Raw genomic sequence first — 72,089 nt, 5'->3', positions numbered from 1 at the left:
GGAACATTATCAACCCATGCACTGCATGCAATGCACGTTACATATTTCACTGGTAATGCACACTACTCTTACTTGCCATAACCCTACCTACACCACAGTCACATACAGGGTAACACAGCACAACATATGGCAATGTAGTATCTTTTGATCGCAATACCTCACACATCTGTCTCTGGCCTCACACCAAGGACACACACTACCATGACAGACAGACAGTCATGGTGAGCAATCACACCAGTACATAACATACACTCAGTCACTGGCACACTCATTCCACCTCACATAGTTGGTTTGCAATGGGTTCGTGGGTGTGCATTGTGTCTTAGGTAGGTAGTATGCTATTGGCCCTGGGCCTACAGCAGCATACTGTTATGCTACCCTGCCCCTTGAGACACATGTGATGTGATCGTACCTGCTCCTGTCAAACAGTTACAGAGGGTGACCCATATGGCATATTACCTATCTGCATAACATTCAGCAGGGGTATGTCTGACATCTACTCATGGGGAGCCTTGCTTCTTAATGCTGTGTGGTTTACTCCAGGGTATGTCTTATCTGTGGGTAGGGACCTGTACCTCCACCATGTGCTCTTTACTGCAGTGACAAGGACGACAGACATAAGTAATTTGGGTTGTGGATGTTGTGAGGTGTTACCATGGTTGTTGGACAACTGTCATGGGTGTGACTTAACTATGTATATCCAGCAGTGGTAACCTCTATGTAGGTAGTATGGGTGAGCTCTGTGGTCTTGTCAGTCACTCTGCATAGGTAATGTGTTTGAATGCATTGACACAGTTACTTACGTATGACTGTGTCCTTCTCCATATCTGTAGCTGTCATGGGAGGTACATACCGTGTAGGACATTGTGGGGTGAAGAGGGGTACAGTGACCTACATGTCCATAGCTGACACACCATGTCTGCTGACACATACCATGTACAGGTATTACAGGACTAGTGTGCCACTGTGTATATCAATGGGGAGCATATTGTACACTTGTTGCCCCTGTTCCCCCCTGACACATGCAGTGGTGGGCAGGCATGCACATATGTGGTGGTTACTGGTGTCAGTGTTTTGGAATGGGGTATGGTACTCAAGTATCCACACTGGTGTTCAGTCCATGCCTTTGTCACCAGGCACCTGTTGCAATACATCTGCACACATGTGCCTCACTCAGTATATATATATATATATATATATATATATATATATATATATATATGTATATGTATGTATATATATATATATATAATATATATATATATATATATATATATATATATATATATATATATAGATATAGATATATAGATATAGATATGGAGAGAGAGGGGGGGAGAGAGAGAGAGAGACAGAGGGAGAGAGAGAGTGAGAGAGGGTGGGACAGAGAGAGAGATAGTCATATACAGACATATCTGTAGACAGTCAGATCTGTCTGTATATGTATATGTATCTACATATATCTATATATGTATGTGTGTATTACATATATCTGTACGTACATATTCTATCTATCTATATATTTCTATGTATTTCTACATCTCTTTCTATCTATGTATACATGTATGCATATTTTATATATATATATATATATATATATATATATATATATATATATATATATATATATATATATATATATATATATATACATACATATCTCGATATACATACGTATACATATGATAGATATATATATAATCCTTTTTATTTACACATATGTATACACACACTAACGTACCGATGAACATCCATTACTGTACAACCTACGTTGTACATTGCACTACAACCTACACTGATATGTGCACATAGCTACCTTCACATACATATGTATGTACAGCCTTCAGTGACAGTTGCAGTATGTCCCCTGTCCTATGCACATCTTCATATACATAGATACAGACCAATAACACATATGGAGGGTTCACAGTATGTAGACTATTATATTAGTACTTTACATTACCTGTGTTTGTTACAGCTGTTTGTGTTGGCTTTCTGATAGCTGACCTGCTGCTGCTTCTCTTGCCAGCTTCAGTTTGCCTTGGCAGTGTCAGGTTGTGATGACAACTTGTTTGTTTTGTTGTTATATATATATTTTTTCTTTCTTTCTTTCCTTTCTCTTTCTCTCTCTCTCTCTCTCTCTCTCTCTCTCTGTCTCTACCTCCAGAGGGTGCAATGAAAGTATTGCATGTGTGGACTGGGAGTACAGGATGCTTTTGTAGGTATCTGCACATGTCCATGTGATGGCCTCTGCACCAATTGTTAGCCAGCATTTACTAATTGCATGCAGCCTGTTGTGTAGTGATTGCAATTCTCACTGTGATTTCAGGACAGTGCTATAAAAACGTTTGTTAGGTAGGCGTAGCCCTTTCAGATTATCAGGGTGGGGACCATGCTGGTATGCTGTGGACACTGTTTTGTGAGTGTAAGGGTTGGTATGTCTCTCATATTTCAGGCTGTGTTGTAGACACTGCAATGCATGTTGTACTGTAACCTGAGTATTCCTTCCTCCAGTTTCCTCTTCTCAGTGTGTATGTAAACTGACACCTACGACTAGTAATACTGTGTATATGGGTGTGTGTGCTTTCCTGTGGGAATTGTGGTGTAACTGGTATATAGCAGTGGCTCTTGCAATTTGTTGCTATGGCTTCAATATTTGCCCTTTGCATTCACTCATTGTATGCCTGCTAGGTGTCTTTATTGTAATGTATTGCTATGGCTTTCCTATTTTCCATTTACATTCACAGCTTGTAATGCTTGCTATATCTGTTTGAGCAGAAATTCCCTATGTGTTTGTTGTGGTTGGGTGGTACTGCATGCAGTGTGGTCTGGCCATGGTGTGGGCCTTGACACTTAGAAGGGTATTTGATTATGCTGCTGAGCAGGCCTCAGGTACTCTCAGGTGCATCTTTTATCAGCCTCATGGAATGGTACATATCAGTGGGATACACTCATGAAATATTCTGATATTCTACAGTTGTGACTGTGGGTTATTTTGAGCATATGTATTACTACACCATTTGTGACATGCAAGTGGTGCATACTTTCAGTAATTCATAGTTACCATTTCATGTGTAGTTACACCTTTCTGCCTACTGTTAGTACATTTCACAGGGTGTCAGTGGGGCACAGTTGACATTTGTTTTCATATCAGGGACATCCCTGTAACTCAGTCACAGTTGCTATGTCTGGGCTCTTAACTATTCAACTATGGCAGTGTTTATCCTGCTCTGAGCATGTGTGTGGCTTGCCAGGTGCTACTGTGGCATTATTACCTACTAGCTACCAACTAGCATGGCTGTTTCTCTTCACACAGTAATATTTTACAAATCCACTAGATTTGACAGTAAATATACATGACATACTTTGTGTACTAGACTTGCTATATTCCCTTTACATTAATTCCTACTATTTCATGATATATTTCCTTCTGCACAATGTTCTTGTATAGCAGTCATGGCTTAGTGGTAAGTCATGCAGACTACTGTTTCTAGGTTCGGGACTGACAGTGGGATTTTATTTTGCTTCTGGGCAGACTACAGGCCTTGTCATTGAGAGTGACTATGGCACTTTTAAGCAGTTGTAAGCGTGTTAGCGCTGGTTTGCATGGAGCTCACGCATGCACACTGTCGCTTAGCTTCGCACATACACGCTTAGCTAAGCGCACACAAGCGCACACCCACTTACAACTGCTTAAAAGTGTTTACTCTCGTGCTCACCCGCACTAATTTCTTTGAAAGAAAAGAAAATGGGGAGATAGGAAAGTGGTGAAAAAGGGGGCACAAAGAGGGTATGACAGTCGGAAAACCAGCTCGGGATTTGCAGGAGGGATGTAGGAAAGGCCCATAGCTGCCCATTTATTTATCAGCAACAGCTATGCATATGTTTGTAATTTGGTGTGAAATTTGAAACCTTCCACCCCTGAGAGAGGGGTGAGGACAACAATATTTCTTGTACAGCCAATTGTAATTGCCAGTTTACATGTCCGGCAGATATGTGTGCGAAATGGGCAGCTATGTATGGGGCGTAATTTTTTTGCGGGAACAGAGTGCCCTTTTTTTTTTTCAGGTGAGAGTGGAATATCAGGTACAGGAAGTAGGTATAGCTGGGGAGGTAGGTAGAGGAAGTTAACAGACAAGACAAACAAGACGCATACAGGGGTGGTGTATGACACATGTGGGGGGGATACACAATTGACGGGGATGGATGTTTGGATATCTCGAGCCCATGAGCCCACAGATGGCAACAGTGGAACTGAGATCCCCACCCATGGGCAGTTGCCATTGTGCCTTCACTGCCCAGGACAGGGCTGTGTTGGGGGCTGTGTAGAATGGGTAGCAGGCACGCCCATGAGTTGTGCCACCCATGCCTCAAGCTGGCGTAGGGGCACAAGCACAGAATGCCTGATCTTCCTACGCACCACAGTCCGGACACTACGGAGGGTGAGTGGATGGTCTCCTCCAGCCACGCTTGCAGAGGGGGGATGAGCCCCATCCCCTGCAGCGCTTCCACCTGCAGGTGGCACAGGGCCCCGGAGGAGGGTCCGGCCTGGGCACTACTGCCAGGTGCACTCGCCAGCTGAGGTGGGAGAGGTGGGTCCGCTGGAACCCGCCTTCCCTGTCGTTCTATGTTTTGCATTATTTTATGACAGTTTGGGTTAGTAAAGAACAATACCATTCACAATTAGTTGTAACAGCATGCATTAGTATTCCCATTAACCAAACACAAATTCAAGCCATTGAACAGCAAGCATAACACATGCATAATTTGAACAACAATACACAATCCAACAACATGCAGGGTTGATTGATGGCAACAGGCCATCAGATTTGGATGTATGAACAGGGCACATGCATCAACATACATGCAAATATGTATGAACCAACAGGACAAATGTCCAGGGGAGCTAATTGTGAATACACATACCCATTTCATGTGGAATGGATTATTTGTGGTTATAGGGTAGGGTGAAGAAATATTTCATTAATAACTTCAAATACCTATACATATGCTGTACATTTCTACTGGCTGCAGATATATACACCCTACAGGTCTGACTACAGTTTCCTATGTGTAAACTTAGTCATGTTGGTGATGGGAATGTTACTGCTATATTAATATACATTGCATTTTTATTCATACACATTCATATCTGGCTCTGTTCATCTACAGCATCCTGCTACATTTGATGTATATGGCTCTAGACAACTGTAGATGTTTGGTATTTCATACAACCATACTATCTGCATATTGCAAAGGTACAGCAACATATCCATATTGTGGGACACACATTCCAGCTTCAGTACTTTATTGCACACATTTCACTCTTTGGTTGTGCCTGTCACATTCATGTCATTCTGTACTGACTGCAGTATACTTTATTCAGGAGTTATTACAACTTTATTGGTGGATTCATACATCTTTCTCACACTCTCACTTGTTTTATTTTTACAATTCAGGATGGTACTTAATTCTAGGCTTTATTGACATGTTTTACTTGGTTACAACAATCCTTTCCAACAGTCTCACTTGTGTCATGTTTCAGATTTTAAACAGGGATATATTTCACACATGTGTTGTACTCAGCTTGTGTAGCTGTAATTTACAGCCTGCTGCAGGTTATGTACTATTACATTACAGGTGGAACATCTTTATTTCAGACTTGTTTAATTTTTATTTTTGGATTACAGGCTGCATCACACTTATGTAATCACACAGTACTAGCAGAATCTCTCTTACACTGTTACTTGCACTTTTTATTAATAAGTGACTACACTGCACTCTTTTGCAAGCTGTCATACTTATATTTTTTTAACAGTTACAGGGAGAGAATTACTAACCTGCCTGGTGGTGCAACCGCACAAGCCTATCGGCATAGGCTCGACAATTCATGGAACGGACACCTGCAGCTGTAATATAAATTAAGTAATATTGGAATACACATCTGCATAATATCAGCTAGGTTAATTTCTTACATAAATAATTACATGTAACTTACTCAGTAGTGGGGCGTTGGGCATATGCCGAGCCTCCTGGATCCAACAGTTCAGTTGGTCCTGCTTCCATCTCTTCAGGTCCGCATGGTGGTGACGGACCTGTTCACCAGTCCTTGGTATTCCTGTGGCACTGATGAGATCATGTACCAACTGGTCCCACGCCTCAGCCTTGTATGCTCCCCACAGGACCTGGCCCTGCATGAGTTGGGCCTCATGATCATGGACGAGGAGCCAAACCATATATTTGGACTCCTCAATGCCCCACCTCTGTGCTCGGAAGCAACTACCCTCTCCTACACCTGCCATCCTGACTGCAAATCGATTCCACAATCAGTTATGCTGTGTATTCCTGTCTATGGGGCTTATATATGCCGTTTTTGCCGCACTTATCTGTGATTGGCCATTTTGGATATGTATCAGCTTCATAAAACCTGCTTTGTCATGCTTCTCTTTCCATTCATTCCTATATATATGCTAATACTGCATGGTTTAGTGGTTCAGTACTTTGACTATGGTGCATGGTATCCTGAGTTCAAGCCTGGCCATTGCTTTTTTTTTTTTATGACTGTCTACACAAGCTAGGAGATGTGTCTGTGTAAAGGCAGTTTTGATACAGCTTGCTCAACGTTGCCCACTGGTTATCTTGTTGGTGTGGTGAGCAGCTCCGCGCAAACGGGTTACGATGGTTTACACGTCATTTGGCTGTCAGCACGCATATTACGCTCAGCTCAGCTACGGGCACACAGTTTCAGTGTGTTAAAACACTGCTCAACCCTGGGCACTCATTTTACACCTGTTAAACCACTGCTCACCTATGGGCAGATATACTCAGCTTGTTAGAGTGTAGCTCAGCTATAGGCACTTCTGACATTTCTTCAAAATACATGGCCCATTTCATTACATTTTACATAAAATATAATTTTATATATGTACATATATGTCAGGGAATTGTTTCATGCTTATTTCACTAGAAATAAAAATTGATGTCGTGGGGGCTCGAACCGTGACTGCCTCATCTTCAGCCGACGTCTCTACCGCTACGCTATTGCTTCTTGGCTTACTTTGCATATTTAGATCTTATATGATTTTCCACTGACTGCTAACTGTGTCTAAAAGACGGGCACACCCGTGCAGACGAGCGCAATTACGGGCAAACATCTTTAGAACTTATAAAAAAATATATAACATGTTCATTCTTACTTTTTATGTTTATAGTCTGTGGGGTCATGTGTTGTGTTGTGTTTGTTGACATTTACGCGGACTCTCTCGTGGGGGTTTACTTTCGGGACTATTCCTCTTCTGGGGGTGTGTCCGTTTGCAGGACTCGCCCTGCGGACACGCCCCCTACTTTCTTACACGGACTGTGTTAGCCTTGGGTGTGAGCCAGCATGCCCTCATGAATATGCATGGCATGCTGACGTCACATTGTTTAACTGCAGCCTCCGTGTAAGACTTGTAACTCTTACACGGAGGCTTCGTGAATCCTACCCTTTATGTCATGGTCAACATTTTTTACCTATTTAAATTTTTCTGTAACAGTAAACTTTTCAGTCTTCACTATTATGTATAATTCCAGAAGAGTCCGTATATATTTGCCTGGATTCTTTAGTTGTTTGCCATATCTGGAAGATATTTAGTAAGACTACTTACACCTGACATCTGTGTTTGCCTCTTGGGTACTTATTGCTCCACAAAAGTTGCATTTGAAGACACAATTTACTAATATTCTTCTGCAGCTCTTGCCTATTATGGTTTCCACCATTTTTTTATGCAAATGGTGTAGTTGTGACAAATTTGGTGAGTCATCTTTCTGCACTAGCAGCTAAATTGTATAGGTGTCTGCCATTTGCTTTATATCATGTAGCATTATATTGAGGAAGTGCATAGGATCTTGGTTCAATCGCTTTAGCAATGATTTCACTTTTTTTCACTTTTAGGCCATGGACTTTCCACTTCTAGATTACTACCTTTTCTTTATCTTGTATGTCTGGAAATGTCCTACAGTTCCTGCCATTAGCTTTCTGTGTGTGCTGACTTTTTCTACCATATTTTTTACTTTGTGTTGATACTAAGTTATCAGTACTGTAACAGTAGATAAGCTGCTTTTCAGACTGCTCATTACAATGTTGGCCTGGAGAAAGACTGCGTTCATGCAGTATGGGATTCTGACATTCCAGAGTTGGAAGATGACAGTCCTGCTATCACTGCTGCTCCTTCTCATGAGATTATTCACTGTTTGCATGATTCTTTCCACCTGCCTTTTAAATGTACAGTAGTGTCACCAGGATATTCAATGTTCAAGTCTAATTCATACAGAAATTATCTGAATTCCAGATATGTGCACTGTAAACCATTGTCATGTAGGAGACCATCAGTTATTCTCAGACTCAAGAATCTACACTTTAAAACATTAATCACATTGCACATATTGTAGTTATCAATTTGATTTTTTTCAGAGAACCTTGAATTGGCACATTTCAGATATATAGCTTCTCCAAATTGCTACAAATCTATATCCACTCTTCTGCACAGATGATCTGGAACTGGGTATGCCATAATATCCTCTTAAGGATTGTTGATAAGGGACACTCAGTACATGGCACAGCTATGTACTACTTGTTCTATGTGAGTAGACATTCTAGGCTACTGTATTATATCTCTTGCTCTGTCTTTGCACTGTACTTTTCGCAGATGCAACAAATTTATCATCTTCAGCATTTATTTTCTTGGTGGATTCAGAATTAGTCAGTTTACAACATCAAGCTTTGAACACTACTTATTTTTTCCTTGAAAGAAAATAAGGCAGAATTGCTTTTAGTAACAGTGATTTTGTTCATGTGCTCACTGGAATGACATCTAATAACTACATTTTTAAATCAGTGTACTGTAGTCCTGAGATTATTCCACTTTGTCTTTTGTCATTGGTAAATGCAATATTATCCAAAGAAGCTCTAGCCTGTTTATTTTATTTATTTCTTTGTTAACCAGGTAGGTTAGCAGGTGCAATGATGATTTTCAACCACAATCCAGGTCAGAAAGGGAAAAGTACAGCTGTGTTTAGTTCCACTTACCTGCAACAGTAGATACTCATGGAATACAGTCTTATTGGCATATGGGTAGTAGTGTCCTGCTATCCTTCTCCTGGCAGTCTGTCCAAGCTCAGAGCTCCTCCCACTGCCTGCCTGTGAGGATGAAGAACCAATCAACTGGCAGAACCAGGACAGACCTTCACACTCTCAGACAGGAACCCTTTCAGTTTTCTATGGTCTAACTGGAAGATCAGATGAAGCACAAGCATTGTGACACCTACTTTTCCATACCAAATGCCACAGGCACACACACACACACACACACACACACACACACACACACACACACACACACACACACACACACACACACACACACTCACACACAAACACACACCAGAAAAGGTTACTGGACTAAACTCAACAGCACCTGCTGTAACTAACTATATGCACTCAACAAATAAGGGGTTGGTGAGATGATTCTGCTAGTAAGGCAGTGTGATCTATTAAAATCTAATTTAACAGGTACATGCAATTTGTTCAACTGTACTATATTCAACATACACATTGCTTTACTGGCATATGGATAGATTCCCAAAACTTATCCAACATAGAATGAGAAACGATATGGTTCCAAGAGCACCTGCAGAACAGTCATTGTGAAACCTTCACTGCATCTGGGAAATCATCCAGTGTGTAGTGCTTTGTGAAGGTAAGCATGGAGGACCAAGATGCTGCCTCTAGAATACTTCTAGAGTCCAGTCCTTTCCAAAACATCAATGATGAGGTAGATGCAACAAAAAAACTAATACCAGAGGGCAGCACATGTGCAATGGCTTGCTTAGACACTGGTTGTCCTTTCTTTGCCCCAGAAAAGGAAGTAAAAAGCCTTTCAACCTTACTGAAAGGCTTTGTTCTATCAAGGTAGTACATGAGCTGCATATACATATCCAGTGTAGAAAATAACATATATTTGTTATACTTAGGTTCCATAAAGAATACAGGAAGATTAAGAAACTGATAGAAAGTAAAGAGTGAAACCACTTTTGGCCTGAAAAAAGAGTAAGTGGATAACATAACCCTATCCCTATGGACAATTAAGTAAGGTTGTCACAAAATGACTCAGAAACTTGCCTTGCAGATGTCAGAGCAATAAGCAAAACAGTTTTCCATGTTAAGGACTTGAGATCAGTGTGAGCTACTGGTCCAAAAAGTGGCAAGGTCAATTTTTTAGGAATATAGTTGAGATCCCATGAGGGAGGAATTTGCTTGTGGGGGGGGGGGGGGGGCTCATGTCCAGTAATCTTTTCATGAACTATTTTGTCAAAAAAGAAGAAGGAAAACAATAAAAAGAGGGAATAGGAGGAATCAATTGACAGACAAGCATAGATGGCCACTAAATGCATCTTAATGGACATATACAATAAGTCATCCCGAAGAAGCTGACACCAATATTTCAAGACCAGAAGGATAATAACCACAATGAGCTTTCTGTTTCCATTTAGGTACCACTTAGAAAACCTCATTCATTTGTAAACACAATCTTTTCAAATAGCAGGTTTTCTGACCCACTTTTAACACTTGCTGCACATTCTCAAGAAAACATATGCCTAAATGGAGTCAAGATAAACCCATCCAGGCTGCCAACAGCAGTTTCTCCAAATCAGGGTACACCAGTTGCCCCTGAGACTGTGTGAACAGGTCCAGTCTATGAAGAAGTGTATGGTAATTACCCTTGTCCAATACTATAAACATGGAGAACCAAGACTGCCTAAGCCAATAGGGGGTCACCACAATGATATTTGGCATTTCTCTTTGAACTTTCAGAAGTGCTTTGTGAATCAGTAGAAAGGATGGAAATGCATACAGGACAGTCATGTCCCAAGGGAAGAGAATATGACTGTCCTTCAAGTAGGTCAACAAGGATGTCTAGAATAGAATTTCTCCAGCTGCCTGTTTTGAAAGGCATGAGCAGTTCTACCAAAGGTGTTTCCCACATCTGGAATAGATCCTGGAACACCACTGCCTTGGATTTCCATGCATGCGGGTCTGCTCATGATTGCTCAGTCTGTCTGCCACAATGTTCTGCTCTGATGGGATGTCTGATACATGCAGAAACAGATTTCTGAGAAGCCTGCTCTCAGGCTGTCACTGCTAATCAGCACAGATGGTAAGACCTCATACTCCCTTGTTTCCTGAGATTCTACATCACTGTGGTTATGTCCACAACCATCAAAATAGGGCCCAGAATTCAAAGGTGGTGAAGGACTTTCAAGGTGTGTATCACTGCCACCATCTCCTTGATATTGATGTGCTTCCATTTGTACTTTTCTTCCTAAGCGACAAGCACCTGTATCTCCATTGACACAGCTCCTCAGGGAAAGTCAGATGAATCTATCTGGAGAGACTGTACTGGCATCGAAGGGAGGTAGGATGCCATAGACTGACCTTCAACTGATCTCTATACTACTGTAATTCTCATCTGATGAAGGACAATGCTGACAACTAGGATTCCTGGGAGGAAGGTGCTGTATCCAACAATTTCAGGCATACAATTTATTTTTTCTCATGTGAAGATAAGCCAGTGGTAACGTGAGACTCATGGAAGCCAACAGACCAAACATTTCTAGGAATTTTCTTCCCAAGGTGATATCTTCTTGAGAGAATTCTGGAAACACCATCTGGTACAACAGGACCTTGTCTGCAGGCAAAAGAATCTGATTCTTTTTGAAGTTGATTAAGCACTCCAGAAAGATGAGTGCTTGCAAAGATGTCAAACATGACTGTAGCAGGTTCAATTTGAACCCAAATGGGATATTCAGGATAAGACTTTCTCTGGTGATTCCACACACCAGAATAGAGATGCTGCACAGATCAACAAGTCATCCAAGTACAGAAAAAAGTGAATACGCAGAGTCCATTAGTGGGCCAGTACCAGAGGAAGGCATTTGGAATAGACTCACATTTCAATGGATAGCCTGAAGGGCAATACAGAAAAAAAAAACACAGCAAATCTCAGAAATCCACTGAAGCAATAAGATCTGATGATATGAAGAAAGGCATACATTAAAACCAGGGTCACCAGGAAGCCATTGTCCACATACAGAGGAAACACTGTTTGCAGGGTAAGCATCTCAATCTTGGGGACCTTAACAAATTGATTCAATAAGGACAAGTCCTACACCAGTCTATATGACTGATGTTTTTGAGGAACCAAGAAAAAATACAACAAAAGAAACCTCTCATTCTTCCTGAAAAGGGAACCAGTTCTATGACTCTCGAGTCCAACAGTTTCTGAATAACAGAAGGTAATAATAAAGTCTCATCCAGAAGATGAGGGGGAACCTCCAAATGCAGTTGGAAGATCTTTTTTCTTCCATCTGAAACCCCTGTCAACAATGACTAGTGCCCATCTGCCAGAAACTACTGACAGCCAGGCCACATTGTGGAGGGCTAATGAGAAATAATGTACTTAACAGGGGGCTTGATAAAGACAGGAGTTGCACCTCACCATTGTCATAAGTTGGAAGGGGGTATTCTTTAATGGAAAGAAACTCTTCTTGTTAGATTTGGTGGAGTTGTTGTCATGCTATTTCCTTTTATTGTGTTAGATATTATTTAGCTGGTACTTCTGCTTGTTAGGCTAATGAAAATGATCTTGCTTAAAGGAGGAGAACATGTGAATATGAAACATTTTCAATACTCCTTGAATCAATTTACCTCTGTCATCCCAGTGTTTAAGGATCTGATTATCTGCTATATCAAACACACAATCAAACTCAAAAGAAGCATTCATATTCCCTTTTTTAACTCAGAAGAAAAAATTCTGGGAGTGCAACCTCCTAATCCCCACTGACAATGCTGCATTTGTAGAAATAGTATCAGCCCCGACTAAGACACTTTTTAGAGCATGTTGTGGTATCTGATAAGTATTGGAAACAAATATCTTTAACACAGACCTTTTGCTCTGCAGGCAATGATGCAGCAAACTCATCTAAACTGTACATTTATCTCAACACAAACATCCAGATAAAATACAGGTAGCTAAACACGTTTAAAGGTGCAATGCTGGAATGCACCAACTACTTTCCAGCCACTTTCTTAGTTAATATTACATCCGAGTGATGCCTCCAGGAGCATTTGCAGTTAACTCCTACTGATGCCTCTAGGTATCCAATATTGCTTGTTCATATTTGCATCAGTAACTCTAAAACCATGCTATGTACAAAGTTTTAAAATATTTTGGTCTTCTTATTAGCAAAAGTCACTGGGAACACCAAAGTAGGGTCCACAGACAAAAGGGCTTGTAGGCCGGATGAGACTGAGCATAACCAAAATTTCTTAAACCCTTACTTAGTCAAAGCCTCAGTTAACAGAGAAAATCGCACACTTTCTAGGAGACCTTTCTCACTGTTGAGTTCAAAGGAGGGGGAAAACATCTGTTTGAGTCCCTGTATCTGTCACTCATCAAAAGTACCAATTGATTTGATGCAGCTAGGTCTGGATCCTCAAGCACAGCAAGCCCTTCAAAAAGATGAACCTTAGCAGACTGACCAGGGGGTGGAAACACCAGTGCTATTATAACTCAGGGATGCACTCTGTAACCACCTATCTGCAACATGCATGTACATTTATAGCCAGCATCTCAGGTGGGAAGTCAGTCAGAAACTGCTGCCCCACCTGATGCAGAGTCTTCTGTCTCATTTTGCATGCACTACATGAGTGGGAGATTTCCCTGGGGGAAAAAAGTATCAATACTAGCAATAGATTCTGCATTTCTATCTTCCCCTGCTTCTAAAGAGTTTGTTTCTCCCATACTTGCAACAGGCAATTGTACAGCTCTGAAAGATGTGTCTGATCCTTATGTCATGTACAGCTGTGCTACTATAACCATACCAGTAAACCAAGAGGTAGCAAAATACAAGTAGGCTGATTGTCTGCCTGAAGCTAAGGCTTCTGTGGAATCAGAAGCAGTAGGCTGATGCATGTTTTTTTCCATTTTTAGTTGTAGATAGGGAAGATGGTAAGGAAGTCTGAGTACATGAAGCCAGTGAACAAGAAACTAGTCAACTCAGTGCCAAATGCTGGCTGCATGGTTATCCCAGTAAGAAGATGGACAAATCACACTATTCACCCTGCAAATAGCAGTCTAAAGACTATTTCTGTAGGGATACTATTCTGAACACTTCACTGATAAAATGATAATATTTTCAGTAACACAACTGAAGGCATAAAATAAATATATATAAAAGTCCCCTGATTTTATAAAAAAAGGCCAAGTTTCAGCCCAAATGAATGGATACAGCCTAAAATAGTTTTAGAAAAGAAATACATTACAATCTGATGAAAATTTCCTGTCAGAAATGTTTAACATTCAAAATGTCATTAAAAGCAAACTGAAGTTTATTTCTGCAGGGCTTAATGTTCTAAAAATTGAACTGAATAAAACAATGGTTTCAGTAACACAAGTACAAGCATAAAGTACATCCACAAAAGTCCCATAATTTTGTAAAAAAAAACATAGTTTCTATAGAAATTAATGGATATAGCCTAAAACTGTATTAGACAAGAAATAAACCATAACACAAAACAGTATTAGACAAGAAATAAATCAGAAACTGATGAAAAAGTCCTGTCAGAAGTGTTTAATGTATAAAATATCACCAAAATCACAATTTAAAGTAAAAATATGGTTTAAAATCCTATAACCTCCCCAATTACCTCACATACATAATCATACCCCCTTCCAAAAAAAAAAAAGCCATACCATATAAGCAAGTTTTCCTGTCAAATCTACCAAAGGATTATTTTAATCAACAGGACATACTGTGCTAGTCAAAGCAAAAACAGAAGTATATATTAAGTTCTAATGAAAAATTCAGAACAACAGAATACACAATTGAAACAGTGATAGAAAAGGTAAAGGGGAGGAAATAAAACCCAAAAGGAATTTATTATCTGCATTCTGCAGCTGATGTCAACCAGTCTGAGAAAAGCAATATCCCAAGAGATCTTTCTCTGATTGTGGCACAAAAAAACTGAAAGGGTCTTGTCTGTGAGCATGAAGGGCTGTGCAGCCCCTACCAGATGATTGGTTCTTCATTTTCACAGACAGGCAGCGGTGTGGGGGGGGGGATTCTGAGCTTTGATAGACTGCTGGGAGAAGGTAACAGGGAACTACTACCCATTCGCCAGTAGAGCAGTGTGTCTGTTGACTATCACAAATTACAGATAACCCAAATATCATTATATATGACATCACCATACAAAGTTACATTAACTGTAGTTGTAGCTGAAATGCAGTGCATATGCCCAATACAGCAATATAGAATTAGGCAACAATCTAGCATGTGCTGATTTATTCGATCTATTGACATTTTCAAAGCAAATGCATTTCTTCTTTCTGCTGAGTGACTGGAAAACACTTTTTCCTTAATGTGTCTAATTTTCTCTGATGTACTGTAATACAGAATTCTAGGCTGCAGTAGCTAGCTTCAGAAAAAAAAAACTATGTTTACCTATTACCTACTCTGATAAATAAACCTTACCCAGTCTTGCTATTTGCATTTCCTTGTTTGGTCTTTATTTCATTTTCAGATCATACTTCTGTAGCTAAAGTAACATTTTTTGTAATGTTGAAGATACCTTAAATAATTGCATTTTAAATGTGTTCCTCAAGGGTTTGTTATGTTTCTACTTAAATGTGATCATCATAGATACATGCAGAGAACATGTCATATCCATACAATCTTCTCAAAAGATTATTTTGTGTCTGATCAAGGGTGTAGCTAGGCATACTCTTTATACTCTACTAAGTACATTTTTTTCTGAGCATCACATTAACATGAATTTTTCAGGTCATATTATGTCTACAACTGTCTAAGTGAATCCCTTTAACAACAGGTGCAATATTGCTAATCTAAAAACAATATTTTTAATAGTTTTAGGGGGAACAGCTGAAAATGTTACTTACGTTTATTAAGTGCTTGGGGGGCAGCATTTTGAGCGATGTGTCCAGTTTTAAGTGCCAGGTGTCCAATGGGGGCAGCACTAACAGCATGTGAGTACAAAGTGGAATTTGCTTGCTACACTCCTGTGTCTGATCATGTATCCTTTATGCATGTGAAATTTACCTGGACCAATAAGCAATTCACTTATTTTCTTATTGGATCACAGTTCTTATACAATTTTCATTGCCATCTGCTTGCATCACAACAGGCTTATTCACTTCATACTATTTTAAAGTCAATCTGTTGTTGGAAAATTGAACATTTCAGCACTCATGTTTTCTTGAAAGCTCCACGTCTAGGCTGCATCTTTTCACAGTTAGGTTTAATATTTACAAAATACTGTATCATTGCTTGTCAGTTACACAATCATGCATATTTATTCTGAATCATGTACAGATCCTTTGATGACAGCATATGATTCATGTATTTCAGACTTGTTATGCTTATTTTACATTTCTTCTTATGTACTTGAAATTATGCCATCTTAGTCTATATATGAAGTATATCAGTTTCTTGACATGTTCTTCTTGCATTCTACTTACATCACCTTCTGAGTGTTCATTTACTTGGGTAGCAGCTGTTTGCAGTACCTCGTGTAGACAAAACATAAAATGAAAGTCTAAGAAACCGGTGTCATCCTAATGGAAATGTATCTTCCTAATAGTACTGTTAAATGTACACAATTTGGAATTTGCATGCTTTATCTGCTAGGATTCTTGGTTTGCATATAACACTCAGAACAACTTAATACTTGACATTTATGAGATCATTTCAATAAATCATAACCAATGGGTGATAGTCTTAACTATTTTAATCTGATGTTGTGAGTCAATATAAAAATGTGAATTTTAGCTTTCTTCACCATGACAATATTATTTCCCTATTCAATTAGTTTTAATTGGCTCTTAATAACAACTAGCCTTTCAATTATTTTTAGCTACTATTGCTTTTAAGTGCAACATGTACTTTTGTGGAAATATGAATCACTGTCACTGAAATGGGTTTTATTTTTGTGTGACATACTTTTAGATAGTTTCCTAAGCCACTTCTGGATAGTTTCCTAAGCCAATAAACAAATCAACATAGTCATGAATGATATCATTGTCATGTCTTTGCATAGTATTTGAAATGCCTCTGTGATGATGTAAATGATTTTTGACACATGTAGGCTTTGCTTGGAAGCATACTGTGTGATTGAACATACTTTTGGGGAAAGCAAAAAGAAAGAGAGAGCTGTTTGGCATACTTATGTTTGATGACAGGGGAGTTTGCTTCTTTCTCCACTGCTGTACAACCTTGAAGTTGTGTAGGGTGTGTCCCCAATGGATGGTGCAGGATTGTTTGTCTCTGCAAAAAAAAAATGCTGAATTTGTTTGACAAATGATTTTCATTCTTTTTCTGTGTTGACATGAATCCACTTTGCTTTTATACTGTGAATTATTTCTATCATGCATTAAAAATGACCCAAAATATTAAAATTCACTTCATTAAGTATAACAGTTTGAAATAGATGACTGAACTTTTCTACTTGTAGTCTAGTCAACAATTTCTAGCCTAGTGATGCTGTACAGTGGCCACAGTAGGTGGACAATGTACAAGCAGCTTTCTTTTATTGCAAAACAGACCCACATTTTTAAAAATATATTCTAGAAAGATGTTGCATTCTGCACCACTATCCATTTTAAATTATATACTTAGGCTAATGATTCTGAATATTTTTTTTCCAACAATCTTCCCCGTTCTCTTGTTTCACTACCTCTTGACACATATTTTCAGACTTCTCAATGTCAAGTCTTTTCACTTTTAAAGTGCTAACAAATTGCTGAAGTTCATATTTCTCTTCAACAGCATTCACATTTTTGAATGCAGCTGGTCTTTCTTGCTTTTGTTCATGTTAGGAAAATACAATTTTCTGACAGATTATGCAGAATTGGTTAAAAGCAGGACTACTATTCACCTTTGCAATTTTTTCATCTCCATCTTTTTACAGTACATCTTATCATTATGTTGCATTACCACATTGTTGTTTGAGTCACATTTCATTCTGCTCTCCCTCTTTTCTTCACTCACTTCTCTTCTTTGTGCACTAGTAACATCTTGTGCTCTGTATACATCCACAACTCTTGACAAGGTTAGTTCTATGTAACAGTTGACACCCGTTTCATCCTTTCTTATTCCACAAAGTATGCTGTCTTTTTATTAGAGAATCATGCAACTAACTAAATTCATTTTTTGCTCTAGTCTTTAGTTCCAGAACATATAATCTACAGTCTCTGAAGAACCTTTTGCTTTTATACAGTCCAGTTGTCTGACAAAATGGCTAACATTTTCTCAGCTTCCAAGAACTGCTGAATTTACCTTTAACACTTCCTATTTTTCTCTTCTTGAAGAAATTTTACAAGAGTTAAACACTTTTACAGTTTCTTTCTCAGCAACATGCTGGGATGATACACACTAAATTCTTATATATAACACACATTTGTTAACCAGGTAGGTCCACTAGACACATGTTTCCTTTATGGGGTGATCCAGGGGAAATAATTGGTTAAATGCTTTGTTCAATGTCACACAGTGGGCAAATGAGGGCCAAGATAATAAAACCCTGAACCACAGGAAATACAGCTCAAAGCCTTAATCTGCTGCTCTTACTGCCAACTAAATTCTTATCTAAAGCTCTGCTTTTATCAAGATTACATCAACACAGATGGGAATCAATACCACAATCCCTTGCTTAGGGGGCCAATGCTTTATCCATTAGGACACTGGGGCTTAACATTTTCACATTTTCTGTTAATCCGTTTATAGTGAGGAATAAATTACATTTCTGGATACAAAGCTTCCAATTTACTGGTAAATCCCCTTGTAGTTGAGGAAACTCTATAGATTACAAACTGTGCTATATTTCCACTGAGAATTATACTTGAGCATCATCCCAAAATTGTTACAAACACTTTTAAATTTGCTGTTTGTACTGCATTATTTATACTACTCACTGTAGTTTTTGAATAATTAACTATCGTCATTAGTTTGTGGACCTTTTCTCCCAGGGTCTCTGCTGAAAATGGGCTCCTGGCCCAGTCGGACACTAACCGGTTAACAAATGTCAATACATAAATAAATAAATAAATAATACTTCTGTTGATGCAATTGATGTAATAGGTGTGTTTAGCTACATTGCTTTATGCGTTGCTGATTTTGCTTTTTATAAACTTAAGTACTTGTCTGTGTACATCATTGCCATTGGCTTAACTCTCTATATTATATGTGTGTTTTGTTGTCAATTACTTTAGATTCTTACTTTTTATTGTTTTACATTCTGTGCTTAGTGGGCAAGTAGTGGCTGAAAAGCATCTTGTATTAGCCCACATCACCTGGTTAACAAACAATAAATTGATAAATAAATTCAGAAACTTTTGACAGCAAATATATTTCCTCAATTTTGCAGATAGTTTCTCCATATGACACCATCTCTTGTCAAGAGACATAGTAAGTAATGCATAAACAGGAGAGGTGGTATAAACTCTATGAAATCTGTATTGCTAGCTGGATTTTCTGGATATTCTGTGTTCCACATGACTGAAGTTACATCAGTAGCATTTAAGGGTTCATACCCATAAATAATGCCATACATATAAAGTCAATAATCTCTACATCTTCTTTTAACACAGCATGGAAAGCTCACCTATCATCAGATATCTCCTTTGACTCTTGTAGTATAATGTAATATACACTATGGCTTACATACATGTTCACCATACTTTGCATAGCAGTACACTGAACTCTCTTCTGGCTTCCTCCTGATGGACTCCTTTCTCCCCTGTAAACTACACTTTAACTATTTATTTCTTAGATATGCCATGATGAGACCAGCTATATTTTTACCACAAATTAATCTATTTCTCTTTATCATTGCTTTCTCTCACCAAAATTTAATATACCACTTTAATTTCCCTATCTCAACTCTCTCTATGAGCTGTTTTAAAGTCCTCATACTACCAGTCAGTTCATGGTATTATGTGTCTAATGTAATCAGTTAGTATGTTAGTTTCTTTTTTGTCATGGTTTGCTTTTCTTTTATATGTTGCAGTTTTCTTTTTACATACTTATCTTCTTGCTTACCTTTTATCAGATGTTGCATATTTTGTGCATAATGCATCCGTATACATATCTCATTAATTTTATAAGTTGTACATTTCAAGCGAATATTTCCATATACGTATTCTTCTAACAATGCTGTCTAGTTTCTAGGGTCATTACCCCTGGGTTCACTCTAGGAATTAGGTTTGTCCCACTGTGTTAACCTAATTAACAAAACAAATAAACAAATAGAACTGCAGTAACCATGTCCAGTTCTGGAGCAATATTAATCAGTTGTTCAAGTCTGAAAAAATACTCCGCCTACTTTGTATCTGCAGCCTTTTCCATTAAAAACTGTTGTTCTTTTCAGTACCTTAACTCTGTCATCCTTAATATCCTACTCAGACCTCGGTCTCAGTTCCATCATGTTGCTTGAGCCCAATACCTTGATAGAGAGGAAATCAGTCTTTTTCCATTCTACCAGAAAAATCCGAATAGAGCTTTGTAGTGTTCCATAACTATAGACAATTGAACTGATTCAGTATTGAAAATTAGCCACTTGTGCTACCTGCACACTTGTTTCTACTATGATACACCAATGCTACCTAGAAAAATACATATCAAGTCTGTGGAAGTCATCAGTTATTGTGACACTCCATAAAGGTGGTTCATCCAATGTATTTAACAAATTTCATTAAATTGCTTTACTTTGTTAAATTTAAAAATGTTAAAGAGAAATGTGTCATTTTTTTTCTTTTTTGATTGAGACTGTTGGGCCTCTTAGATTCTTATTACCATAATAGAAGTATTAAATTTTTCATAAGCATTCTTTGCCTCTTAAATAATTATCCAAACATAATCTAACTGTCAAACTAATAAATACTATTTACTATACACACTTATGCATCATAAATACAATATTTATTTTACATAAAACCTGAAATCCATAATTTATTATTCATTTATTTGGTGTGGCACCCTGGATATTTATTTCCAAAACTGCTATTATTTTTGGACAGAATTCAATGGTTTTCCTTTTATTAGACTTGCCAGTTCAATATTCCATTGTCTTTATCATGGACATCCTTAACAAGTAAAATAATTTATGTCCATGATAAAGAAATTATGAAAATTCAGCATCTATTTCTTTTAACTAATTTTGGTACTTACGTGAAAATCACAGCAGGAACAACAACATAAATCTACCAAAAGGTACAGGACGGCACAACGAGTCCACAGCTTGAACAGGTCCCAATTTATTGATAAAAAATGAAAAAAACACAAAAAGCCCAGAACAAACTCTATATTGGCGAAGTTAAGCGCTTTCATCTGTCTTATGCAGACTTCCTCAGAACTGCCATTATTACATCAATATCCTTTTTATACTTAATTTTGGCGGCAAAATTTTTCAAAAATTTAAAGTGATACCTTCAGGATACAACAATATTGTTCAAAGCAACTAAAAATATATGTGTGTATGTTAAAATAATTCACGCTGTCCTAAAGCTTGATATTCCACATATGCAAAACAGTGCTTCTACTTAAAAAATATGTATATACAATGATTAAATACAGTGAATAAATATATGTCACCTACACACTTACTATATCTTGAACATTAAAAGTTTTTAAAAAATTCATGATCTTGTCCATTGGAATATACAATAATATGCAATAAGTTGATACTAGTTCATATTATGTATGCATATGTTAAAAAATAATAATAATAATTCTATGCCAGGCATAGAAATGGTTTTATGCTAATATAGTCATTAATGTCTGCAGACCTAAGGGCATCCGTGAATATTTGCCATTTGCTCTCTTTCATGGCTAACATACCCTTACATCACCACCCTTTGTTGTCGTCTCCACCTGATCTATTATAGTGAATTTAAAACTATGTGTGTCCCCATTTTGTACTATATGTCTACATAGGGCATTCTTCTTATCTTTTTTCTTAATACAATACGTGTGATCATATATACGACATCTTAACTGTCTTTCCGTTTTCCCTATGTAGAACGCAGAACATGCCTCACAAGTGGCAATATATATCACGAATTTTGTATTACAGTTTCCTGCCCTTCCTTTAATATATGTTCCATTAAAATTGTTTAATTTAAATTCTTCTTTCTCATTTATGTATCTACACTGTTTGCATGTACTGCATTTCACAGTAGCTTTTCTCTTCAATCCGTCATTTCGTGTATTATATTCAATCATCCTTTTCAAATTTGGACCTATTTTATGAACAAATTGAGGGACTGTACCTACTTTCTGTACTAAATTTTTGTCCATAGTAATTAACTTCCAATGCTGTTTAATGATGTTCTCAATATATTTCACTGCAGGTGAATACATTAATACACACACCCTATAAGCTGGGTCCTTTGTATCATTGTTTTTCTGTGCAATAAAATTACCTAATAAAGGTTTATACTTCCTACCCCATTCTGAACTAATATACCTTACTACATCATTTAATAAATGTTCTGGGTAACCTCTTACACTAAACATTGACCTAATGTGTTGTAATTCATGAAACATTATATCCTTAGTGGAAGACATACGGGCAGCTCGAATACACTGCCCTTTAAATATATTTTTAAACATGTGTGCAGGATGGTTACTACTGAACTCCAAATAATCATTCGAAAACGTGTCTTTTCTATGTATACTAGATACAAACCCATCGTCCCCATGCCTGATGTAAGTGTCCAAATAAGCAATACCTTTAACATTATAGTTGTATGTGAATTTTAAAAAATCCATTGTATGGTTGAGATACATAATGAAAGAATCTATGAGGTCTAAAGGACCATCCCATAATATAAATAAATCATCCAAAAATCTCGTGTAGTACTTATGTTTAAAATATTCACAGTTAAATAGATGTTCCGTCTCCCATTCTAGCATTACTAAATTTGCATATATGGGGACACATGAAGCCCCCATAGCAACACCTGTTGTTTGTTTAAAAAATTCATTCTCAAAATAAATGTAATTGTGATCCAATATTAGACCCATCATATCAGTAATAAGGCATATCTTGTCCCATTCCAAATTGGAAAATTTTCTCAAACTATTACTAAAGTATTCTAGACCAACCTCCTTTGGAATACATGAAAAAAGGTCTATTACGTTGATAGTTATAAAAATAAGATTCCTGTTCCAAATTTCGGATGTCAAATTACTGACAAACACCCAGGAATCTTTGATCAAATGGGAAACATTATTGTAGACTGGTTTGACCCATCTATCTATAGCAACTCCTATAGGGAAGGTTTTAGACTTGCTTCCTGATATGATCGGTCTAAATGGGGGACTTTCCAAATTTTTGTGTATTTTAGGGATGCCTACAATGGAAGCCAATGTAGGATATTCAGCCTTCAAAAACTGGTAAACCTCATCAGTAATTCTGTGATCAATAAAATATTCTTCTAAAGCTAGATCGATGCGTCTATACCCGATATTAACTTCATTAAGGGAAATGGCTTCGTATTTACCAGATTGATATAGTATGTTATATATTTCTTTAATATAGTCAAATTTATTGTAAATAACAATTCCACCCCCTTTGTCGGGTTTCATGACCCTCACTTGATTGTTGTTAATGAGTGTTTTCAAACATACTCGTTCACCTGTAGTTAAGTTATCTTTCCATTCCATGCTTTGTCTAAGGTTCATCCTATAAGTTCTATAAAAACTGTAAATGTCTTGACTAACTATTTTCTCAAAACTCCCTATAACAGGATTACTTATAGGAATGTAAGTACTTTACTTCTTAAGAATATTTAAATTCCTTTTACAGCTGGTTCTGTTGTCAAATTCTTCCTTCTCAAACTGAATAGCTAAGTTCAGTCTGTGACAAAATAGTTTAAATTCAGTGATGGTATCCACTAAATTGATGTCGACTGTAGGTATAAACTTCATTCCCTTAGAAAATAATTTATAAAAATCTTCGGAAATGGCAAAATTAGTGTAGTTAAATACTTTGAAACCATTGTATGTGGTAATAATATTGTCCTTGCCCCTTGGAGGTACCGTGTCTAGCCTTTCTACAAGAACTTGACTCTTTTCTAAAATAACTAATGACTGTATGTTGTCACTCACAATAAAGTCTTGGTCATGTATTATATTACCATTGTCATAAGCTGTTACCTCCTTATCATGTATTTTGTTGTTGTCATGAACTGTTATCTCTTTCTCCTGTTCCGAGGTGTGAATGAGTTTTTTGCTTTACTTTGTTAAATTTAAAACTGTTAAGAGAAATGTGTCATTTTTTTTCTTTTTTGATTGAGACAGTTGGGCCTCTTAGATTCTTATTACCATATTAGAAGTATCACATTTTTCATAAGCATTCTTTGCCTCTTAAATAATTATCCAAACATAATCTAACTGTCAAACTAATAAATACTATTTACTATACACACTTATGCATCATAAATACAATATTTATTTTACATAAAACCTGAAATCCATAATTTATTATTCATTTATTTGGTGTGGCACCCTGGTTATTTATTTCCAAAACTGCTATTATTTTTGGACAGAATTCAATGGTTTTCCTTTTATTAGACTTGCCAGTTCAATATTCCAAGTTCTTTATCATGGACATCCTTAACAAGTAAAATAATTTATGTCCATGATAAAGAAATTATGAAAATTCAGCTTCTGTTTCCTTTAACTAATTTCAGTACTTATGTATTATTGCAACCTGATTTTCCTGGTTGCAATAATATGCATGCTGGCATGAGAACAAGTGTGGGAATTAGCGTAAGTTGTTATTTTATGTCTTCACTTTGAACAAATAAGTTTGGTTTACATTCAGGAAGATAAACAACTGTGAAAGTCTTCCTGTTTTGCGTGCTTTACGCATGCACGGTTCAATTGGCTGGGCTGCTATCTTACTGTGGAAAGGAGTACTTTAACTATGAAGATGGAATGCTGAAAAGAAAAACACAGAGACCTGCAAATGCTTTTTGGTAAACTATTTATTTGTCAAACTTTACAAACAGACTTAAAAGGAAACTTTTACAACAGAAATTTGGAATAAAAATAAAAGGTTTGCAAAACTGATGATATTGGATGATGCTGACAGGTGATTTTAGGGTAGTTTTGTATGTGAGAAGTTGACAGTAGTGCTTTGGTTTTGTATTGTGACGGTGCTATCCTTGGACAAAGGGAGATTGTGCTAGCGGTAAATAGCAAACTTGAACTTAAACATTACTTTTTCCATTTTTAATTGATAATCCTGCCTAAACAAACTTCACTGTGAAAGAAAGAACTTTATGTGACATTTTCAAAACATTATTGGTAAAATGTACAGATTGTGAAGCAACCGGTATTATCGCGAAAATCTGGTTGCGATAATACGTAATTTCCCTAATTTCTTGTTATCATTGTTATTATTTTTTTTTTCTTTATAGCAAATATTGTCCAAAGAGGGGATAAATATTCACATTTACAGTTATTGGCCTTAGAATATAATATAACATTATAATTTTGTAAGATTAAAGTTGCCTGATGATAATCTTTGACAAGATGCTTGTATTTACTTCCAATTAGTTCTGTATGTAAAATTATAATTTTGTAAGAATAAAGTTGCCTGATGATAATGCTCGACCAGATGCTTGTATCCACTTCCAGTTAGTTTTGTACATTCAATAAATGTACAGAATAAATATAATAAATCAATTCCTAATCTGCATTTACATTTTTTACATCTATAGCAAATTAAACATTTTATTTGTTATGATTCTAGCTATTTTATGTGGATTATAAAATGTTCTTTTTAAGAATTTCCATGTACATATTCTCCAGAATAATGTGTTTGTAGTATATTGAATATATTTGCCCGGGAAGCCATGGTCGACAAACCTCACTGCTTTGCCAGGCATGGTTTGCACCTGGCGCCACTAGGCTTTCAGCTGCTGGCAAAGGTTGCTGCCTTCTCCATAGTTCCTTTTTTAGGCAAGGTCTTGAAAACAACATTATCAACATGAAATTACCCAATCAGAACAAAATAAGGGCCATGTTGCTAAACGCTAGGAGCTTAAACAAAAAACTGCATTCCCTAGAAGCACTTCTATCACTAGAAGATGTAGATGTCTGTGCAGTCACAGAAACCTGGTTTAAGGCCTTAGAGATTGTCCTAGCCAGGCAAGGCTACAATGCCTTCCACACCTTTAGACTACAAAAGGAACATATGAAAACCAAAGGAGATGGTGTTTCAATCTATATTAGAGATAAATTCATCTCATGACTAGTTAGACTGGACAACTCCATGTAGTTACTCCAGGTTCAGGTTACGATGGGTAAGACCCCTATTCAAATCCTAGCTAGTTATAGATCCCCCTCCATGGGTCACTACACCCTCAAAGCCTACTAAACCAAACTGAAGACAATTCAAATTTTACCGAGCACACTGGTTGTGGGGGATTTCAATTATCCCACCATCAAATGTGAAAACTACTCTAGCCGAAACTCACTAGTACAAAAGTTCCTTGATTTTGTGAATTCAAAAGCCCTGAAGCAAATTGTCCATACCCCAACAAGAGGAACAAACATTTTAGATCTGGTCCTCACTAACATATCAAACAGGTGCATTGCTGCAACTGTTGGAACCTTATTAGTTAAAACTGACCACAAATCAGTCACCTTCAAAATGACACTAACACCAGAACTCACAAAGGGTGAAATCAGACTAAATAACTTCACAAAAGCAAACTATACCCTCCTAGGTAAAGGTATAAATGCATTCTAAGCCCCACCCCAAGCTGAAAGTGGAAAATGTGCCAAAAGTTACACTAAAGCCCTGTAATCACTTGTATAAGTGTATAAACTCAGCTGTACCAGATAGAATCAAAGCTACAGCCCCAAGTATAATCAAGCTGCTGTGGTGGACTTCCAGCATCAACAAACTCTACAATAAATGTAAAAGGTTGCTGTCCAAGAAAACAAAGATAAGGATCCAACAATGGAAAATCACCCTCCTCAGCCTTAACAGGCAAATAAGACAACTTGCCAAATTGTCCAAGAGCTCCTTTGAGAGAAACCTAGTAAGTACTACCAAGGATAAACGTAAGGCCTTTTACAGCTATGTACAAAACCTAAAGGGTAGGACCCAAGGATGTAGTGGCCAATGTTATCACACACACTGACCCCACAGAGATAGCAAACCTGCTAGTGGATAGGTTTGCAAAATATTTCACTTCCTTATCCCCTCCTAACGTACAGCAAACCCTTCCCCAAACTTCCACCTCACCTTACATATCTGAAGAGCAGGTCCTCAAAGCCCTGTCCAAGGCAAAGAACATGGCCTCTATGGAACTAGATGACATCCCAGGCTGTCTTCTAAGCAGGATAAAATGTGAACTACATCACCACTAAGTATCCTTTTCAGTCATAGCCTAACCACAGGGTTTATTCCTGCGGAATGGAGAACAGCTACAGTTATTCCCCTCCACAAAGGTGGCCTAGCAACAGACTCAGGGAATTACAGACCCATAAGCCTGACCAGCCTCATCTGTAAAGCCATGGAATGTATCATTATGGACCTCATAAATAAAGACATAGGTGACTTCAAAACCCTGGACCCTGCCCAATGTGGCTTCATGAAGGGCAGATCCTCCCTATTAAATCTGGTGGATTTCTTTGAAAGTGTGACCAAGGCCACTGATGAGGGCAAATCTGTGCACACAGCATACCTCAACTTGGCAAAGGCTTTCAACACAATCCCTCATTCAGATATTACTGATAAACTTAGCAAACTGAATGTAAATCCCTTTGTTGTAAGATGGGTTCCCAACTGCCTCACAAACCGGACTCACACTATCAATGTGGATGACTCCACATCAACAAGCAGACCTGTTACCAGTGGGGTGCCACATGGGTCAGTGCTGGGCCCCCTACTGTTTGGTATATACTTCTTAGAAGTTTAGGTAAAAACCAAAGTGTTGTGGCTGACCAAGTCTGCAGGTGACTGCAAACTGGGTGCAATTACTGAATCCCCAAATGATGTCTGTATACTTCAGGATGGTCTCACACAGAATAGCGACTGGTGTATTAGTCACTGTCTCAAACTGAATGCAGATAAATGCATCATTATTCCCTTTGGCACAAACAATGCAAGCAATGTCTCTTCACACTATTAAATCAATAACAATACCGTAAGTACCCATGAAGTGGTAAGGGACCTGAGATCACAGGTTGACCATAACCTTAACTTCGACCACCACATGTCTATCATTCTAAGGAAAGCTTTTCACATAGTTCCCTTGATTTGATTTGTAAAGGCATCACATTGAGAGTGAAAGAAGTTATAACCCCCTATACTTGGCACTTATCAGGCCCATAACTGAGTATAACGCCCCATTTATGTACCATGCTAAGCATCTACAGCAATTAAAGAGACCTCAGAGGTTTCTAACAAAGAAGATCAAGGGCCTCCAGTATGTGCCTTACATGGACTGACTAAAATCCCTGTCACTCTACTCCGTATCGTATAGGCTTCTTAGGGGAGACTTATGCCTGGCTTACAGAGCAACCCAAGACCCAAACCTGATGAACTTACTGCATATCCATAAATCAAATGGGTCTAGCGCTACCCATTCCAGGGACTAAAATATGGCCTGTGACTTAAATAAGACATGCTGGAGGGATAAATTTATCTCCAAGTGACCGCCACGTCTTTGGAACAGGCTATCAATTCATATGAAACAGAGCACATCTATGACACTGTTAAAGAGGAACCTAGATGAGTGGATAGGGCACCATAAATTCTTACCAGGGATAGTGCCCACAACCCTCCTAGTCATGGGCAGTCATCACTAAATGCAATCTTGGGTATTGACTAGTATCTGTAGAGTATTACATCAGGTTGAAATAGCTAGGCTTAAAATGACCTCAGGGTCAATAGCCTAGTAATATCCTATGATGCTATGATCTATTTGTCGTTTAACGTAAAGTAAGAGGTGCTGTGCCCTGTCAGAAAATATATCTAATTATTGGTTATTATTATAACAGCTTGATATAATATTTCACTATTTCTTAAAAATAAAGAAGACTATGCATGACTATAATGTACATTTAATTATATTTTATCAAGTCATAGTAGTTCTAAATTCTATCATCATTAGCCTTCAGTGCTAGATTTTCTATTAATCATAATGTACTTATCTGTTACTTATTTGCATTCTGTAAGAAATACTGCTGTCTTAAGTCTGCCACAGTTCCACCATAAATGATGTATAAAAATGCAAGGACAGATTGTTAGCAATTCATCTCTTTTGTAAAGAGCCCAAGGACAAAACCATATAATAAAATCTAAATTGAGTTAAATAATGTAAAATATTTGGTGTACCACCTAATGTTTAATTTACAGCCACTCAAATTCCCGTTGTAAAATATATCATGCCAAATGTTTAAACTAGTGACGTATAATTATTAACATACCTCTTGATGCTATAAATGAGGTGCTTTCAGTATTCAATGTCACTGACCAGTTACCATAATAAAATGCTGTCAAATGATAATACAATCAAGTGTTTTGCAATATTTGGTGTGATACAGTGCTGCAAATATCATTAAATTCACCTAAGATTATGAGTGCGGCAATAGACACAGAGTAAAAGTAGTATTTTTTCATAATGCTAAATGTGTTAAATGTATAAACTGTAAATACCCTCTGGTATGACCTCTGGACATATGTTCTCCAGGTTTCATTTTGTGGGACTCAAATATGTCATGTCATATCATGTCATGCTATTTTCTTTTCTTTGTTTTGTTTGTTAACCAGATAAGTGCACTGGATGCAAATTTCTCTTTAAAGGAGAGACTCAGGGTACATTCTGGTTAGACGTTATGCTCAGAGTCTCACATTAAGCAAATGAAGCTGACAAAACCAAAACTGTAACAGCAGAGGTATATTTTCAGGGGTGCCTCATTTAGTTATTAATTCCAAAATGTGAAGATATCATGTAATAGTTAAAAAGGGCACTTGTTATTTTGACACCTAATTATTTATGTTGTAAGAGGTTTGCCTACAGTGCTGTTATTCTGTGATTTACACTTGATATCTACATCACGATCATTTTAATAAAAGATGTCCTAGAAAAAAACAACATAAAACAGTCTTCACTAGATAGTCTGCAATTACTGTGAAATGAGGCACCAAACAGCTTCTTATAAAGCTGTAAACACCTTTGTGTATTAAATATAACTACTGATAGATGAGAATATAAAGAAGTTTTTTCTGCCTTGAAAATTTGCAATAAAAGGCCAGGGTTCCACAACTAAACTATAGCAGTGATGTCTCAGTGCTAAAAGGTAGGTGCTCCATTTTCTAATGGAAAGATTAAAGGTCAGGGTAAGGGATAATGTAATGCACTGACTTTAGAAATGTACCTGTACTCTCTCACTAAAGTGCTCATAACACTTCTTTGAGCAATAACATTATTTAATATGAAAGATCTCCTTCCACAGAAGCAAACAGAATTTTTTCCCAAGAATTCTAAAATTGAAACAAGTTACACAATTAACCAAGCAACATACAAACAACTGTAACACCCAAACACCTTCTTTTTGTGAGGGAGAAGCAAGACCCCTCTAACGTGGGGCAAACCCAACAGCCCCCACCCATATCTATGTTTCCAACTCCAAGGTTGCACTACCTTAGCTTAGAAAAAAGGGAAAAGGTAGAAAAGAATTGTGGAACTCACATTTTCCATCTTATCTGAGTGTTAGTCAGCACTAAGTGTTTGACCAAGTCAGTGCTAGTGCTTTCACTCGGCAGACAGTAACAACAATCTTACTATTACAATATCCTGAGCATTGCAGTAACAGGCCTCAACAGGCAGGATAAGTCTACACTATTTAACTTCCTCCTTGCATCCAAAGTAAGGAATGTAATATCTCTTTGTTCTTCTCTCAACATCACAACGCTGAGTTTAAAGTATATCATAATGTTTTACATTTTTCTTGGTCTGCTTTAACTTTTTCCATTATTGTTGTCATTTTCTAACATGGGCAGCCACGGTGGTGCAGCAGTTAGCGCTGCTGCCTCACAGCAAGAGGTTCTCTGGTTCGATCCTTGCATGTGGTGCCTTCTGTGCAGAGTCTGCATGTCCTCCCTGTGGTCGTGTGGGTTTCCTCCCAAAGACATGTTGTAGGTGGATTGGACACTCTAAATTGGCCCTAGGTGTCAGTGCATGTGTGTGCCTTCTTTGGAAGGTTGGGCACCGGGCTGGCAACTCAACACCATAAAACTCCACTGCCAATCATGAGCAGACAGGTGATTCACTGTGGTGACCCCTAACCGGGAAAAAGCCAAAAGAAGAAGAGTTGTCATTTTCTAACACACACACATTTTTAATTTTGTTTCTCACATTAATAAATTGTAGCAAATCTTCCTGATTTTCTTTAATATAAAATTCTGATACAACTCATTTTTCTATTTAACGTTCATTTTAACTTCTTTATAGCATAAAGCTTTTTAACATTAGGGCTATGGTTAGCACTCATTGCCAAGGTCGTTCTTTTATACAATTCTTCTTAGGCTTACTTTAGTGATGAGCTCTCATAAATGAATGCAGTGTTTTATACTATATTGCATTATATTCATATTTCCAAGATATTCAAACATTCTGCATGTACAGATGAATAAAAATAAAATTCTTAACACAAAATTCTTATTGTGCAGTTATTAGAAGGCATCTGTGTGAAAAGATCTTAATTCCTCCATTTTGTTATTTGATGCATATCTGTCAGGTAGTTTTATTCTACCTACTATTCATTTTACAGCTGTTAAAGTACACAGTCATCTAAGACAATTATCAGTGTCACTGGTGCAACAGGTAGCACATGGGCCTTTGGTGCATAGGGTAGAGGGTTCTATTCACACACCATCTAGATCAATTATTGACACTGCAGTGCAGCATAAGGGGGTGCTACACACCTCATTGTGCTAACCATCAGATGAGATGTTAAACCAAGGCCTCATCTGCTTCAGCTGATGGTAGTTAAAGTGGATGTAAAGGATCCCATGGCACTTATCTTAAAGAGTAAGGAAAGTTCCCCCAATTCCCTGGACAAATTCCCCCTAGTAGTATAAATACCACCTTCATTCTACCCTGATAGCCTAGTGGGACTAACCTGGTCAACAAAAGATAAATAATACAAAAAAAAAATAGTAAATAAAATAAGTACTATGGCTTACCAAAGCAAATATACACATTTAAAGAGAGATAAGAAATTGTCACAGACATTTAACAAAGCCAGAGACATAATAAAGGTATTGCTGCCCTTGTCAGGAATTGTAAGGATTCTTAACACAGAGCTTGACAAAGACTCTATCTACCTAGACTTGAATGCATGCTAGGTATCTGATAGTGGAGAGTACTTTCAGAAGGAGAAGGACTGAACTGAAGACTTGTGTCTAGTGGTTACTCTAGCAAGAGCTTTGTGATACCAAACTCAACATTTAGATATTAAACATAGCCCCCCTGCGCTCATCCTCCCTGACATTTTTTCTGACATTTTCTTTTTCTTCTTCTGGTTTTCCTCTGCTTGTTGCAGAACTGGATGGCCAAGAACAAGTATGTGTAATGTGTTTGAGTGTTCTATGTACTGACACTGTTAGAGAAATATATAGATTTATTTTGGTAGACAATGTGCAGGGATGGGGTAAAGGGAAGTGGCAGGATTAGGGTTAGGGTTAGCATACATGAATTACCCCACTGCCCATCTTTACTCATGTATGGCAACCATAAGCCTGCCCCTCCACTCGCCCAAAACCCGCACATTACATTCTGAATGCAGTGTGACAGATACTTCAGTAAAGCTAGAGATAGGAAATGACTCCAACTGGTCATACCTAGACTGGTCTGGGGACAAGATGTCTGTATAACTTTGAGTGGCAGATGGTGCTAACACCTGCAGTAAAAGTCCTAGTGATTTGAGCAGTGGGAGCTCTACTCACAGATCCAGTATTACAGTGAGCACTGATGATTTTCATTTCTTGAAGAAGATGAAAAAATATTGAAAAGGATTGAGCACTCTGGTTTTCAGAAGAAAGAACAGCACAGTAAAGCTACATAGTAATTTTGGAATACGTTATACATAGACATTCTTTCTGAAGAGACATAATATTGGGAGGGCATGTTAGCATTCCATCTCTGTATGTCAAACCACACTTTCTTGATAGTACACAAGGTTTGATACAAAGAATATAGACTGTTATCTGTTTCGAGAGCAATATTTTAAATAAAGGTCTTCTTCACTGAGAAATGTCAGATAAAGCACAAAGTGATGCCTAACCTTTTCAGTACACTCTGACCCATTTATGTCCTAGGCATGCTTCCATCAAGTCTAGGATATTTCAATCTTATAACATCATGAGGCCAAATGTACATCTCACTTCACACTGCCTCATGTGAGCAGTCATAGTCATTTGTCAAGAACATTGTCAAAATTGATATAACTTGGACATAAAGTTCCATAATCTGATTGGGCACCATCTGTTTTTTACAGGAATGGCTCTAGCCTTGTTTCTGAATTTGTAAAGCCTACTCATGGTGAAGTACAACATATCCAGTCTAAGTATCACCTGCCAAGCAGGCTGTAAGAAATACTGGAGTATACAACAGTCTAGAGTGCACTGCCCATGTTTTTCTAGAAGTACCATGCCTCAGAACAACATTTAATCATAATGAATTTATATACAGAACATATTAGAAATGTGATGAGGTAAAGAGTCAGCAAACCACATTGACGAAAGATTTTACATCATGCACTGCAGCCTGAGAATACACAACTGCACAAAAACACACAGTCTGAATAAAGCAACATACACATGCACACACACAGACACACACATGCATGCACACATGTGAGTACACATATGCTCAAAATAGCAAATGTAAAAACTCCAAGTATCGGACACACAGAGTATATCCAAATAGAAAACAAATGTATTCAAAATTCACAAAGCTTTCAGACATAACCCTTCTACAGTGTGTGCATAGAAAACTAAACAGTCACAGTTACATTTAAATAGTTGAAATGAAAGATCATGTGACTCAGCACCAATCATAAAACTCATTCAATTAAACAGTAATTAATTAAAATACTTGCAAGAAAAATAGTGAATTTGCTAACTTGTTAGTCATCAAAATCAAGTAACTAATAAAAAAAAATATGCATCTTTCCTTTTATCAAAAGCATTCATTTAAAACCATTTGTTTCCTTCTTAGTATGGGTTTAATGCTAACAGCCATATTAAGCCCAGGATATTGTCTCTAGACATAAGATAAATTCATACTCACATACCTTAAGACTATTGTTCAAGTCACTTCCCCTTCTATTTTTATATCTAATGTCTATCACTCTAAAAATAAATTTCTGCTCTATATCTTCATCAGCTTCAGCTACATGTTTGGCAAGCACATTACTAATCACCTCTTCCATATTTCTTGATTTATGCTCTGTTATTTTCTCTTTAAGCTTTATTGTACACTTTCCTATATAAAAGCCAGGACATTTTGCACAGTTAGCCATATAAACAATGTTGGAAGTTTTGCACATAGCGTAACATTTAAACAAAAATTTCCTCTAGATTATTGGATGTATAAATTTATTATCTTTTGTAATGTCATTACAACACTTACAACTGTAACAGGGAAATGTACCCATTTTCCTTATTCGTTGAGGATGACTAGTAGACATATCTTTATAGCATAGTCGCTGTTCAAGTTAGGACATTTCCTTTACAGAAAACATGGTTTCTCTCCTATTATTCTACTAATTTCAGGCATTGTTCACAAAATGTTCCAACCTTTAGTTATTACGTTCTTAACCTCATAAAATCTCCTACTATAAGTAGTAACATATTGCATAAAATTCTGGCCCATATTACCTCTGTTATTTCCCAAATCCCTATTGTAAGCTGTAAAGTAGGGTCTTGCATCAGTGTCTGTTAACCAGGACATAATTTTTAACATCCTGCAATAATCTATCTTCATAACCACGTTATTTAAACTCTTTTGGCACCTCATCTAATTTATCGCAAAGTTGTGTGCTATCAGTATTCGGCCTACTGGCTTTCAGAAACTGTCTCATAACTATGCCGTTAAATGTGTGTGGGGCATGCATACTGGTCCTATGGGTAAATCTATTCATTTGGACTCCTTTTCTAAAAATAGAAGTCATAATATTGGTTCCATCCTTCATTAAACTAATATCTAAATAATTAATATTCTCTGTAGGATGTTTCAAATAGTCAATAAATGAAAACAACTGAAAGGTGTCTCCACCCCACAACAAAAAATGTCATCAACAAAATGTGTAAAAAAGAGAACTTTGTCCCTATATTCGTGCATACAATTGCAAACATATTCTTCCTCTCATTTTGCTACAGCAATATTTGCATATGTGTTAGCAATAGATGTGCCCATAGCCGTGCCAGTTTCTTGATGAACATAAATACATTACTGTTTAGAACAATCCTGGTTAGCTCACAAATTGTTTCTATTTCTCTGCCATGCATATTTTTGTTTCCACATAAAAAATTACACACAGCATCAACTCCAAAATCAATGGGAATCATAGTAAATAACGATCTGATATAGAAGGTGACAAAAATATATTCATATCCTTTGTGTGCATTATGCCAATCAAATAGCTGATGTAAAAAAGAAATGTCTGGTGTTTTGTACATAACTTTTCACTTTTGACAAATATTTTCCTAAGGCAGACTGTAGATATAGCAATATAGGTTCAGTAACCCACCCACAGCCTGAAACTATAGGTCTCATGGGTGGGCGATTAAGACTCTTTTATATTTCTAGTAGTCCATGTAAAACATGTGTTATCGGACATGAAACATTAAAAAATTAAATATATCAATGCAACTATCATTATTAATTTACAACTCATAAATGTTCATATTCACATCATATCATTTAAAAATTCAAACATATAAATATCATAGTCAGTTTTGTTCAATGTCACCACAGCTACCCCCTTGTCTGTCTGTTTTATTCTGTCTTTGTTGTTTTCTAGTCTTTTAAGTGCTTCATTTTCAGCAGAAGTAACATTATAAAACTTCCTCTTACCCCTCTTTGTATAGTCATCATGTATATCCCATTCGCAAACTTCATAAAAAGCAGTTACCACCAGACAATTGACTGGTATAAAGAGGCTAGACTTTTTATATACCTGAGCCGAAGCAGACAGAAAATCTTTAAAGATAAGTTTAGGACTAAGATTCCTTATAAACAATTTCAGATCTGTAAGGGCATCAATGAACTGTGTTTCTCCAAGAACGGTTAACCTTAGTGCTGGCCGAGTTTGCTGGTTTTGTTTGCACACATATCATTTGTCAGACATAATAAGCAATAATACTGAGTACAGCATCTGCTGTATTGAGGATAGAATGAATCAACAGTGGCATTAAATATATATATATATATATATATATATATATATATATATATATACATACATACATACATGAAGTGCTGGCTTTTCATAGAGATAGAGCCTATATTTTATACCTTTGCTGGATAAGAATAAGATAATGTTTGAGCAGTAAATACTCAAAATTAGGAGATAAAAGAGCACCTTAATATGTAGAGAGAATGAAACCAATAAATGATAAGGCAAAAAGAAAAAGAGATTAACAGAACCAGTAATAAAAGGTGACTGGTTATTATTTCAACACATGGATGTCAAGGTTAATCTTAAGCAAAGCATTTAAAGCCTGAAAAGACAACTGAAATCTGAAGGGAGGAAGAGGGTGACATGAACAAATCTTACATATCTAGTGGCTTTTGTTCAGCTATCGTGAGAGTAAACAACAAAAGCTGTAGGTAACCAACAGAAGAGCGCAAGTGTGTGTGTGTGTGTGTGTGTGTGTGTGTGTGTGTGTGTGTGTGTGTGTGTGTGTGAGTGAGTGTGTGTGTGTGTGTGTGTGTGTGTGTGTGTGTGTGTGTGTGTGTGTGAGAGAGTGTGTGTGTGTGTGTGTGTGTGTGTGTGTGTGTGTGTGTGTGTGTGTGTGTTTCATGTTGCTGGTGATTATCAGTAATGTCTCTGAAAAGACACTGAAAGTGAAGACTATTTTATTTTATCTTGTTTTCAGTTTGTTAACTAATCATAATGGATATATTCCACTCTTAGCCCAGGAGTAAAAAGACAATAGATGCACAGTATTATACCCAGAGTGAATGACAAAACAGAATATAAATATGAATTATATACAGAGTGAATAACATGTTATACGGAGTAAATAACAAGTTGTCATGCAGGATGTAACACAATGAAAGATTCTTTCAAATCAATCTCTGCAGAGGTAAGTAGGGTAGGAGAAAGAGAAACCAGTTGCATGTTCCTCATGTCTTGAAGCGTAGTTTTAGTCCTGATCAGAATTTCAGGAAAGAATAATAAATTTTGAGATAAGAGGAGATAGATTCCAAAGGTTTGCTTTCAACAACCAAGAAGGAAAAGTTAGTGAATTTAATTTCATTAGGGGGGATTGAAGGATAGGTACTGATTTTTCTATAGTTATGAGTAGGCTTAATGAAAATAAAATTATAGGTATAAATGGCATCCACCCAGTAATTTAGACCTGGAGAAACATTCTGTGACTGTGCTAGCATATTTCATTAGTTTATGTTTTGATACAAGATCACTTTTGGTTGAGTCCAGTAGTAGAGAGCTGTGTAACAGTAGATTATTCTTACTTCAACTAGAACTCACAGACACTTAGATGCAAAAATGAATCATATGGAGTTTTATGTGGATCAGAATATGTAACAGGATAGACTCGTTATGGGTACAGGGAGTAAAGGCAGGTGACTTGTAGGATTTTTTTAAATAATGACTAGGATAGTCAATAAATTATTGTAACCAGATTTGGATGGAATATAATATACCTGGAAGTCATTCTTTCTTGTTTTGGCATGTCTGTCCAAAGATTTATGTAGAATAAAAGTATTCAGATTTTTCTGTGTCACAGACTTCATATTTGCTATGCTACATCACTCAAAAGACAAATCCTTCTAACATTAAAACAGTTTTGCCAGCAAACCTATACTCACTTTTTTCTAATATGGTGGTTAACCATTATGGAAAGGGACAAAATTATTTCAGTATTCAAAACATAAAGTAACTTTACAGCCAGTCTTGTCAGAGTTGAAATTTCAAAATACTACTAACAGACTGTGAAAACTGTTTATAAAGAAGGTTAAATCACACTTTTGTGTCCTATTTGAAGTGTTAGGATGACACAACATTAATGAAAGTAAATGAACTATAGTTTGAATGAGGCAAGAATAATGCAGCACCCATGTTAGGTTAGTACTGTTCCTCAGCACTCAGAATTATATAGACATGCTCTTATATAAATATAGATAAATAGCTGGATAGATGCATATGGATAGATAATGGGTGTGTGTGTTTAAAATCTATGACTAAGTACACACACAGAAAACAGCTTGATGAATACATTAAATACATCTGGGATATACAGTATAATGCAGGCATAGAGAAAGGAAACCAGATAGAGAAGAGACATGACAATTGATATGTATATATTTCTGTTCAACAGTTTAAGCATAGCATGCTATGTTACCAAAAAGGGACATTGAGAACAACCAAACATTTGGCAGAATGTCTGTTTTATTTGATAAGATCTAGAGGTCCCTCAGCTGCATTGCTTGGTATGCACTGCAGCAAGGTAGCATAAATATCTATGCTATGGTAAGATTAGTAATTTTATGTCTTGAAGGTGTTGTCAGAAATAAAGTACTTGAAAAAGTGCTGTTAAACACTGAAGAGGAAACTGCAATTATCTCTTCATAATTATGCATCACTAAAGTGTCTTGCCAGATAATATGGAAAGTATGTGAGCTATTAATACAAATAAAAATGCATTAGATAAAGCACTTTTGACTGTTAATGAATGCATTAATTTAAAACAGATATAAAATGGGCTGAATATTAAAAAGTCTGCATTAAACAGCAATGCATTTAATTTTATCATTAAAACATATGACAAAGATGAACAAAACATGTTGAAAACTGTGAAATAATAGTCAGAGTGGCAGTAAAATATGTTCTTATTTCATTTAATATATTGCTGACTATGTTTTAATTTTAAAATATTATCTATAAACGGTAATATAGCCATGACATACTTCTCAACTGTCACTGACTATACTTCTTATTTTTTCCTTGACCCTTCTCAATTTTTTGCATTTCTTGCAAATTACTAAGGACTATTCAGTCAGTATAATGCCAGAGATTAGGTTGAAAGGTTATTATTAGGCTAATAACCCCAGAGGACCCTTTTAAGCCTAGCCATGCTTCCCTATAGGTGAGAATCAAACCCTAGTCATTGTTCTTTTGAGATAAGTACCTTAACTATTAAACCAACCCACTCATATTCATTGATTGATAAATGCATGTTGACGCAAAACCTGCCTTTCTATTGTTCTATTAACTTATTAAGAGAATGAGAGTAATATTGACAACGTATCTCTGATTTTGGGCCTTTTTGTCAACTGATTATTTTCATCTTTGTCCAGAATTCTTGAGCAAAGAAGCTGAGATGTTAGACTTGTGGTAAAGCAAGATAGTCATTATAACATAGTAAGACTCAGCCCAGAACTAAAGCTTACAGTTTTGTGCACAGGATTAAGGGTAAAATCTGAAGAGTTTGCTCTTGCAGCCCTCCCTTGATTCTATGATAACAGACGCCCCAGGAAACAGTAATTCCTAGAAAAACTTAAGCATGAAAAATAACCTGTGTTGAGGCATCCCAGTGATACTAAATCATCTCATAAAAATATAGCCCAAAGTATATGGGATGAAATGCTCTGGACAATAGAAAAATTAGAAGCATATCTCCTGGGAAAGTATATGCCTCTACCACGAAAGACAGCATTTTCAAATCTGTTAGCATTAGAAAGCTGTGCTTCTGTGAATCAGATGGTGGTTATACTGTCGACTTTTAGGCCCACCCTCTTGTGCTTTCCTCTGAGTACTCGCTAACATTATAAAATGTGAAGCTCATGTACTGTGCCAGGACCTTCATTCCATCCATTATTTGCTACATAGTTAATGTAGAGTGCCAAATGTGACATTTCTCCCCCATAAGTAAATGCTACAGTTTTTGTTTTTGTCAATAACTTTTTATTCTTTTCTTATATCAGGCATGTATACATGTACAGAGATATTGTGTCATGCAAAACTAGTAGTTTATATAAACTGAGTATACAATGAAGATGAATTTTAAAGTATAAACAGTTTTACAACAAATACTATCTACATTATTTACAATAATGCTGCAAGACTAGTCGTAAGATGTTAAGGAGCAAAACATATAGGTTAGTTCAGTGTATAATTCCTTGATATATTTCTATCATTTGTTATTTACCGGATATGCATAAATACAAATATACATGTATATAAACATAGAAAAATATATATATGTGCACACATCTCTCACAAACCTGTTTGTTTTAGAGATATGTTAATGTTAACTAATTCCAGGTATACAATTGTGTGAATGCTTATTGAGTATGTTAGCTTTATGGAAGTAAGATATTGTCAAATATTAGTTTCCATAATTTCTGATAATATGACCATTTATTTGGGTTCATAATAATTAGTTTATGTGATGATATGTAGGTTCTAGCCATAGACTGGAAACCTTTCCATGATAGTTTTGTATGATCTATCCAATTTTTAGTTATATATAGCTTTATCAAAGACCATATAATGATTATCATATGCATTTGCAATTTGGTAAGTTTAATATCTGTGATATGAAGAATAGCTAGTTCCCAACACAGTGTTGAATTATGATATCCCATTTTTTCTAGTTGTATCCTAAGAGATCCCCATAAATGTTGTGAGTATTTGCAAAACCATAATACATGTATGAGATCTGCTTGAGGGAAGGAGCAGCAATTGCAAGTCGGTGAGGATGTGGAATTGAACTTGTTTAGGATCATAGGTGTGTAGTATGCATTGTTGTTAATCATTAGCTGGGTACCTAATAATTTTTTGAAAGGGGAAAAGGTGTTTGTAAGGTTGATAGCTTCAAGTTTTTGTTCTTTCGTTATTGGGTTTCCTTTATTATCCCAGTAGGAGGAGAACAATAATGCATCTTTGTAAGTAAAAGAGTTCACCAGCTTATGAGTTTTTGAAACTACTTTTTCCTTAATTGTGAGAGATTCCAGAATTTACGATAGTCTTGATACATCTTCCTTATTACTAGCTATCTCTTTGGTTATTACTGTAACAATTTCCCCAATTTGTCTTAAAATAATAACATATTTTTTGTGACCTTTAAGATTTCATGTAGTTCTTGCGGTGTTTTATCTTTATGCTTATATATATCCCAGATTGTACAGTCTTTAATTAATGGGTATTCTGTTAAGTTTAACATTTTGTTGTTTATTTTAATATTTGGGTTTAGGTGTAGTGGTTGGAGCATAGATAGGGCATTAGTAAGTTTTAGGGTTTTCATCCAATCTTGGTAATCTTTGATGCTGGCAATTAACATATTATTGAGTTTTAGGTTCTTGATGTTAGATAGGTTTATGAAGGTTATGGCTTTGAGGTTAATTTTATTGTAAAGTATGTGTTGATGCCATAATTTAACCCATAGTGGTGTCCATTGTTCATTATGCTTCGAGTAGTTTGATATTAGAGTGAGTCTGAGGGCGTTAGTAATTTTATAGTAGAGTTGAATTCTGGAAGATTTAGTCTCCCTTTCTCCTTTGGATAGGTTAGTCTTGTATAATTAATTCATACTGATTTGGGATACCAAATTAATTTGGCTAATGCTTTATTTATCCTGTGAAAAAAAAAAATTGGTATGATTGTCATTGTGGCATTGACGTGATATAAAAGTTTTGGTAGGATGTTCATCTTAATAGTCGCCGCTTTTGATATTATAGATAATTTCATTAATTTCCATCTATCCATATCTTGTGTAATGTTATTCCATGTTTTAATTATATTGTTTTGTAACTTGGATGAGTGGTTATGTTCGAAATGTACTCCAAGGTATTTAACAGAATAGCTTATTTTGAAGGAGGAGTCTGTGAAATATCCTTCTTTATGGTTTAGGGGATTAATAGGTTTACTATTAAATGTGCGAATGCACTCCGTGCGAACGGCGACCCCATCGACGCGTTTGCGTGAACCGAAACACCGAAACCATTTCGATAGCGAACCGAAACCGCGAAACTCCGACGATCGACATTACCGGCCGTGCAACACCTCCACACCCATGCTACCATGGGTCGGATGGGGGTGAGGTTTTGCCGTTCGCACATCTGGGCGTCGGTGTTGTGACGTTCGCAGTTCCGCGATCGGGCAATGCGCGTCACACAAAACGGGATCGACAATTTGATAGCAAACCGGATTAATAGGAAATGTATGTGATTTTTCCCAATTAATCAGGTAATTTGAGGCTTCCGAATATTTGTTTATTGCCGATGTGATCTTATCAAGATCTGTAGTAGGGAGTCCAAAATGTATGTTGAGGTCATCCGCAAAAGCTGATAGTGTTATTTTTGAGTTCAGTATTTTGGGAATTGTGTGAAAAATTCTTTGTGAAATGTGGAGAAAGAAGGGCTCAATGAATAAATTAAAGAGAAGTGGTGATAAGGGGCATCCTTGTCTTGTTCCATCTGTTATTTTAATTGGACTTGATAGAACTTTGTTTATGTATAAGTATGTATGCGAGTTATTATATAGGATTTCTATGAGATTGATGTACTCTTTTGGGATGCCAAAGTGGGATAGTGTTGTAAATAGAAATTTCCAATCAACCCTGTCGAAAGCTTTGCATGCATCTAAGACTAGAGTATATGTAGGGTTTTTTTCTTTTTTGGTAAGTTATATGAGAGAGTCTAATGTTATGGTGTTGTCCCATGTATGTCTATTAGCCATAAAGCCTGCTTGGTCTTGGGATATAACGGTTGGCATCATTTTTTTAAGTCTCTCAGCTAGTAGGGTGGTTAACATTTTGACGTCAACATTCATCAAGGCTATTGGTCTATAGTTGTGGGGATTAGTTCTGTCGATTTTGTTTTTGGATAACAATATTGTTTTTGAGCTGTTTAGGTGTATGTCTGATATCCCATTTGGTCTGATGTAGTTAAATACTATTAGAAGTATAGAGGAGATCTTTAGTGCAAATGTCTTGTAACATTCAGCTGTATATCCATCTGGACTTGGTGCCTTGCCTGATTTTTAGCTTTTTAATTACTTCAATTATTTCTTGTTTTTTGAATGGGGCTATTAGTAGGTTTGTTTGGGTATCATTGATTTTGGGGGATTTAAGATTCCTCAAGAATATTTCTGGTTCTGTCTTGGAGGCTTATTGGGCTTTAGCATTATATACTCCAGTATATATTTCTTTAAATATCTCTAGGATTTGTTCATCTGTTTTAATCATTTTATTCTGATACTTCAACAAAGTTATTCTAGAGGATTCCTGTTTATTGTCTATTATTTTAGCAAGTGTTCTAGAAGGAACTTGTATTCCTTCAGAATATTTAGCTATATATTTTAGTTTTTGTAATTAGTAGTTTTGTTGATGCAATTCCATCAGTTCCTTTTGTAATGTGGTTACCTGTTTATCTAATCTAGGGTCATATGCTGTTTGTAAATTTTTTCCAGTTTGCTAAGCGCAGTTATTAATTGGTTCTCCTTTTGTTTCCCAATTTTTTTAAGCTAGGATGCTTTTTGGATCAGGAAACCTCTGATTCTTGCTTTACAAGCTGCCCATTGTATATCCAGGGAGATGTTAGTATTAATAAGATTATTTTCTAACTCTGTTAGGTTATCAGATATACTCTCAACCACATCTGTTTTGAGTAGAATGTTGTTATTTATGGTCCAGCTGCCTCTAAGATGTTTGGGTACCAGTAAAGTGTCAATCCAGTTGATTTCTAACTTTAATTTAGAATGATCTGATAGGTATCTGGGTTCACTAGTATACTTTATCTTTCCTCTTGCACACTCTTCAGATATTAAGAAAAAATTGAGCTTAGCCCATGAGTTGTGACATTTAGAGAAATGTGTAAAGTAATTACCCTTCCCTATGTCATCACCAAAGGAAATAGGGTCCAGAAGGAGAAAGTCTGAGATAAGATCAGCAAGAGCAAGTGATGGTTGGTGATTATGTTTGTTTGATTTATTCAATCGGTCATTATATGGGTCTATCACTGCATTCCAATCTCCACCTATTATATGGTAGTGGTCTGGAAATTTGCTTAATAAGTTGTGGATTTCAGTGATAAAATTTTGTTGTTTTGAACACGGGCTGTATACATTGATAAATAAGGTTGGTTTAGGTAGTCTAGGGTTTGAAGCAGTGAAGTAATACCACCTTCCATTTATATCTGAATTAAATTCAATTATGGTTTCTTGAAATTAGTTTTTAATTATGATAGCTACCCCTTTAGAGTTTGTGCTGTCCCCAGAAGCTATAATGTGTTTTATCCATTTTCTGTTTATATCCACATCCTAGTCTTCTTTTAGCATATGTGTTTTTTGTATGAAAAAAATATCTGTTTTTGCTTGATATATTAGGTGCATCAGTAATTTCCTCTTTTTTTTGTCTTGAAGTCCCCTCACGTTTCATGAGTTTATTGTCCACATTTAGTCACTTATAGTTTGTACTCCATTCCGTGAGTATTATTTAAGGATGTGTGTAGGTTAGAATAATATGCTGTATCCCATTTGTTGTTTTTGGATATTCTAGATATGTTTCTTGTTTCTTTATATTCATATTTGATCAATCCTTTCCTATCTGCGATATTTTTTGGATATTCAAGTCTATATGCTTTACTTTTCCTATTAATTTCTGGGTTGTATTCTATTTTAGCAGCATTTGTCCCTGCCAGAACTAAATCCGTGCCTACCCACAGTACTCCTATATCTGGAAGGGCTTGGTAGTGGAAGGCTATTAAATGGGTCATTTCTGGTTTACCGGATATGTATTTGCAAGTATAGCCTTTGAATTTATACAATATTAGTAAAGTGAATTTCTGCTCATACCATGAGCCTATATACATTTTTGCATTCATCCAAGATCTGCTATTCATCAGTTAGCACTGACATCCCACTTTGCTCTTTTATGTTTTTTAGCACTCCATGTCATGTCATTTTATTTATTGATATTTATTCTTAAAAGTATTGTTTTCTATATTTTTCTGGCTAGTTATTTAATATTGCAGTTTAGTTATAGTATTTATTAATGAAATCTAGTCGTCTCAGGTGTTTTGCTGCATGGTTCCATATTTCTTAATTATAGGATTTCTACTAGTCTATTCTGTGTTTGTTAATGTCCTTTGTTGGTTTATTCATGTTTAATAGTATGTCAACATTAATTTATTAATGCACTATGAACTGTATGTTTCTTCCGCATAGGACAGGTTTGGTTGGGCTGCTCTATTACTGAGTGTTCTACATTAATTAGTGGTGTTTTAAGCAGCATTAATGTATGTACTCCTTTGGTTCTTACAATACAATAGATTATATTCTAATATAGTTATATCTACATTGGTGGCTCTAAGATTGTTATTTAATAACACTGCACTTTAATAGCTCTGTGAAAAGTCAACTGAAACTGAACATATTAGTCATATATACCTGTGAAAAGTCACAGTTTTTTATCTATTGTTAAGTTGGAAGTACGAAGACCTCCATCTTTCTGTGAGTCTTGTGTAGCAAATTCCATACCATTAGTTAGTTTATATAGGCAGGATATTACATATTTTCCTGGTGTTGTGTATTATGTTATACCATTAGAACACACTCTCCATATTTAATCCTAAGTGAAATAAATCAATGCTATACATACATAACCCAGTTTAGCAAGCATAGAGAGTCTAGAAATGGCCTTTTACTAATCTTTGAACCACTTAAGGTGTGTATAGTGGCAAATACTTTCTTAGCTGACAGTGCTATTTCAAACATGTTGTGTTTCCAAGCCTAGCCTGCAGTGGTATAGTGGCAGCACTACCACCTCACATCTGGTCGTTCGACCCTCAACCAGAGTGCGGGGAAAGACAACAACAACATAATATATATCAAACAAAACTCTTGTCTTGTATTGATGACCGTTCCTCCATGTATTGTGCATCTGTCTCTTATCTGCGTCTGCCTTTGAATATAGCTCTCTTTTATATATTGTCCTCATAAAAAGTCATGACAGTTGTGCAACTTATAGTATAATTGGGGGAAGTGTATTTTCCTTATTAACCAAACATCAGTCATATGTTGAGAGTCAAAATTACCTGGGTTTCCTTCACAATTTATGTAGCGATGTTGTTCTGAATCTTCAGTGACACAAAAAGTCTTCAATCTTAATGGTTTCGGCTACTGTTATCTAGCGGAGGCTAGAAGGGAGCCGAGGGATATTAAATTCTGTGCTGTTCTTTCATTATTTTCCGGTTGTTCGGTCTACCACTACACGCATGGATAGAGCTGAAGCCATTGTTCTTAAGGCATCCTTTATGTGTGGGGAAGTGGATGCTGGTGATGCATATGTGTGTCACCTAGGATGTTTCCCTTCATCAACCTGCACCCATATTTCAGTTCCCATTTGCCTACAGACAGTGTATATTTTAAATATATACATTTAATCATTCGATGAGTGGATTACAGCTTTGAAGCTGTTTGTATACATCGGAAGGATATTTGCGTGCAGTCTGGGGACAGGTATTTTTTATTTTACAAGCATTACAGAATTGTTGATGTTCAAGCTTCTGGAGATTTGCCGAGGAATTTAATGAATGCTGATTTAGCTTCTTTAGGTGAGGTTGCTACATACTTGTTGTCGTTATGTATGTATATGAGTGTACTTGGGTATCGCATTTGAAATTTTATTTTATGTTTGATTAGGTCAGCACAGAAGGGTGCCAGGTTTTGCCTGCTTTTCTTGACTTCAAGTGGAAGATCTTGCGAAAATGTTCATTTAATGCCATTCCAGAGGACATACTTTTGTTTTTTGGCTGCTACTAGACTTTTTTGTGTATCTTGAAAGTTGAGTAACTTCACATATATCTGTCTTGGTGCATCCGCCTCTTATCTTTTGCATAACAATCTGTGAGCTCTCTCGATTATTATCTCTTTGTTTTTATCTTCTTTTGGCAGCAGGTTGTCAAATATTTGTTTAATTATTGTTGGGAGTTGACCGTGTTCGTATTTTTCAGGCAGTCCTCTAATCAGTATATTATTACGACGGTTTCTAGCCTCATGGTCTATTATTTTCTGTTGCATTTCCATTATCATAGTGGTTTTGGTGCCAATTTTGTTTTTTAGATTGTTTATTTGGAATTCATTATCTTGTGTTTTAGATTCAATGGTGCCCATACGTTCTGCAATTTGGTTGATTGTTTTGCCAAAGCTGGACATCTGGTCAGAAAGGTTTTGTATAGTTGTCTGGAGTGGAAGCAGGGCTTGTTTTAGTTCCTCCACATGGAAAATGGAATCTGTACTTTGTTTAGCCATCTGCTTAGATGCATCTTGTTGCTTGGCTATTTTCTGTCTTTTGGAGCCCACATCTTTTTCGGGTGATGCTATGGCAGATAATTTTGTTTTGGTATTCTGAGTTTCCATTATGTCTATCTCTTTTTCATTTGGCATTTTGAAGGTTGATCTCCATAGTAGTCTCAAGTATGCAGTACAGCTCAGTATGTTGGGCTAGAATTACACTTGTGTTGTCTTTGTAGTTAAGCAGCTAAGAAATCTGCTCTAATAGTTCATAGATTTTGCAGGAATATTCCTTTAGTTTATCTATATTTCTTTAGATTGTTTTCAGTGATGATTTGTTCTTCCTCTTATTATTAGAGCTTTGATTTTTGGTAGGTTAACTTGATTTTGATAGAGAGCTTCATGGGTAAGGTGCTCACTGAGTATCCACCATCTTGGAATCCCCATAAATGCTACAGTTTTTCTCATAATTTTGTAAACAGTTCTAAAGGCAAATATATATATATATATATATATATATATATATATATAATTCTGATAATACACAAACATGAAGACAATGATCACATGTATACAGCAAATTGCAGCTTTCATAGTTTGAACATAGCTAATCTTCAGTCACACTTTATCTAATTTGTTAGTTTATTTCCTCATTCTTCTTTCTTCAGTTTAGATTATTCTAGCAGGTATTTTTCCTCTTGGGCCTCAAAGGCAATACTTATCTCCAATAAATATTGTCTTCTTGTATTTGCATACTAATATAATAGATCATTTGTCCTAACAACAGAACAAGACATAACAGTGTGTTAAAAATGCATTTCTAAGAGGGAGTGGTGATTATCTTGATCTCCAGAACTTGGTGATGCTGGTAGACTTCAGGTTATGAAACAGAGGGCTGGATTCTGAAACAACTTGGACATAGAGCAACATGCCACACCTAGCCAAATTTACTATGCCTGAGTCAAAAAGACTGGGCTTTACTAGTCTATATTGACCATAGACTAATAGGGGCTGGTAGAGTCCCATGCCCAATTTCAAAAGGGGATTGGGCTCACTATGCCAAGAGAAGTCAGTGAGACTATCCAATGTACAAAGCTGACTAAATGGAAAATCACATTCAACTGAATGGGATGTACTGGTGACATGGAGGCTATATCAGGCAGCATCTGTGTGAAGCCAGGCTGCCTGCAGTCCCTACTTTCTCATTATAGTTGAATCTGTACTGAGGTGCAATAAGTCATGTGAATCATTGTGTATGCATGGCTGTGTATATTACAAGCCATCCCCCCCATGCAAGGTATCAGGAAATTTCACCTTAAAGCATACATGATGGCAAACACAACTATATCGATATTTGACTTCTGTGAAATGCAGCTAAAGAGATTTTGAATATTATTTGTATACTGTTTATTTGTATTGTAATGTTTTTCATATTTCTCTAAATATCTCAACATTCAGGTAACACAGACAGAACTACATAGGCTCATATCAAAGCTCACAGGTGTATGAAGAAAATCCTGCTGGCATTATGTGTCTTGCTTGAATGGTTACTGAGATACCATAAGTTGTTTATACATTACAAAATTAATATTCACTGCTTTTATTTTTGACTTATAAAACCCAGTTTAAAACATCCAAATGAATGAATGCCAGTAATGTAAATATTAATTTATCTTGAATAGTTTGCCATTTACAGTTTTGTATTAACACTTACGGTTCCAAAGATATGAATATCTGTTTGAACTCTCAGCTAACTTCATTTTTTTTAAAGGCTCAAGCCACACCCACTGGAAGTTAGATGTACACACTTAACAAGTGCTGTACTAGAGAGAATGACATGGTGAATGCAGGCATTATGGCTTGTAAACTGCCATGCCTGCATTCCTCAGTCTGTCCTACAGATGGAACTGTTTGATTGGACAGCTTCATGGCTGTACAGCTTCACTAGGTTTACCAGCCGTCCCACTTTGCGAGGGACAGTCCCTCTTTGGGCAGTTGTGTCCCGCAAAACAATTCTAAAAATGGCAAATGTCCTGAGATTTTAGGACAACATTATTTCCTATATTTTATGTAAGAGTTCATAAAACAGTTATTCTGTATCTGAAACACCTAAATGTTGTAAGAAACAGAATAAGCAACTAAAATGCTACAAGAATAATCTTTTATTTAGGCAAAAAAGTGAAGTTCTGTCCATTGTACTGGCTATGGGTATGTTTCGGCCTGCAAAATCTGACATTTGTACCAAAAATGTCCCACTTTGGGCATTTGAAAAGATGGCAACCCTAAGCTTCACCTGTGTGTCAGACTTGGTACTGCAGGCTGGCTCGGTGCCTTCAATACTAAGTTTGACATACAGATAGAGCTGCTGTGTCCAGTACCTATGCCTGGACTTGGTAGTACTACCAAGTCTTCAGGCAGCTTCTGCACTATAACTAGCATAGGTAAGAGATTCCCATATGAATTTCATTATCATGTCTTGCTGTACAGACATGCCATTCAATTCAATACCTCAGAGTTGCATGTTATCGAATGTGGTGATCCCCCATTCCTTCCCTGGATGAGATAATCCCAAGGATAGGGTGGATTGCACTGTTTGATGTAATGGTAGTGAATAGCTTTTGATGTTCTGCTCTCATGGTTTTAAGTTTTTGTGCACACAAACACACACACACACACACACACACACACACACACACACACACACACACACACACACACACACACACAGACACACATGCACACGCACATGCACATGCACACACATTAAATATATATCAACTGTAATGTGTTACTTTTGTAGAAGATCCAAGAGTTCTGTCTTTAAAAGATAAGCTGCAGTGTATGTTTTGGGAGTATTCTCACTGGTATCTAGGCAATACTCTGCATTAGTTAGTGAGAAATAAGGTGCTAATGGATCATTTCTGCTTCACAAAATAGCATTCTCGGCTGGAGTGCCTTCTGTGTGGAGTCTGCATGTCTTCCCCATGGTCGAGTGGCCTCCGAAAGACATGCCTGAATGGCGTGCCTTCGCTGAAGGTTGGGCATTGGGCTGGCAACTCGGCACCATAAAAAAAATCAACTGCCAATCATTAGCGGACCGGAGTTCTGCTGTGGCGACCCCTGACTGGGAAAAGCCAAAAACAAAATAGCAAATTGATGAATCCAGTTTGTTTTGTGAATAGCGGTAAAGAGGAAGACCCTGGAGATATGGAGACCAGTCTAACCAAGACCAATATTTGGAGGAAAATTACCTAGTAATATCTAAGAAAATGGGTACTATGAAACCAGCTGTTTGACACCGAATGGCAAAGACCTGACTATGACATTGGTGGCTTGCCTGAAGGCAGGAATGGAGCAAACAGCTGATGCTGCTTCATTCATCTTGGATGAAGGACGCTAGTTCTAGGTTGCTGGCTGCTACTTGGCTGCCACTTAGTTGAACCACAGGTGTTTCACCCATGGAACTCAATCTGAGATCACAAGTTGCCTGAATGCATGAAAATGAGCTGAGACAGCATGTGTAGGCATACTCCCTATGACAGACAACATGGAGGCATAGATTAGTGAAACACTAGTAGGGAGAGAGAGAGAGAGATGCTCAGTGCAACTGTCTACCATCTGACCCTCACTATGGAGCACACAAGTGGGCTAATAAAGCATAACAGGCAAATGTGCATGGGTTGTAGGACTCACGCTAAGTTTGGGGGCGTGTGCTTCTTGACCCCCTGAGAGAATAGGCAAATTGTGTTAAGATAGCAGGGTCATTAGGTTGGCCAGATAGAGATACAAAAGTAGCATGAAAGTGGGTAGTGAAAACTGATGACAAGAACTCTGATAAGCTAGTAACTTTAGTACATCATATGTTAATTAATGACACAATGTTTAATACTGAGTTTGTAAAAACTGCTGTAAGAAATGTATCATCTGCTGTGAAAGAAAAAGCTGCAAGTAATATTTTAATTATCAAATGTGGGGAGATGGGTCACATTGCTAAGTTCTGTGCTACTGATACTAAAATTTTTGCTGACAGAGATATAAAAAATGAAATCTATGCTTTACATGAAAAGTTTCCTATGAAATCTGGCAAAGTTACAGATAGAATAATTGAGTATGCATTAAATAATTGTGTTGCAACTAACTTCAAAAAATCCTTTTACACTTGTAAAAATGTAAACAGTTCTAGAACTGTTACTTTCCGTGGCTGTATCTTATGATCTGACTCATGATGTAATATTAGGAAAAGAATTTTCCTCTTTTAATAACTCATTACTGCCGAATGTTCCTCCAAGCATTTCTGCAGTTATCTCCTGCTGCGCCTGTAGACATCAAATATTGTTTGTTCATATTTGCATTAATAATTCCAAAGTCATGCTATATACAAGGTATCAAAATATTTTATTTTGAAGCATACACTATGGCAACCATAATTGTAGTGATATCTGACCTCTGTCAATGAGTATTTGTTAGAATTGTAAGGTGATAACTTCATTTTTTTAAAGGCTCAAACCACACCTACTGGGTCAAAACAGCTGTACTAGAGAGAATGAGTAAAGCACTAAAAAATGAAGAAGGAGGAATATTGTATAGTCAGAGTATAGCTGGTTGATACATTGATACAGTTAGCAAGAAAGAGTTACAGCAACAGCTGGATATCCCTATTCAGTACAAGAACTTGGGGGCACAACAGTAACATTCATATTATTCCGAACCAGAACCTAGAGAAGGGAGTTGGCATTGAAGCTACAAGAGGATCTTAATAATTGGATGTGGTTAAACATCAAAAGGGATCATGTCTTTTTTCAGTGGCATTTTTCAAGAACAGAGCAACAAAGCCCTATAACTATAAGAGATTTTCACTTCAGGAACTGAAAGTGAATTGATAGGGAATGTTGAAATAAATATCGGTATAGGACTGGATACTTCTCAGAAACTTAACAAGAAATGGTAACAATGAAACAGAGACAGAAAAAGTTGGGTATTTTATTGGGGTCCCGCAGAAAAAAAAAATAGTATAAATACTAAACATAAGCTAAACAGGAAAAATACCATCATGATAAACTCTCAGCTTCTGGTATGTTTAAGCCAATGAAGAAGTAAACTGTTGATAGAGCCTGGCACCATCATACAGCAGGATGCAGTTCTAGCTATGACCCAGGAAACTGGGACTCAGCATAGCAAACATTGGAGAAGAAGACAGGTTGGAAGAGGCACACCCACTCCCCTCTCCCTGGGGAGGGGTGTGCACTCAGTGAGTACACTAGTAAATGTTTCTCCATGCTAGAGGCTGTAGAAACAACTAATATAAATAGCTACTGAAATAATTATTTTATGCCTACTACACACATACATGCTTCAAGGGAAATTACCAATTACCTGGGTGTACAATGAGGTGCGAGGCTGTAAACTGGTGGTTGAGGATGGGAGGGCAGAGCTGCTGGATGTCAACTCTCCTTATACATATGAAAAAATATCAGCATAGTCAACCCTTAGAATGTCATTTCCATGTCAGACCAAGAATGTAGAAAGGACATAAGGCCCTAAAGAAAAAATTTCAAACCACCTTGAAGCTACCTGCATGATGACCCTTGCCTTTGTGATGGGGAATGGGCAGGCTGATTGACCAGGTGGAGACTGATGATCATCAGATATTGAGGGCAAAAACCTACAGAAAAAGAATGTTGAGAAGATAGAATCCACTCATATAAAGGTAAATGGAGAGCAATATAAAAGAAAAGAGAACACTTAAAAGATGTGCACAAATAGTAGCAATAGATAAGCAGAAGCCAATTGTTTGTTTAGCACTACCCTTTGTAGTGGAAGATGTAGAATAATCTTCAGCAACATTATTGTTGAGGGAGGGAGGTACACCTTCCACTATCTGTCAGATTGCTGAGACAAGTAACACTGAGTTAGGGGATTTACACATAAGCTAAAAGATGACCGCCTATATAAAATAGGATTAAAGAAGAAACTGTATACCATTTAAAAGAGTGAAAATGATTTAGGGCAGTAGCAGTGAAGCCAGCAAGACAAGAACACTAGCCAGATTTTAGTGGCCAGATATAATTATAAAGGAAATAAAAGACTGCGGTGCTTCTTCTTCTTCTGAATGACAGGAAGCTACACCCATTTGAGTCTAAAAGTCCCTTGCTCCCAATGAAATTTGAAGATATCACCATGTATGTCATGGACCATTATTCATTTCTAGCTATGGCTATCAGTGCATACTAGTAATAAGTACTATGCCACTAGTAAACTCTGGCTATGGGCATTAACATGTGCTAGTAATAATGGACTACTTTACCAAATTTCCAGAGCAGTACCATTACACAAAAGTGCTGCTAAAAATATTGCCAGAGAACTAGTATTGTTAATCTCTAAAGAATGTATCCTTAAAGAGATGCTTACTAACCATAACACTTCCTTTATGTCAAGGGTACTGCATCAGTTGTATCATTGCTTTAATGTGAAACAGCTGAAGACATCAGTCTACCATATGCCGACTGATGGATTAGTTGAGTTGTTAGTAAAACACTGACATTCATGTTGTGGAAAGTTAGTGATGCAGATGCTAAACATGAGGATGAGCTGTTACACTACTTACATTTTCCAAACAAAGAAGCACCACAGACATTGCTGGGTTTACAGCACTGGAACTTTTGTATGGCAGACATTTGAGAGATCTGCTTGACAGTGATTTGAAAACTTGGATAGAAGGAACACACAATTTAAAAGTTTGAAAGAATATTATGCTAGATTAAAGAATAGATTAAGTTAATTTACAGGTTCACTGGTGAATAGTAGGCTAACTGCCCTGAAGGGCTGTTTTAAACCTAACCAGTAGCTGATGGTTAGAATCAAACCCTGTACTTTTTATATAACAGGAGGAAATCTTAGCCTTTATGTCAAACCCACACCTTGCAAGTCACTCCCCTAGTAAAGGAGTACATGCAGTCAGCTCAAGAAATGTTGCAACAAATCTACAGTAAGAATGCCAGATGAAGAGAATTTAACCCAGGATATCAAATATTGCTGATAGCACCCACCATGAAAAACACATTTTTGATTAATTAGTAGGGGCCATATTCTACTCACTGAAAGAATAAATGCAATAAACTATAAGGTTAGAGAGCCAAGAATGAGGAAGACTGACCAAGCCTATCATATTAATATATTTATGTCACTGAAGGAAGTATAGAATTCTGCACAGAGATCATAGACTAAAGCTGTTTTGTACTGAGGAGACCAGTAAACCCTTACCTAAGAACAGCCTAGGGAGTCCATATCAAGAGGATAAAAGCAGCAAGAAATACATTTTCTCTTAAGGGAAAGAAGTGCCTTCATAAATGCATGACAGAACTAAAATAATAAAACTCACCCAAGAGACCATACCTACACTGAAGGACAGGTTAAGACCTGGCAGAGTACAGAAGGACTAGGCATGGCAGAAGAATCACAAAGTGAGTGCAGCAATCCAGTAGGGCTAGTTCCTAAATCTAATAGACATTAAATTCTGTAATAACTTTAAGAAACTGAATAATGTTTCAAAGTTTAACAGTCATCTCATGCCCAGAATTGATGAGTTCATACAGTGGCTATGGAAGGCAAGATACTTGACAACACAAGACTTGATGAAAGGATACTAGTTCATGCCATTTACCTCGCTACATTAAGAAAAAACAGACCTTGTGACTCTTGACTGTCTGTTTCAGTAGTGAGAATTACAGCTTAGTCTACATGAAATCTCAGCTACCATTCATGGCTGATGGATAAGATACTGAAACCCCACTCTTGATATACTATTGCATACTTGAATGACATGGGCATCCATTCAGAGGACTGGTGGTTTTACTTGGCAAAATTGCAGAATATGCTAGACTCTATAAGAAAGGAAGGCTTGACTGTGAATGGTAAGAAAAGCAAATTGCACACTATGGAAGAAACATATATAGGATATCTTATAGGAAATGGGGTTTAAAGACTAAGAAGAAAGTAGCAGCCATAACAACTGGCCTGTATCCTGTACATAAATACAGATGAAGGCTGTTCTTGGACTAGCTGGGTAATGTAAAATGTCTGTGTTAAATTTTATGATTATTTCCTTACCTTTGGCAGATCTCATTAGAGGACAGGCTCCTGTCAAGGTGTAATGATATAGTGAAGCAGATAGACAATTTAATGAACTAGAATAATCTTACATTTGGAATCTTTACATGGAATTTCTGCTTTTACCAAATAGTTTACCATTTATCCCAATGCATCAGAGGTAGAATTAGTATCAGTAGCATTCAAGATATTCAAGCTGAGGAGAACTCTACTTATTATACCAGCAGAAAGTTTTGCAATGCATAAGGAAGATATTGTGACATGGAATACAATACCTATAAAGTGGTCCATCTATGATTTGCAGCACTATTTGTTTAGCAGATAATACATGTTGAGCAGCTGCTCACGTCCAGTTGAAATTTGTTAAGTAGGTAAACTAATGATAATATGACTCTATTTTGATGGTTACTGCCCTCCAACCTTTTCAATATGCAGGGAACTATGGGCCTAGCTATCTAAATTGCTGATAAGCTGTTAATGGCCTACAAGCCATCATTATGAGTCCACAACCCCTAATTTTGTGGTGGAAGGAGGAGCTGATGTAACATGAAAATTTGGGGAAAGGGGTAATGTGTTTTTAAAAGATATGGTGCATTAGATGTTTTGGGAGTATTCTCAGAGATAGTTAGGCCACATTCTGTATTAACTAGCTAGTAAAGTGCTAATGGACCATTATTACCATACAAACATGAGTAGCCTACTTCAGAAAAAAAAATAAAGAAGTCATTTCCACAATCAAGAAGCAGCAGACAGAAAACCCTGGAAGTAAGGAGATGCTAGTCCTTTTGGGGGCAAGATATAGGGCCGGATTTATGAAAGCTTGCATGGAGTGCAAGAAGAGTGTAGGAGCTCATGCCGGCAATATGTCTGCCGTGCGATCCAGGTACAGCCAGTTCCTGGATGCCATGTCAGCACATGTCGGTGACCATGTATATTTCCCCAATTCCCGTGAGGCATTGGCCAGCAATATGCGTCTTTTCTACCAAATAGCAGAATACCCTGAGGTAGTGGGTGCAATGGACTGCATGCACATATGCATCAAAGCACCACCCGATGAGCAGGGTAGGGTCTAAATCAACCGCAAGGGCTTCCCCTCCAACAACTTCCAGGTCATGTGCGATGCCCAGGGCATAATAATGAATGCATGTGCTGGATGCCCTGGAAGCTATCATGATTTCCACATTTGGCATTTGACCCAGCTGTACCAGAGATTTGCCAATGGGGACATCCCTGAGGGTCACCTAGTTAGGGATACTGGATATGCACTGGAGCTGTGGCTGAAGACACCCATCAGAAATGCACACACACCTGAACAAGAACTCCATAATGAGGCACACGCATAAACAAGAAACATAATTGAGCATGTGTTTGGGATGCTCAAGTCATGGTTCCAGTGCCTGGATACATCTGGTGGAGCCTTGCAGTACTCACCAACTACATGTACCCAAATTGCTATGGTATGTGCCATGCTACACAATATGATCCTGCAGAAACAGCTGCAGCAGGAACAGCATGAGGCAGGGCCAAACAGCCCCCCACCATTGCCAAGGCCTGCACAGGCACAGCATGAATCAGAGGAGGAACAACCTGAGCCTGCCCCAGTAGGCAGAAGGAGGCATGCCCAGTATGCCCTGGCCTTGGCAAAGAGGCAACACATAGCACATACACTGACTCAGTAGGAACCTGGAAATGACACCTCTCTCTGATTCGCACATACAGTAAAAGGGATACTTAACATGACACTACCTGTTTTCAAACATGTAAAGGGAATGTACTATGTACATCCAACATAGGCAGCCCTGCAGCACCACCTGAGGCATGAGTGCCCTATTTTAAGCAATATAAAGAACTGCTAAGCAAATTTTACCAGTATTGAGCATATTTAAATCCAATTGAACATAGCTGCGCACAGTGCTAACCAGCACAACATCGGGAAACATTGGGCAATGTTGGGCAATGTTGGGCAAAGTCGGGCAAACACGCTCACACCTGCTTTACTGTTCCTTAACCAGTCAGGTCTGCCCAGCAGGAAAATAAAAAGCAGTGACAGAGCTTGAACTCAGGATACTGTGCACTATAGTCACAGTACTGAACCACTAAGCCATGACAGCATTTCACTGGCACAGACACAACTTAAGTCACTCACACATACCAGTTGGGGGGGTCACATACCTAACAGTCACAGCCAGCAGGACAATTGTAGACAAACGCAAACACAAACAAATGCTGTATCATGCCCTCTGAAGAGGCATATGAGTAACCTCCCCCCAGGCCTATGCAGACAGATAACAGCAGGCCAGGCAGTGTGATGTGGGTTGGGTAGGCTATGAAGTCACAAACTAATATGCATGTAATTGGAAGCTAAGGTCTGTAGTACAGTGGTATGCCTCAAGCCAGTATGATAGGCAACAGTACAGACTGAAATGGAGTACCTGACATAGCAGTGCAGGCCTAGCAAATGTGTATAAGTGTTGGGTGTACCCCTCATCCTATGTATACCCACAGTAACAATCAGGTGTGCCCCCCCCAGGTAGAAATGTACAAACAATAGCTGTCCCCCCTGTATGTAGAAATGTTGATAAGTCTATGCAAATTGACTCATGGAAGCCCTGCAGGCACAGCGTGCTTCCTGTCGATGTACAACACAAAGGTGAGCCCTGAAGTAAAAACCAACTGGAATTTTCACACACACACATATATATATATATATATATATATATATATATATATATATATATATATGCCCATAGTGGGCATGCTCACACACTAAAACAAATTTAGCAAATGTCAGTCAACAACACACTGAAAGGTCATACTGGGCATGCTCACACACCTAAACAAACGAAGCAAATGTCAGTCAACAACATACTGAAAGGTCATACTGGGCATGCTCACACACTTAGGCCATGTCTGAGTACAGCAGTGGGCCACACCTATCTGGCAGTTTCAGTTCTTACTCCAGACACATGTCACTATTCACCAATCCTGCCTTGCGCACACAGTGATATGAAAACAGACCCATATAATATATTGGACTCCTGTCATAATCAAACTATGTACTACAAGAACTTAATTTGTTCAAAGAAAGTGAAAATCCAAAGAAGATCAATAAATCTCCGATCAGTATCATCAAGAAGCAATGAGCACTCCTAACATTATCCAAGCCATGTTCTGCCAAAAATATTGCCAAAGAGTCCATAGAGAACCATGAAGCTTTCTTTAGCTATGTCATAAATATCAATGTAAACTCATATATGTTCTGAGTCAGTGTAAAGTGTAAATGAATACATGTACATGACTGACATTGCCAACATCTTGTCAGACAGGTTCATACATATTTAGCCCCCTCTCACTGACAAAAGGGCCCATTACCATATCTGGAGATTGTGAAAACCCAAAAATCACATATACAATGGTTAAACAGCTCTATCCAAACCTAAAAACACGGTATCTATGGGATGGCATGGTTTCCCTGGCTGTGTCATATGTGAACTCCAAAACAAACAGACCCTGCACCTGAACAGTCTGTTGAGACTCACCCTCTGTACAGGATATGAAACTGTTGAATGGGTTACAGCAAGGTTTGGCACACTCCACAAGTGTTGGTGCACAACAGACCATGGGAACTATTGTCTTATAAGCCTAATAAGTCTGATCTGCAAGGCCATGGAGTCCATCATTATGGAACTCATAAACAGAGCTATTGGGAACCTACAAACACCCACCCTACCCATTTTGGTTTGGTCAGGGGCAGATCATGGTCCCTAAACTGCTAGACAGTTTTCAAGGCAGTTACCCAGGACATACATCAATGAAATGAGCTTCACACGGCCTACATAGACCTTTAAAAGCCCTTTTCCAAAATCCCACACACATGTCGTATCCACAAAATCAATAACCTTTGCATAAACACGTATGCCATCTGATGGATTGCCAACTGGGGCACACAATAGATCCCACAAGGTAAGAATTGTGGTCTCCCTGTTGGACTATAAGCTGGTAACAACTGCTGTCCCCCATGGCTCAGTCCTGGGACCCCTCCTGTCTGGTGTATACTTTTCAGAAATACAGTCAAACACATGAGGGCTATGGTTAGCAAAGTTTGTGGATGACTGCAAAAAGGTTGTCATAATCTATGTTTGGGACAACAGAGACTTCCTTAAAAAGGGTCTCAGTCAGACAGATGTGGTGTCAAAATTATGGCCTCGAGCTACAGTCATACAAATACCACATAGGTGCCAACACCCTAAATATGGAGCTAATAATAAGGGATCTATGGACACATGTGGATAGTCATCTCTACTTTCAGAAACACATTTACAAAGTGGTTAGAAAATCATGCTATGTGTTCCCACAAATTGCCAAAGTCTTTGCATGTAGGTCAAAGGAGGTTCCTTTTGCTCATCAGTCATCAGACCCATCAGAAAGTACCACGGCACACTTGCGATGAATCTGACTAGGCACCTTCAGCAGCTGGAAAGACCACTGAAGTACCTCAACAAGAGGATTACTGGCCTCAAACAGTTGCCCCATGCAACAAGTCTGAAGTAACTCAATCTGTATTCTGTTGCATACTGTCTACTCAGGCAATCTCTGCCCAACAGACAGGTCCATGTCCAATGCAGAACTGATGTACATGCTCTATCTGAAGTAAACCCAAGCTCACTGTGCCACATGCTCTAGGGATATAATCATCACAACAATAAGTAGAACATGTTGGTGGGATACATTACTAACTCACAGACTTCCCTTGCTTTGGAACAGGCTCCCAACCTACATTAAGCTGAGTCCCTCACTGACACTCTTCCAGAGGAGCCTTGATGAGTGTATGTGAAACTGAACTGCCACACCATGGATCACTTCATCAACTCTACTACACAGAGGCATAGGGAACTAACCCCATGTGTGGTGATAGCTGCACACTCTGGCCATACTAATATATGCCTTCAGGCAGATAGCCTATTACCTACCTATGTACCTATATATATGTAGGGGGAACACAGTATAATAAGCCAAAGATGAATCGGCAGAGATGTGTGTAAGAGGGTGACCATAACAGGGAGCCATTCAGGACTATCCCACCCAGCACATATCCCAATGGCACAAAAGACATGAAGTGCACATCTCACCTACTGTACATAATAGCCACCAGTATCTGTAAGCATTACAGTGTATGTGGTCCATGTACCTGCTGTACAACATGACTGTACAATGAAGTAAACATCTACTATCTGTAGACATGTACCTATCACATAGGTTCATAGGTATGTAGTAGACTATCTTCAGGAAGGCATATATTAGCCCAGGCAAGTTGTGCAGCTTTCACCACCCCATTGGTTAGTCTCCTAAGCCCTAGTTCTAATAATTAGTACCCTAAGCCCCTTTCTAGTGGGGCTGCTGATGTGATGCCTGGGTGAATTGTCTGTTTCCCATCCACTCATCAAGGTTCATATTGAAGAGTGTCAGTGAGGGGATCTGTCTGATGTACATTGGGACTCTATTCCACAGTAAGGCAAGTCTCTGGAATAGTACTCTATCCCACCAGCATGTTGTATTCATTGTTGTGATGAGGTTCATATCCCTGGAGTGTGTAGTGCGACTCAATTTTGTTATCCTTCAATGGAGCATGTTCAACAGTTATGTGTTGGACATGGCTCTGTATGTTAGGCAGAGTGTGCTTCTGAGTAGGCTGTACGCAATGGAGAACAGATTTAGTTTTACCAGTTGTGTTGCATAACACAACTGTTTGAGGCCAGTAATCCTCTTGGTGAGGTACCTCTGTGGTCTCTCCAGCTGCTGGATATGCTTAGTTGAGTACATCCAAAATGGTGCATTGTACTCAATGATGGGTCTAATGACTTGAGTAGAGGGCCACCACTACCTCTTTTGATCCTGATGCAAACCCTTTGTTGATTAGATGGGCCACATAGGATTTCCTAATCACTTTGGCAACATGGTTGTCAAAGGAAAGATGACTATCTACTTGTGTCCCCAGATTCCTTATTACCTTGTCAGTTTTTTGGGGATAACACCTATGTGGTAGTTTGTGGGTACTTTGTTTTCCCCAAAGGGGATTACTATGCATTCTTTCACATTGAGCTTGAGGCCATGATTCTTGACAACACACATCTGTCTCATAGAGTCCCTTCTGGAGAATATTTGTGCCATCCGGGGAATCTGTTATGGCAAATACTTTATAGTTCCCAGCAAACTTAGTCAACCACAACCCTCCTGTGTTGGCATGTACTTCTGAGAAGTCTATACCAAACTGGAGGGGCCCCTGGACTGAACCCTGGGGGACACCATTGTTACCGGTTTAGAGTCTGACATGTAGCCAGCAACTCTTAATTTGTGGAATCTATGTGTGAGCCAGTTTACAATCCATCTTGTGATGTATGGATTTATGCCCAGGTTGGTGAGTTCATCTATGATACCTGACTGGGGAATGGCGTCAAAGGCCTTAGCGAGGTATAGGTAGGCTGTGTGGACCTCCTTTCAATCATCTGTAGCCTGGGTAACTGTCTCAAAGAAATCCACCCAGTTCAGGAGGCATGATCTGCATTTGACGAAGCAAACTGGGTGTGTTCAACTGTGTGAAGGTTCCCAATGTCTTTATTGTTGACTTCCATTATGATTGGCTCCATTGCCTTGCAGATCAGACTCGTCAGGCTCATACAGCGGGAATGCCAAGGGTCTTTTGTGGCCCCACCCCTGTGGAGTGGGAAGAATGTTGTTGTGCAACATTCTATGGGTACATATCCTGTTGAGAGGATGTAGAGAGAAGTGTAGGTATCCTTGATGAATATGGATATATCCCCACCCTATGTGCTATGATCCAGGTTCTGATGCTGGAAGGTATGGAATGAATAGTATCCTGGTAGTGCTGGTGTGCTCTCTCTGGAGTCTTGAACTAGGTTTCTGTTACTACACATATATCAATATTCTCCATACTGAGAAGTGCCTTGAGTGTGTGCAATTGGAGGCTGAGACTTCTGGCAATGAGTAGCATTTAGCTCACTTTGTGGTTATTTGTGTTGGTTATGGGGTTTGGTTTGCCCTGAGTGACCAGTGTTCCACACCTGAAGTCAACACCTCATTGGTCCGATCCGACCATAAGTTAATCACCCTACATATCCACATTCTGCCCCCACCTCCCATTAAGGAAACCATGTTAAAACATTTCTCCAAAGCCAAGTTCATGCTTCTTAAGACAGAAGTGGTGAACTTCATGACACCCATGCAGATGTACAATACAGTTATGACTACTGAATCCTACACAATTGCACTTTATAAGCACTTACATGAGTGCATGGAACATGCTATCCCAAGCAGAACCAAGATGCTATCCTCCAAAAAAAGAAGCCAATCTGGTGGTCCCCTGCCAATAGCAAACTGTACAAGAGAAGGAAGAAACTGTTGCAAAAGAGAGTAAAATCCCATGAGTGGAAGAGCTCCCTGGTCAGCCTCAGTAAGGAGCTCCAATCCCTGATAAAATCCTCCAAAGCTAGTTATGAAAACAAAATCGCTACTGATTCTAAAGACAACCACAAAGCATTCTATAGCTATGTCAAGAATCTCAATGGCAACACTCAGATCTGCTCTGAGTTGCAGCACAATGGCATTAAATATACAGACCCAACTGATATTGCCAATATCCTGGCAGATAGGTTCAGTGCTAACTTTACCCCCCTCTCACCCATTAAACAGCCCATCTCTATACCAGAAGAATGCAAATTTCCTGTAATCACGGCTGCACAGGTAAAAATCACACTCTCCAAAGCCAGGAACGCAGCATCCATGGGACCAGACAACATCCCAGGCTGCGTTCTACACGAACTACAGAACGAATTGGCACCACACCTAAGTACCATGTTCAATCATAGCCTCACCTCAGGCTTTGTGCCTGCTGAATGGCACACAGCAACGGTTATTCTACTACACAAGGGGGAGCCATCATGGACCCCGGGAACTAGCGCCCCATTAGCCTGATGACCCTGGTCTGCAAGGCCATGGAATGTATCATCATGGAACTTATAAACATAGACATTGGTAATCTCCAAACTCTGGACCCCACCTAGTTTGGGTTTGTAAAATGCAGATCATGTCTCCTAAACCTGATAGACTTCTTTGAAGCAGTCACCAAAGCTGTAGACAGGGTAAGGTGGTTCACACAGCCTATCTAGATCTTGCCAAGGCTTTCAACACCATCCCCCACTCTGAAATTATAGATAAACTCACTAAACTAGGTATAAATCCCTATGTCACAAGATGGGTTGCCAACTGGCTCACTGACAGAACCCACACTGTGAAAGTAGCAGACTCCAAATCCGACTTCAGACCAGTGACAAGTGGAGTACCACAGGGTTCAGTACTGGGTCCTGTCCTGTTTGGTATCTACTTCTCTGAAGTACAGGCTAACACAGAAGGTGTTTGGCTAATGAAGTTCGCAGATGACTGCAAACTAGGAGCCATAATCGAAACTACTAATGATGTCGACATCCTACAAAAGGGCCTCGCTGAGACAGATGCCTGGTGTCAAAGCCATGGCCTCAAGCTCAATGCCAAAAAGTGCATTGTCATCCCCTTTGGTAAAAACTCTGTACACATGAACTACAACATAGGCGATAGTATACTTAACACTGAAAGTGTGATAAGAAACCTTGGGGCACAGGTGGACAGTAGTCTCTCCTTTGATAATCACATCGCCACAGTAGTCAGGAAATCCTTCTACATGGCACACCTCATCACAAAAGGTTTCTCATGCAGAAAAAAAGAGGTCATTGTTCCCCTCTACTCATCACTCATTAGATCCATTATAGAGTACAACGCCCCTTTTGGTATGTACCTCACAAGACATCTACAACAACTGGAAAGGCCACAGAAATACCTCACAAAGAGGATTACCAGCCTCAAACACATGCCCTACACAGACCGTCTCAAACAACTCCAGCTTTACTCCGTTGCATATCACCTACTCAGAGGTGATCTCTGCCTAACATACAAAGCTATGTCAAACCTAGAGCTGCTGGACATGCTCCACTTAAAGAAATCCCAATCCCTTTGAGCTACATGCTCTAGGGACCTAAACTTTGTCATCACAATAAACAGAACATGCCGGAGGAATAGATTCCTGTCCCAGAGATTTCCCATACTCCAGAATAAACTACCTCTCTATATCAAACAAAGCTCCTCATTAGCACTCTTCAAGAAAAATCTGGATGACTGGATGGGAAATAGGAAATTCACCCCGGGAATCACTTCTGTGTCTCTGCTTGACAGTGGCACAGGAAAATAAATTTCTTGGGTGGCAAAAGCCAGGGTACCTTTTTGGCTGGGCTTGTATATGCCCCAGGGCCGATAGCCTAGTACCTACCTATGAACCTATGAACCCATGAACCTTTGAGCCTTGCCTGAAAAAGGTAATATGGGGACAGCAAGAGCCTTGGCCAGTATTCAGAAGCATAGGGGTGACAGGTGCAAACCATCTCTAGCGAAGCAACGAGGCTTGTCTATCATGTCATCACAGGCAGACAGAGAGACTGGATCCCCTTTGAATGACATCAGAAGCTCATCCAATTGTTGAAGTTTATCATCTTTCTGTTATATTGCAGTATCATGTAGGTGAAGGTAAGATGCTACTCAAGGTCAGGGTCATACCAGCTTGGGCTACATGATCATAGAGCTACTATATATCTCTTGTCATGTTGTGCTGGGAGGTATGTCTCAGATCATTCACACTGATGTGTACAAAGGACACGTCATATATGTACCTGTTCTGGAGTGATGTAAGTGCTTGTGTTATCTGGTGGATCATAGCACCTGACAGACAACTGACAGTAACCTTCCCCTTGTCCAGCCGAGTGAGTGGAACATCTGTGTGCCTGACTATGGAGTCACCTATTACTAGTGTGTTGGGTATGTTGTTTTTCCTTAGGGCCTGTTGTGAGGCACACTGCTTTGGTGTATTATGTGTTTTCTGGTGTGTGCTTGGAGGTGCATGTTGCTTGCTTGTCTGCTTAGGAGGACACTCTCTCTTTTTCAGATCAATATTTGTATTCTCCGAGTATGGTAATGTGTATTTATGTGTGTGTGTTTTTCTGGTGCTTATATTGTACATCTATGTGAGACTGTTGGTGCTGTGCTTGTATGACCCTACTCCTCTTGACTGTATTGTACAGTATTGGGTTGACAGAGCTTAGCCACCGGTTTGACCCTGTGTGTGCCAGCATGTGGTGCATCAACCCATATATGATATGGTCATGACCTATGCATACAATACACTCACAATACACCTAGTATGATAACCCTGCTGAGGTTAGCAAATGTGAAAAACACCTTTGGGCAAACTGTCAGCAAGTAATGTCTGTATTGCACCCTGTAACTCCATATTGCTTGCTGAAGTTTAAAGACGTACTTAGTTTGGATTAAGAACCCTGCACTTGCCAACTGTGTGCGTGTGTGTCTGTCTCTCCCTGGGGAGAGAGCAACCTTTTTGGAGACTACTCACACCCCTTAAAAGTGGTATACTCATCTTTGTCAAGTCTGATGATGTCACCATCCTACAAATCTACCTGTGGAAATGTGAAATCCCAGTAATGTGTATAGCGTGTTGTGTAAATGCATACTGTTGTAATATCATAATGTAGTTAGGTAGGGATTTGAATCCTGCACTTGCTAACTGTGTGTGTTTTCCTGGGGGAAAAGCAACCTTTTTGGAGACTACTCACACCCCTTAAAAGTGGTATACACACCAAAAAAACTAAGCTCCTACTCTTTGTACCAGTACCCTCATATCCCCAGACTCCACCACTAAACTGTTAGGAATTACAATTGATAATAACCTTAACTTTGATAGCCATATAAACAACACTATAAAATCTGTAAACAAAAAAATTGGCTCCTTGTACAGAATTAAACCCTTCTTAACGCCATCAGCCAGAACCAAAATTGCTCACTCTCACTTAATTTCAACTCTTCTATATGCCTCACCCATTTACACTAACCTAAAAAAAATAATCTTATCAAACTAACTAATTCCTACAATAGTATTGCCCAATTTGCTACCGGCAATCCTTTTAGAACCCACCACTGTCTGAATCTACTGCAACTAGGCTGGCTAGAACTACAAAATCATCTGTTATTTACTCAACTTACCATTGCCCACAAGCTATTTTACCAACCTAACATCGCTCCTATACTTTCTAACCTCATCATCCCCTACAAAAACCTAAATTCACTATGCTCTTCTAGCAAACTTCTAGCCACCATAATAAAGTCCAACAACACAGCAGGGGATTCCTTGTTCTCTAACACTGTAGGTAAAAACTGGAACCTTTTACCTGTAGAACTAAGCTTACTTCCCGCTCTGCCTCTCTTTAAACAAAACCTCAAAAAACACCTGAAGATCCATTGGTTATGCCCCTGCAGTAACCCTAATTAATCCTTTGATTCATTACTTCTCGCCTCTCTTTCTCACTTTTCTTCCTAAACTCTGCTGCATATCCCTGTAAGGACTGTGCTGTAAATAGTATTCCTAAAACAACCTGTTGTACTGTTATTTACCTATGTATTATACTGTATATCGACTTGTCTTATACTGTCTCACACTGTTTAGTGTAATACTTCTCTTTATTATTACATCCATATCTTTTATCTTTTTACACTGTGTATATATTGTTTGTATATTCTGTGTGCTAATATCAGAGCTTTTCTCCCTGGGCCTCTACTGAAAATGGAAATACATCCAGCTACTCTAGCCCAGTTAACAAATGTAAAATAAAAAATAAAAAAAATAAATAAAGTAAAATAAATAATGTGTATAGCGCGCCGAGTAAATGTGTAATGTTGTAGTTAGGTAGGGGTTTGAATCCTGCACTTGCCAAGTGTGTATCTCTCTCTGGGGAGGAGCAGCCTTTTTGGAGACTATCCTTAAAAGTGGATTACTCCTCTTTGTCAAGTCTGATGATGTCACCATCCTACAAATATACCTGTGGAAAGGTAAAATCCCAGTAAGGTGTATAGCGCGTCGTGTAAATGCATACTGCTGTAGTGTCATAATGTAGCTAGGAAGGAGTTGAACCTCACACTTGCTGACTGTGTGTGTGTGTGTGTGTGTGTGTTCCAGGTGTGTGACACCGTTGGTCACTGCAGAGGGGGTTTTGATTTTTCTAGTGTATGATATATCACAATGATAACTGTATGTGCATTACACATGTAAGGTAGTTGTGGGGCAAATCCATATACATACATGTGACCTCAATTATTTCATAGGTGGGTACTCTGCTTTCTCCATGAAAGCATCTGTTATCTTTGCCAGAGCATGCTGGTGCTTTCCAGACCTTAGGTCACTTCTGTATGCTTGTGACAAGCTTAGCCACTGCAGTGATCCCTGGGCTATGTCTTCTGTTTCACATCCACTTATCACGGTTTCTATTGAAGAGTGTGAGTGAGAGTTTATGCTTGAGGTATATTTTAATCCTGTTCCAAAGCAAGCAAAGTCTGACAAAGATGACTAATCATTATAGGTGTGCAACAACCTCTTTGGATCTGCATGCAAACCCTTTATTGCTTATGTGCTCCACAGAGGGATTTTCAAAACCCTTTGGTAATGTGATTATCAAAGGAGAGATGACTAAACACATGGCTCTATTTATACATTAGTACCTGTTCCACATTTTGGGGGCTACTACCTATGTGGTACTCTGGGGATACTTTGTTTTCTAAAAGAGGATAACTATGCTTTCTTTGGCTTATAGCTTGAGTTTGACACCAGGTATTTGTCTCTGTGATACCCTTTTGCAGGATGTGTGTGTCATCTGGAGAATAAAGTATAGCCCACAGCATGCATTTTCATCAAACGTGGGCAGACATATCCCTACTGTGTTTGCTTGTACCTAAGAAAGCTATATGCCAAACAGGAGTGCTCCCAGGACTGAGTGTAGGTGAATACCACTTGTTACTGGCATAGAATTGTACATGGAGGCTGCAAATGTTACTGTGTGTCGTACATCTGTGTGTCAGTTGTCAATCCATCATCTAACAATCGTTTATGGTTAGTCTGTTGAGGTAATGTATAATACCAGAATGGGGGATGGGTATGAATTGCTGGTGAGCTATAGATTGGCTGTGTGGACCTCCCCACCCTCACCTATAGCCTTGTTAACTGTCTTGAAGTCTACTAGGTGTAGGAGCCATGATCTGGCCTTTAGAGAACCTAAGTAGGTATGGTGCAGTGTTTGCAGGTTCATAATGTCTCTCTTAATGAGTTCCATAATGCTGTGCTCCATAGCCTTCCAGATAACATTTGTTTGGCTTATAGGGTGAGAGTTTCCAGGATCTGTTGTAGTTCTACCCTTAATCAATTTATATTAACATTTGCACTGGGTGTGACAAGGATGGACAGGATTAGGAATGAGTGTATTAGAGGGTCAGCCCAGGTTTGAAGGTTAGTAGACCAAGCCAGATAGGCAGGATTAAGTTGGTTTGTACATTACTGAGGAGGGATGCAGAGTATATTGTAAAATAGATGCTAAGGATGAAGCCGCCAGGTAACAGGAAAAGAGGAATGCCTAAGATGAGGTTTATGGCTGTGGTGAGAGAGGACATGCAAGTGGATGGTGTGACAGCGCAAGATGCAGAGGGCAGGAAGAAATGGAAACAGATGATCTACTGTGGCGACCCCTAATGGGAGCATCTGAAAGGAGAAGAAGAAGAAGACATAGCTCAACCCTTGTGGACTGTGAAAAACATTACCGTGTGTCATTCCACAAGTATGTAACCTGTATAGAGGCTGCATCTGGACAGAGTGTTTAGGTGAGTGGTGACTTCATATGTCTGTGTATGACACAGCCAGGGACACTGTCCAGTACCACTGCCACTGTGGTTTGGACTTTGGTAAAGAGATGTTTTAACTACAGTGTCTGTGAATCATCAGGTTTTACATTCTTCAGGTCTGGAAATGTGGCCCTTGTGTAATGACAGGGTGGTGAAATCCGCATTCAAACTGTCTGACAAGAAATTGGTAATGTCAGTCAGATAAGTGTACTTTTGACCATTTATATTAACTGTGACCTGATCTGAGATTTCCCCTGTAGATTATAAACAACACTAAATAAAGCTTTAGTGTTGTCTTTGGAATCCTTGTCATTTTGTATTTTGAAGCTTGCCTTGTATGTTTAATGAGGGCTTGTATTTTCCCAGTGATACTGACCAGAGAGGTTATCCCTTCTTGGTATGTAACTCTTTTTTGGTAGAACTTCACACCTTCTATTATATATTTAGTTTATGGCAGGGGTCCATGAAACTAATGCACTTTTACTGTATAAGTGAAAATTTCTTGTGTTTGTATTAGCATGGTCCATGCAACCTTGTAGGTGAAAAGTGTGCATTACTAAAGGATTATGCAGCTGGGACAGTGTTAACCTTGGTAATGCAAACCAATGACAGATAGCAACAACAGCATCACCCACAGCACAGTGTCAACCTGTGTCATACACACACATGCGTACTCAAGTTCCAAAAATCTGTGTAGTACAATGCATACTGGCCACCAATAGAAACTATGGAGTGTTAACACTGGCCAATACAGGGCATGTCACCCTGCCCATGTGTCCAATATGCATGTACATGCAGACAGTACACCTCCACCATGTTCACAAATGGACACCTGCAAACGTGTGTCGCACACACCCCACACTTACTTTCCACTGTATAATGCATGCTGACACAGCTACACACATCAGCCAAGTGGCACATGGGCAAACAAAACACAATTGGAATAAACACTGGTGAAAACAATACAACATTGCTAATTACAGCTTTAATGCATCATGCCTGCTCAGCTACACTTTCAAGGATACCATTACACTTTACTACTGACAACATGCTACACATCCAACCATTGCTATACTTTATTAAAGTCACCCTGTGCATCAGCACCATGTTAGCCTGTTCCTGCATCAATGTTACAGATGACAGGAGGTGGCACAGGTTTCATCATATGCACAGGGTGTGTTGTTGGTTTGCTAGAGGCCTACACTGAGCCATACAATCAACGTGTGTGTGTGTGTGTGTGTGTGTGTGTGTGTGTGTGTGTGTGTGTGTGTGTGTGTGTGTGTGTGTGTGTGTGTGTGTGAGGGCCATGAGTACTGTTATGGGCCAATGTTGATGTCATGTGTGCGGGTATGTCTTTGCCCTGGGTTTCTGATTTTATGTGTGTGTGTCTGCATGCCCACAGTTCCACCATGTGGCTGCCATATACGGGGATTTGTGAGACAGCTACAGACTGTACCTGGCAGGCTTTACATATCACCGTCTCTGGCCATGGATACGGAACCTGTGCCTGGCAGGGGTGCTACAGACAGTATCAGGTACTAATCCAGATTGGGTACTATCCAAAGAGGTTGACAAATGTCCACTGGATCCAGGTCCCTGCTGGGACTGGCCAGAGCCACGTGCACGTGGTCTGCTAGGGCGGTCTATGGCCAGCCCCACCCAACATTGCTGGGGCTGGTACAGGCACTATGGGAGTGTCTGTGACTTGCTGGACATCCACGGTGACCTCCAGCTGGTGATGTTGCTGGTATACGTCCATGTCAACATCTCAACCATCCCACACTGTCCTGACACATGGACATGACATTGTGGAGGATATCCAATGCCTCACCCCCACCATTTATCAATGACCTCAGTGTAGTTACGTATGGCACCTGCTAGGTCATGGATACTGTCATTTACAGAGGTATAATGAGCCCTCTGTGCTCTTAGCCCCTGTCCGGTGTAGCGCTCTATTTGTGTCTGTGCCTCTATGACAGCCTGGAACATGCGTGTGGTAGAAAGACGTATGGCACGTCTGCCAGGGGCATGATGACCAGCAGTGCTCTGACGAGAAACCCTGGGCATCTGCCTACGTGGTACCATTCCAGACATCAGGCTATGACTGCTGTGTCCTGATACATGTGCCATAGATACCACACTGTCCTGGCCAGTGCCAACTGTACACTGTACCTCAGCTAAGGGCAATGGTGATGATGGATGTACAGGCAGTATGACTGTGTGCATAAAGGGGGTGGAGACTTGTGTACTGTCAATTGGTGGCCCAACAACAGACCCTGACAAACCTGCCTGTGCCTCAACACACCTATCCTCAAGATCACTGTCTATCTCAGTGACATCAGGTTCCCTGGTGTACTGAACCAGCACCACCTCGCCACCTGTTAGAGGAAAACAGTAAACACACTTTAAGACCTGAACATAACTACAGACCACATGCGCACATGCGCACATGCACACACACAAAACTACACTCCTCCCAAAAGAAGACACGCACAACACCAGCAATCACAGAACATACA

Source organism: Protopterus annectens, chromosome 6.part0 (genome assembly GCF_019279795.1).
Source record: "Protopterus annectens isolate FY-2018-M chromosome 6.part0, PAN1.0, whole genome shotgun sequence".
Taxonomy (NCBI): Eukaryota; Metazoa; Chordata; order Ceratodontiformes; family Protopteridae; genus Protopterus; species Protopterus annectens.
The sequence above is the reverse complement of the archived record's forward strand: the minus strand, read 5'-3'. Positions refer to the sequence as shown.